The sequence below is a fragment of the Manacus candei genome, unplaced genomic scaffold (assembly GCF_025592945.1).
Source record: "Manacus candei isolate 608988 ecotype Guabito, Panama unplaced genomic scaffold, ASM2559294v1 h1tg000008l, whole genome shotgun sequence".
Taxonomy (NCBI): Eukaryota; Metazoa; Chordata; class Aves; order Passeriformes; family Pipridae; genus Manacus; species Manacus candei.
This window is the reverse complement of record NW_026138056.1, coordinates 16,227,365-16,299,453: the sequence shown is the minus strand read 5'-3', so window position 1 is coordinate 16,299,453 and position 72,089 is coordinate 16,227,365. Positions and strand designations below refer to the sequence as shown.

General features: G+C 40.1%; 2 long non-coding RNA genes across 2 annotated transcripts; one reads left to right on the top strand and one right to left on the bottom strand.

Annotated features, from left to right (window-relative positions):
* The first annotated feature begins 36,990 nt into the window (after positions 1-36,990).
* Positions 36,991-66,579, top strand: LOC127461984 (uncharacterized). Its single transcript, XR_007900262.1, has 2 exons — positions 36,991-37,087; positions 65,719-66,579. It is a non-coding gene; the product is annotated as an uncharacterized LOC127461984 (long non-coding RNA).
* Positions 60,780-71,519, bottom strand: LOC127461977 (uncharacterized). Its single transcript, XR_007900250.1, has 4 exons — positions 71,384-71,519; positions 70,197-70,324; positions 62,273-62,403; positions 60,780-61,177 (listed from the first exon to the last, which is right to left on the bottom strand). It is a non-coding gene; the product is annotated as an uncharacterized LOC127461977 (long non-coding RNA).
* Positions 71,520-72,089: the final 570 nt, after the last annotated feature.

The window sequence follows — 72,089 nt, the reverse complement described above, 5'->3', positions numbered from 1 at the left end:
GTGGTGGTTTACAGTTCAACCTTCCCCTGGTACCCATAAATATTTATTGTTCCTTGCCCTGTTTCAAGGCACAGATGAAATTCATCTTCCTCGGGGGAGGGAGGGGTGGTAGTGGTGGAGAGGGAAGGGATGTGGAGGGGCGAACATCATCTTTAAAGTATAAATGTGAAGAAAACGAAAACAGATGCGTGGAGAGGAAAAGAGAAGCTAGTGGGAACACGGCAGGGCTGGAGCACATTTTCCCTGGGAGACGGCCGTGCCGCGGGCTTCCTCGAGACACCCCACGGGCAGACGGCTCCCCTGCGGACACATTCCCAGCAGGAGCTGGGAGCCGCCGAGGCGAGGCGCAGGATGGGAACGGGCCAGCTCCTCAGCCAGGTCCCAGGCGACGCAAGTGCACCATCCGCTCTCCAGTCAAACCTCCGTCCCTTCCAACCTGAGAGGAAAATGCCTCCCGTTGGGAAAGCTGCAGGACGGCCTAGCGCGGTGCCCTCGCCCAGGCGCTGGGCAGGGCTGTGCAGCGGGGCAGCAGGCGGGGCAGCTCGGCTCCAGCGGGCACTGCCGTGCGAGGACGGTCGGCAGCGGCAGGAAGAGAGGGAGGAGGTGCCGAGAGGGAGACCGGGAAACTGTAACTCATTGTGGATGGGCTGGACTGGCCGGGGTGGCGAGCGCTCGCAGGCCAGCACATCCATCAACCTGCCGAGCGGCCGACAGGCTGGAGCCGCGGCTGCTCCCGCTCTCCCCGTGTCAGGAATGATCCAGCCCAACTGCGCCGGGGCGGCGCTGCCCGGCCGGCGCTCTCCGGCCAGCGCCCGCCATGGCCGCCCCTACCCCGGGCTGCCCGCGGGGCTCTCGCACGGCTGCAGTCAGCCCGAGCCTAAATCCCTTCCCTGTCCCTGCGGCTGCACCCGAGGTTAATTTAATCCCGTCCTGTCCAGTCGGGATTAAAGGCCCCATTTGGTCTCACGTCGCCTCTAAATAAGCCTTAACACCGCCGGCTCCAGCGGTCCCCCCGTGTGTGCGAGGGAAGAGCTAGGCCCTCGGGCTTCCTCCAGCTCTGTTTTCTTCCAATTTATTCTTAAGGAAACGTCCCAGTCTAACCATCCACGAGACTCTCTAGCAGAGAGACCCACCTCAGAGGCACCCAACCCAGGTTTTTTCTGTGTAACTGCGCTGTGAACAAATGTCTTTATGGAACAAGACATCTGAGACTCTGCCATGGGAAACCTAGGGTCGAACTGGAGAGAAAACCTGCATGGGAGTGGGGTGTGCAGGGAGTCAGGAGGGGTACCGTGGGTTCACTGGAGCCACCTGCTCTGAAGGGACTTTGGTCCCAGCAGTGAAAGTCTCTAGCGTTGAGACTACGACTGCCAGAGACTCTTGTGAATGGTCAGACTGGGAAGTTTCCTTAACATCATGAGGTAATTTAAGTTCTCCTATTTATTTTTGCAGCCCTGCTGTGATGATGCTGGTCTCTAGCACAGGCACAGCCTGCCCCAAGAGCTGCCCTGCTCCCATGGCCACTGCCAGCTCCTCCATTCCGGGCGAAGCACCCTTTCTGCCCGCTGGTAAGGCCGTGGCCTTAAGAGCTGCAGAAAGTCAAAATGCTTGGGCTCAGGACAAGTCTCTGTTTGCAGCTTGCCCCCCTACCCTGCTAATGAGTCACTGGCGCAGTACATGAAGGTGCTGGCTGTGCTGCGGTGCCTGATACACATCAGCTGCAACACCTCCCCATGTCACAGGGCCTCTGCTCACAGCTCCCACTCTAAACTTCCTGCACTTTGTCTGCCTAAAGCAGAGCCAGAGCACTGCTTTAGTGATGGGGGCGGTGAGAATGATTTGTCCGATTTCAAAGCTTTTGATTGAAGGATTTCAGTGGTTTTTACTTTTTTTTTTTTAAAGTTTGATTTAAATAGTTATTTTGAAAATATAGGTAATAGCATTTGCTAAATATATGCAATTTTCTCAACATAACAAACCATTTATATGTGATACAAACCCATCTCTTGATATGTTTTCCACATCATTTCCAAATTTTCATCAATCTCTTTCTTTTGTTGGAGCTCATATGTTCTAACATGCCCACATAAATTAATGGATTTCTGTATGATTATTTAACTACTCAGCAGCATGGTTGTTATCCTAAAGGAGAAGATACAATGAAACATGAACAGTTCTTTCAACGCTAAGAATACCAATGCAGTTTATAAGCTTATGTCCTGCATTAGGAACACATCAATACTCAGGAGAAAAGTTAACACATTTTAGCTTTAGATATGTTCTCACGCTCTTCTGAAATCAAAGGTACTTAAGTACAGAATCAGAATAGAGGAGAGGAGCTTTTATAAGAATAAACCTCAAAATATTATCATAGAATCATCAAGGTTGGAAAAGACCTGCAAGATGGAGTTCAGTCATTAACCCAGCACCACTGTATTCACCACGAAGCAATGTCCCCAAGAGCCACATCCACGTTTTAAATACTTCCATGGATGGTGATCCCACCACTTCCTTGGGCAGCCTGTTCCAATGCCTGACTACCCTTTCAGTGAAAAATATCCAAACTACTTTCCTGCAGCTGCAACTTAAAGGATATTTCTGTCTTAGAATTAATTATTCCACCATCACCAAATGTGTTTTTTTCTGGATTGGATCAAATAAATATGTGGTGTATCGGGGGAGATTCTGCTTTCAAATCAAATGACGAGGGATTTTAGATGAGCAAATACAATCATTCAAAGATTAGTTCTACCAAGAAAAAGAAGTATTAATATCCCTATACTTAAAGAAATACACATTCAAGTCCAGTACAATATTTATGTGCAGTCCTGAAGCTCTAATGGTACCATTTTAAGCTATGCAATACTAGTATTGCTCTTGCAATATTAGCTCAGGAGGGCTACTAAAGACATACTGATGATTTTGTCTGTATCTTGATATATCATGACTGTAATATATATTACTAGGGTAGGAGAAAAGGATGAAGTACACAAAATCAGATAAATCCACATCTCAAATTTGAGAGATTGTTACTGAAAGCATTTCTTACAATGTTTTAAGTGTTTTCCAGGAACCCTCAGCTTCTGATACCAAGCTAGTCCTGTTCCTGTTCTGTCCTGTGCTAGATCTGACAGGATAACATAATAGAATGATTCCCATTGCCTCCAATATGAAATACCACGTGCACAATGCAAAAGGTTGCTCTCATGTTTATGAATGACCACACCTCTGCAGAATCAGGTTCATCTCCAGCGCTCTGATCTTTCTGCACATATAATTAGCACTTATCAGCCTGGCATTTTCCGAAATAATACCTCTGCATTTTGAAGGCTGCATTTTCTATCCTCAGGATTCATGCAAGTGGAGAAGCTACAACTATTAGTGGCCGATTTTTAAAGCATCTTCATTGCAGCCAGCAAGGGCAACTGTTTCTGTAGCCAGGCAGGTGGGAAACCAGTGAAGGAATTAGATTTAGAGTGGTGTCATTCCAGTTTGTAGTGTAGCTGTTGCATTCTTAAGAAATAACATCAGGCTTTCGCTTTCACTGGTGTCTGGAAAACATCATTTGCTGTGCAGGTACTCTGTCAGCTGTTGCAGGACAAAGGGCAATAGTGAAAGATTACGTATGATGTGTCGTGCTGAAAGACTACTGTCCCATCAAACTTTTCCACTTCCAGCACTACATAATGTCAGAAAACATAGAGGGGAAGACAGGGAAAAAAAAGGAAAAAAACTACAAAAAATACCTTGAAAATATGAAAACATTAAGGTATGACTCTCACCAATGCAGATTCTCACTGATGCAGCAAGTCTGCTAAAATTTACAGAAAGACTAAAGAAATATACACCAGAGAAATTAATCCTGCATCACTTCTCAGGGGTGATCGTGCATGTGACAACTTCATTAAATCATTGATTGTTGACTAAGACGAAGTCACATACCTATTAAAAGAGAAACATTTTCCTCAGAAAACCCATTCAAAAAGTTCATTGAAATTGCTGGTTTAAAGTGAACCTATTAAAGGATGAGTATAGGCAAGTCTTAAAAAATATTTAGGAATTAAAAACACTTCACTGAAATGCCAGCAGTCACACAGGAGTATTTATGCTAGGTGGCTGCCCTGTATTAAATGATACAGATTAAAAAGGTTTCAGCTAGTCAGATAACATGCAAATTATAGCTGAATCCAAGCCAAAATTCTAGATCCAGATAGTCATGAGCTTAGATATTTATGGAAACCAAATCCAAATGTAACATGGTTTCATAGCTAACAAAAGAATAACAAGTAGCTGTTGCTAGTTATAGGACCTGTCATACATTATTTGTGGATCATCTTTGCCAACTCTCATGGTTGTTCTGTGCTCAGCTCTTAACAATAATCAGTATTTTTCTTGAAGTAGTAGTTCCTGGAGTCATATGAATATATACAAGTCTCATCTTTCTGTCTGTATTCTTTTAGCCTGTCCTAACAAATTCTCACAATAAAGTACTATGTCTTGTCTATAAAGAGGGAAATTCAGGGCCTTGTCTTACTTCCTTTAGAGCCCACCGAGAAACCCCAGGTTTATTTTCATTAAACTTCTGGCATAATACCTGGGCCTGCAATGCAGTAGTCTTATATAAGGAGACACAACCCAAACTGACCAATATACTGCATTTTAATAAGCTGTTCTCTATTGACTAAGTAACTGGCTGGGGGAGTGCTCTTACCACATCCAAACTGTGAGGTACTTTCGAATTGAAGTACCTATTCTGCAGCTGACATCAAAAGTGCCCCGACCCAGGAGCTAAAGGAGATCATAATCACAGCAGAATTAACAGCAGAATCTGAATACATTCTGAATCAACAGTTTTTAATCTTTAATTTATTAGATAAATGCTGCTATGTCTCAATGAAGTACGCAATAAAGTACACCTGGCTTCTGGCCATGTAGAAAAAGCCCACAAATACTGGTTCACTGACTCCACATCCATTTAGTAAAGCAGAAATAAGCCCATTGTAACAGGAGATTGCCATAGGATCTGTATCTCCAGCTTTGCAAATGAACATGCCTTGATGTTTAATTTTCCGTGAGTTCCTCTGCATTTAGGTACCAGCAGGAGACCATTATACTGTGACACCGCTCAGTTCTGATGACATTATCTTAAACTTTTCTTAGTTGTCCATCCTCACCCCTGTTGTGCTGCCGTCATCTATTAACATTCCAGTGACAACAATGAAAGATGTTAGAGCAGGGCACGTTAATGCAGTAGCCAAGCTGGGGTACATTCACCTGCACATACACAAACGTTTGGCAGTAGCTATACAGTTAATTAGGTGGATCACATTGTGCCAGTTCCTCACAAGGCTCTTCTGAGGTGCTTTGCATTTATAATTCATGGATTCATAGAGTTTTACAGCCAGAAGAAATCATTAGGTCATCAGGCTCTCCTAGTCTATTATAAAGGCCATACAATTGCATTCACTTACTCCTGTTGTTAACCCAATTACTTGTGTTTCACTGTCTTCCAAAAAAGACATCGAAAGACTTCAAAAGATGGCAAACCCACTTCTCCCTTGGAAGTTTATCCCTACAGCTAATCACCCTAAGTATTACACAACTAATATAGGCTTGGGACTAATAAAGCGTAGTCCCCCATGGATTCGTGTTTCATGGTTGATTTACTTTGATACCTAACAAGCTGTGAGCTCTGATTAAAGTTTCTTCCTGTATACGGATCATTTCTAAGGTTTTTTCCCCTACTCCTTGTGGATCCTTTGTGTCTTACTAATGTGACAATTCACATTATGGCCCTGACAGTACTTCAGATCACCATAGACCTCCATCAGGATTGTTCCAAGAGAGGTTTCACCTATTCTTGACCTCATGCTTTCATGAAAACTGTAGAAACATAATTGCTTTTCGGACCTCCTCCCACCCAGAGTGGCTGCAGAGAGACAAGTTCAAAAGTTACTGGAGGCACCTGTATGTATACATGCATACACACATACACATGGCATAAATAATTGTGCCTTATTTCTTTTTTTTAATCATTTGTTTCTCTCTTCCTCATTATGTTTTTATTTTCCTCCTCAGTATGACTTTCATCTCTGAATCAGAGTGCCCCTTAGCAGCCAGAATTTGCTTTGAACTTAAGAAATTAATGCACTCAGTATTCTTTTTAATACGATGAACATCTTGAGTTACTTCTCTTTCTTACCCTATTGTGTTTTTTTCACAGGTTGGAACAATTTTTATTTTTCTTTTTTTTACTATTGCAAATTCTTCCTAATGCAGATGTCATGATGTGAAGATGGGTCCATATGCCCAGCTGTTTTCCCCTATTTTTCCAAGTATGCTAGCTGGTCCAATAAGCAAAAAGGCATCCCTTCCTACAAATCTTCTTGTATCCTTAGACCACCATAGTTACAACAACACTGCTAAGAGACATGAACAGTATGCAGTATTTTCAGTGTTAATCTCCCCAGTGTCAGATAGAGGTAAAAACACCTCCTTATGCTCCTCACAACTCCCCTTCTTATATATCAAAGGATCACATCAGTCTTTTCCCAGAACATCTCACTGGGAACTCATGTTGAGTGACTTGTCTTCTTTGACCTCTAAATCCTTTCCAGAGCTTTCTAACACACAGTCTTCCTATTGTTCAGAGAGAAATAGCTAATGTTCCCAAAAATACTCTACATATTACACTAGAAGAAAGGTTTGTTGCAAGCAATTGTTTTGGACAGAAAAAAAGAGTCCATAGCCTAGTTTCCCAAAAATCAGTGTAAGAAATATCCATCTGAAAAAAGATGAAATTTGGGAGGCTGAAACAATCTATACTAATCTTAATATGTCAAAATACCTGCTTTGGTATTGTGGGATAGAGAGAGGAAGTAGAAATGAAACTTCACATGCCAAAATTGTTTATTTATTTTTTGGAGAGACGGACAGAAAAAATATGGCAAAGTTCTGTATTTTCCTCTCTTCTTTCCTCTATTTTAGGAAGACTTCATTCACTAGTACAGGTAATCAAGCCTTATGTGTCTACAACTAGTGAACTGAAATTATGTGAACCAAAAATTAGAGGCCATTTTGAAAATAGAAGGCTTGGCTTTCCTTTCAGTAATCATGATAGCAAAATTAAATTCATATCTCATAAAGATTAACAGCTTTGACAGTATTGGAGAAAAGCAGATCTATAACCCCTGAAACCATGTTTTAATTTTTTTTTCTGTATATTGCTCTTAACTAAATTATCATTTTCGGAATTCTTTTTATTATTCAGTTCCATCCCACCTAACTACTGTCAGTTTTGCTAATTAAAAAAAAAAGTTAGCTGTTTGACACTATGCTTTTTTGCATCTACAATGAAGTCTAATAAAGACTGAGGAGAAAATTAGTAATTTTCTTATGGGAAAACTATGGCTGACTTTCACTGGATCATTTGACAAGAAAATAACACTAAGTCGTGCTCATTTTGGTGATTCCATACCAGTTTCTGAGACAACCATTCTGCTTATGGATCAGCTCCTTGAAGAGTTGTCTTTACAGGAAAGGACTGAGAATGCCCAACTCCTGTCAGATAAGAAGGGACTTGCTATGTCAAATCGTAACTTTGAGAAACTGTCAGGGAAAAACATCTGAATGGGAAATACAGTTAGATGGCTTTTAGAGACAATCTGGTCTTTTGTACCATATTTATGAAAGACATAGCTATATTTTAAAAAAATAATTATAAAGTGATGGTTAAGAAAATTTCTTGTAGAAAGGGAGTGTTGATCAAGTTGCTTTTAATTGAAGCTTGCAGACAAGAATAAATTTTGAATTTAATCTTTATTACGGTAGTAGTAATAAAGCAGTAGCACAGTACACGAAAGATTTTATTTTTCCTTATACCTGGTGGAAGAATATGCAAGTGTCCTTCAAGGAAAATGAGAATCGAGTGTTTTATTAAGAGAAATTAATGGCTATTCTCTGTTCTGATGGTTCTAGCTGAGGTTAATGGTTGCAGAGATCTGAGTCTGCAAACACTAACACATAGAACTTACTTATCTGCATAGACTTATTTTCATTGTCAGGACTCAATAATGGTGCGTTTATACAGCTTTTAATAATAAACAACAAGCCTGATAAAATAAAGTTAGAAAAATCTAAACTGAACCCGAGGCATTGCATAAATCTGCTGATACTGCAAAATCAGCACTCACTGCATCCATGAAAGAAGAAAGCCAAGGGAGGCAAACTGGGCTTCTTACTATGGAAGTTAATTAGCCCTATTTTTAGCAAGAGAAAAATTCACCCAGGTTTTACTTTACAATAATTTAAGATTGCAGACCCTCTCCCCAATTTCCCCCCCACCAAAAAAAATTAGACATGGAAAATTTGGCTTAAGACCTTAAATTGAAAAAAAAAAAACTTCAGTAAAATACTAAGGCAGCCTAAAGGATTCATCCATATGCTCCTTCCAGCCATATATGAAAAAATATTTCTCATGAGATTATAGACAAAGACGGATTAATTAGTAAGAGATAATTGTGATGCATTGCACAATGCATTCATGTCCCTCAACTCAGCACATTTTACTGAATGATAATGCCAACTGCATAGGTTATTACTGGGCAAAATTACATATGCATGATGCCTCTCAATTTCAAGACTATAATCTTAAGGGGTTTGAATTTGTATCAAGGCACAGGAGATACTGATACAATTTCTAACTTGGGTTCATTCCTAACTTGGACACTTTTTAGTTCAGACTATTGATAATGAATATGGGTGGATTTGCTTCTGAATTCCTCAGCTTTGCGAACAAGCCTATTGGAAAGGTCATCAGTGAAAGCTGCAGGTGAACATCCCCTCTGCAGAAGAAAAGCTGTGATCCCTCTGAATCAATACAAAGTGAGAATTATAAGGAAGGCTTCTAAACATTAAAGGAGGAAAGTTCTGGTACAATCTTTTGATAGGAAAGAAAAAATTTTAACTTAAATTTTAGATGAAGCTAGGTTGGTTCATGAAAATGCTCTGTGGTGTGGTTACCTGTGGCAGCAGAGGACTGTTGCCCTAGAGGTCTCTTCCAGTCTTTTATTCCTGTATTCACTGGAAAAAACCTATTGACATCATTGTACCTGAGAGCTGAATTTGTCCTGAATTTGACTAGAAATCTCTCTCTTCAGATGCTGAGGTCACATCTGAAAATACGGCCTTCAACTCTTCTGCTTCTTTAGCCATGAAATAGGTATGCCAGTTATGTACTACACTAGGCAATAGCTTTTTATGTACATTTGCAAAAAAAAAGAGTGATAGGGACAGAAGAAGCCATGTCACTTTACTGTGTCTAGACACAGTGCCATTTGAACACAAAACAAAATCCATAGCAGAGGGTGTTTGTGAAAGAGGAGCCAGTCCTAGCAGCCATTGACTGAAGAGAAATCTCTGGCAATCTTTAGCTGGGATTGTCAGACAGCTCTAAGGAAATCAAGGGCAGGTATCTTTATTATTAAGCAATAAAGCTCAAAGGCAAAAAAATATGCTCGTGAATATCATCTCCCTAACCATCTCTGATAAATTAACTGTCTTAATCTGTTTTCCCACTGCTGTTTTACACCCGTCCCTTTTTTTTTAAGTGACTACACCCTTTCACCTGCTTTGCTCTCACCCCTTGCCAGCTTCAGTGCTTAGAGCAATTCAGAGAGCCCTGCCAGCAAGCCTCCAGTTCCGCTCGCTCCTGAGCTGCTCCATCTCCCATCTGCTGCTCCACAGCCTGTCTGAAGAGACTGGGAGTGGCAAGGAGGCAGGTGGAACACTCTGAGAAGGCAGACGGAGGGAAGCAGCAGGTTCCCAGCTGGTAGCAGACGGAATAGGATTTAACTTTTCTCCCACGAGACCTGAGTAACCCATAGCTAGATGGAGTTGCCCTGCAGACACTATTCATTTTCCAGAGACATCAAAGGTCTAGCATGCTACATTTTGCACTGCTTCTTCAAAAAAGTGTGATGCTATTGAAAAATCTAGTAAATTTTCATGATAAAAAATTGTAATTGCCACTGAAGTAATATTTAATAATTTGAAACAAAGCTCTGAGGCATTCTAAGAAAAGAAATATAGGACAAAAAAATTCTTTTGTAATATAATACAAGCCCCTCACTGAATAATATGTTAATGAAAATTATTTAATTAATTAATGGAACTTAATGAACATTTAAACACACTGTGCCTTTGGCTGTCACAGGGAAATATTCTGGTCAATTAATGCAATCAAATTAGTTAAGGAACAGCAAGGAATCTATTTTTTTTTCTTTACACAAGCATAAAAAGTTATCTTTTAAAAAATTATGCCTCAAAAATGAAGAATAAGGATCTTGTATGTATAGTGTTTGTGTCTGAGGCCACTCACATTTAGAAGCTCACTAGTTCATTGCAATTACAAATCAAAAGCTTTCCTTTAATACTCATATTTGTGGATGTAAATAGTTGCATTGCTGGCTCCAAACCAAACCAGGCTACAGACAAGTGGTCCCTGAGATCATGGCAGCATAGTACAATATATACACAATGTATATATTGATAGCAACAACCATACACAGCATTTCACAGAAACTCACATTTGCCTATATTTTACCTAGTGCACTAAAACACAGCAAGAATTTCCCCTGTGATCTTGAATTAGAAATTGAGAGCTATTTTACCAAATTTTATTTTCCAATCAAATTACTAGAAAGCAAAAACAAAAAGTTACAACATATAAAAGAAAACATAATGTCTATGAGTCTCATAGAAAAAGTCTATCAACAGCATCAGTTTGGGTAAAAATTTCAGAGAGGACAAACCTCCTGGCCTTTTGCTTGCAGCAACTAACCATCTCAGTGAAAATCATAAAACTTTCTGGAATGACAAGTTTACATGAAGAAAAATTAGATATGAATCATGTTTATTTAACTTTTATTTAAAGATGGCAATAACTCCTTTGCATTCTTTGGCAGCCTAGGGCTGCTTACAAGTTACACCTGTAACTTCCATTAGATTAATAAGATTATGCCTACTCATTAACGTTTAGTGTATTAATGGCTAATTATGTGTCTTATTATTTAAAAGTGGGTGCCCCATGCAGGTTGTGTGGGGGTATGGGAGGAAAGGGATGACTGAATTATAGAGAAGGTTTATGTGCGTGAAATGAAAAGGTAAGGCTGTATCTACAAGGGATTCTTAGAGGTTAAATATTTTATGTTAGGAGGATATTCATTACAGTATGTTTACATTAAATGAATGTGCAGGTGGAATAAAGACAAAGCACTGATATTGTAACTTGCAGCAGCCATTTGCCTCAAAGATTCTCATGATATCACAGTGGATTTCTTTAGTACCAGTTTCATCTTCTCTTTAGAGCATTCACATGTGCCCTATAGCATGTAAAAGCATAAGATGTACCAAAAAAAATATTCTATTCCTGGCTTGTCTTCTGAGACAGTATTAAATTCAGGTCATTCTAACTGGAGCTATACAGAAGGTGCAACTGCAGTCCTTCTTCAGAATAGAGGTGTTGAAATATGCTGTGTAATGTGCAGCTATTTTACCCTGGGGAAAATAAGAATGTATTTTAAAGTATTTCAAGTATCAATACTATTTAACCATTTAAATGTTTAACAACATTTCAATGTGTAACATTTTGGTCCCTGGATTAAAGCAAAATTTATTTTGAAATTCTCTTGAAGTTATTTCTCAAGTAGTAAAAAATCTTCCTCAAAATCTTACCCAAACTCTTGTTATTCTTTTTTTTTTTTTAAATTGATAGCAAGCCAAATAACCCATTCTTCACAAAGTCCTTTCTCTTAAACACAGAACTCAGACAGGGCTTGGCCTGCTGAACCCCATTTAATCATTACTACCAAAGCACAGTTGTGGTGTCATGCAAAAGATAATGTCACTGAGTCTCTAGGTATGAGAAAGACGATTTGTTTGACTTGATTTTTTCCTAATAGCACTGAGAAATCCCTTTAGGCAGGATCTTTTTTTTTTTTTTTTTGCTTTGTTTTAATTTTTCCTTAAGCAAAAAGGAGTGGGACTCATTTGTTAGGTGTGTGAGACTTTGCAGGTCTGGTTTTACAATACACAATTTAGTCTTTGGTGAGGCTTGTTAAACTCTGAAAGAAAAGTCATGCATTGACTGAGTGACGCCACCCTGAGGTTGATTCCCAAGGGAAAGACTTAGTCTTGCCTTAGAATCATTAGGGTGACCGAGAACACCTTCTAGCAAGTGATAGCACACCAAACCTTGGCAAGCTGCATAATAACATTAAACCCAGTGATCTAATTATTCACTTCTAATATAAAGGGCAGGGTTCCATGGGAAATCAGGAGCAGGGCTGAGAAATACATTTCACAATACAAACGGAGGCAGTTTGTCAAGACTCTAACCTGGGAAAATTACCTTATGAAGCTGTCCTATGCATCCACTGTGCCTAGTTCAGAATAATTTCACATTTATGCAGGGAGGATCTTTAAAGCACTAAATTATCAGCCTTGAACTCCTTGTTTATAATATCACTTTAATTTGTTTTGGCTCAGAGGTCTTTAATTTTTTATTAATTATGGATATATATAATTTAAATATATAGATAAATATGGCATAGGAATTTAAACAAACCCCTACTGACCTGCAATATAAGAGAAAGTTACAGGTAGAAAAGTACTATCTTTCATATAACCCAATGAGAAAGTCAGCAGCACTCAAGATGGTATATTAGGTTTTTCTTCAATATCATGATCAATTTCCAGTGTTCATGATCATTTCTTCATTATTTTTTTTTTATTCTGTGTAACCTAGTGCATTGTCAGGTAACAAATTTTTGCTGTTTAAAGGGACACATTTACAAATATATCCTTAAATACAAATTGAAAATATTTGCATAGTCAGTCATTTGTACACCTACAACCTTGGATTTGTTTGCAAAGGAATAGCTACACATGCCAAAGAAGTGACTGTTCTATACCTTCTATACACGGAAAAATGGATTTTTTTTTGCAAGTATATTTGAAACTGTGGAATATTTGAACTGCAGCCCAAGTAATTACCTGAGCAGTCTACTGGGAATGTACATATTAAAACAAGTTGTAAAATAATCTCTTCCAAATAGCTATTAAAAACAAAATTACAGATCCTGGGCCAGATCCTCAGCTGTTACAAATTGGTGGCTGTTACAAGTCTCTTTGACTTCACATGTGCAAAGTTTGTGCTCCAAGAGAAATTTTACAGTAAAACTACAAATTACTGAAAAGTGAAGTTCAGAGTTGAAGCTCAGGTGGTATTCACACCATCTCCTTCAAATTCCTTTTGGCTTTTAGCCTGTTCTCTGAATCACGCCTGCCTTCTCTACATTGGCAGTAGGAGAAATCTGGGTTCCTCCAAACTGCACCGTAACAGATGGCTAAAGTAGTATCAGTCAGACAGCATAAATGCCCTGAATACCACAAAAAGGTTATGTCTTCCATCAATGTAACTGAATTGCTAGAGAGACTCTGCTTTCAAGCAAAAAAAAAAATAAAAACAAAAGAGTATCAAGCCATTGCATTGTAAAGGTTGTGGTTATTTGCAAAAGCAAACCAATTTTTGCTCCAATTTCTGCGTCATTTTCTCATTTCTCTGGGATTCTGGTAATTAAAAAGTGTTTTGAATGTTGTCTTGCTGTCTATAATAGGAAAGATTTTTATTTTCTTCTCTAATGATGGTCTAAATCTAGTGTAGTAACCAACTGACTAACACAGGGAAATCCCAATCTTTCAGCTCCATTGTATAATTTATACAATATGTTCAACACTTTCCCACATAATAAATGTGGGAATCCCTTACAACCAGTCCAAGGTCTGAGGTTTGTTGTATGAATCATGTTCGCTGCATCCTGGCTTAACCACACCCCCAACTACTTCTGCTGGGAGCCAAAGAGTTACTGCAGTCACCCCTGGTAGGAAATACCGTGTGCGAAGGCATTATTTACAACAGGATGCAGTGAAGATGAGAGCCAGAGTCTGATAACTTTATCTCAGGGGTTACCTGGGAAAGACTGCTCTAGGTCTATTTAAAAGAGTAACTTTAAATAATGAATAAATTAAGAGATATTATCATTCAAATATTACTTCTTGCTATGACAAATCTTTCATGTAACCCTTAGCCAGGTTCTGTTTATTTAAGGTGATGCTCATTTGAATAGTTTGGGAAAGAAGTGCTTTCACTCTACCTGTTATTCAATTTGACAGTTCTTTGCAACACGGGAGAGTCATGTTTGAACTTGTACAGAGAAATGTCATTGTCTTGTCTTCAGAAAAGATATTCAAGATACCTCAGATAATGTTCACATGCATTTAGCCTCCCTGACTGGAAAATTAATGTCTGGCAGAAGTTTTTATGTAGGGCAGAGGGCAAATGACAACAGGTTGTCCCACTATTAATGCAAAACGGGCAGTTTTAATCAGCCTTCAAAAACTAATGTATACTTTCTGAATTGTGCTTAGTACTGGGAATTGAACTAGAAGGTTGCCTGTAACATAGATGTCTCCACTATACATTTATTCCTACTGCTTATAGCCCTCATAGATGCACAAACATATCATTGGTCTTTTCTCTGTCAGTTATTTTATACTATATTGTCAGATGAATCGCAGCTCCACCTATTGCAATCAGGAACAAGAGCTTGTCAAGGCTTTAGACACAGCTAAATCTGACCACCCGATTTAGACTTCTGCTCTGAATCATCCTCTGGAAGAAGATCCTAGATGCACACGTGTCTGTTGATTCCAGTGGGAACAAAATCTAAAGACTAGTCAGCTAATCTAGGCACCTAAATCAGAATCTGGATTGTGAATGTTAAATAAAGCAACTCACTGTTACGGGGGGAGGGGGGGGACTAAGAACAGAAAAATTTCTTTGCTACATTTATAAGAGTGAGTTTTTTAGAGCATTTTCCTTTCACTGAAGCTAGTGGGAGGAGGAATTCATAAAAGGAATTGCTTTTGCACTAATATGAAAAGGTGCACTAGTCACTACTTGTTCTGTTGAGTATTGTGAGTTTGCCTTGTCTGCATTCACTGTATGAAGCAAGGGGGTCAGAAATAAGCATCCTGAGTTTGGTTCTTATCTACATCACTGATTCAGTTTGTAATATTAAGCAAGTCAAGTAAGCGGTGTCAGCTAGGCACCACAGATTTTCCCACATCACAGAAATGCTGTTTGACTGAATTAATTTATGCTTATGAAGCACTTAAACTTTTTTTTGAAAAGTCAATGTAGTAGTGTGAAAAGGAGTTTCTCACAAGTTCCAGAGGAGCTGGAATCCAGAGGAACTGTGGCAATTAATCAGCAGTATTACAGAGTGAGAGCACTGTGACTCTTTGAAAGACAAGCATACACAAAAGTTAAGAAATTGTTTATTCCAGCCATAATAGGAAACTTTTGTATATAATTTCCCTGCTTACTCAGAGGCACTCTAACATCTGTCAGGCCAGGCCTAGTACTTAGCACACAGATCTGAGCACAGAAACACATACCCCATTTCCTGATAGCAGCTTGCCCGCCACTGCTGCCAGACTCAGGGACCACTCATAAGACACCAGGCTCAGTTCCACCAGTGCGCAGTTGGGCTTTATGGACCAAATCCAAACTTGTGCAGGTGTAAATGAGAGCCACACAATCTGTTCAATGCCTTTAATGAAATTTCAGTTCTGATTACATGGCACTCTCTTCCTTTTAACCATTCAAGAAGGGATAAGGACTGAAGCCAAGAGCTGTTCACCTTCCGCTCCCTGTTTCTTTGAGACACACAGTTATGTCAATCAGCATCCTTACCAACAGCTCCGAACATCATTCTCCCCTCCTTCCCATTCAGACTGTGGCAGTCAGGTCAAACAGCAGTCACCACTACATTTAAAGTTGTTCAGGGGAAAGGTGTTTAAGGGGACCCACACTTTTCTTTTAGATCCCTGATTTCAGTCAGTCTCTTCAAGCTCTGCAACAGAAAATCTGCATCTTTAACCCCAACACCACCAACCCACTCTTCTTTCTTGTATTTAATCATAATTCCTGTTCATTGAGTTGTTCTCTTCTCCTGGGTTTATACATTTGTGCTCCTCTCCGCTTTTAGTCAGAATATTTGAGCATCTGGTAATGTCCAGTGTTGCCAAGTTTTCCTATGAAAGCAAACATGCTCAGAGTCCAACAGTGACACTAATCACTGTAACAGACAATTTCAAATATTGTATGTCCCTCCTACACAACAGGGACTGCTTTCCCAGCCCCCCCACCCCCCCGCACTCTCCCCCCCCAAAAAAATATTAAAAACTGAAAAAGCCTAGAACTATCCAAAAACATGTACTTTAAGCCAATCAGGAAAGCTATGCAGTAGTTTTAATTTTTATTCTTTATATGTACAGACACACCTACATGGGTTCACACATCTATACTTCAGAACATTTTATCACCTCAGTCATAATTTAGATTTTTTAAAAGGCGTGCAATGCAAGGTATTGCAAGTGATTGCAGTCTATTTCTGTCACCCAAAGACTTTAGAAACATAAGCAATGTTGTATTCCATATCTGCTCTATTTCCTTGTCTTTCTGTATTACAATACATTTTGCACCCTGACAGAGGATTAATCACCTGATGGGAATACCACAGACTGCAGAGATCTGCTGGGAAATGTATTTCTGAATGACTTCACACTAGTCAGAAGTTCAGAATGTCTATGATTTATTGTTTCTGGTCAATTTCTCATTGCTGTTGAGAATTTAAACCAGTTCAGCTGCTCCTAGTGATGAGGCACAGAATGCGAATACAAGGCCACAGTAACTGTGTGAAGCTCAAATTTGGAAAGCAGCTTTTCCAAAATACGCAGAGAAATGATGACTTTAGACCTAAGGAGGAGAAGAGCAACTTACTTTTCAGCTGTTTCCACATTCCTTTCTGGCTGTGTTGCAAAGCCTTATACATTGGGGGGGTGGGGGGGAGGAAGAAAAAAAAAAGAACAACTGTGGCCAAAACCTGAAGTTCTCCTTCAATTTTCATCGTATTTTTACATGGCAAAATACTTCTCTGTATACTTCTATGTAATAAGATACACACATGGAAGAGCAGAAAGAAAAACAAGTCCAAGATGTCGGGATTGCTCTTTGGCATGTTCAGGATGTACCAACTGGAAGCTGAAAATGAGAGCAGTTCAGGTAACTGTTGGACAGATGGGATTTATATACCCAGGAGTGTAGAAATCCTCAGTTGGATCAGTCAAAAGCAAAGGCAGATGGCAACATTATACAAGTTCTACCCTGAATAAGAATTTCAGGTACAGAGCCCTGATCAGAAGGAGTGAATGTAGCTTGGCTGACGTGCTTCAATGTCTCAATATTTCAACTCATATTTAAAGCATTTTTATTTCCTAATATATTCCTCATTGTTCAGTTTTGATATTCAGTGCTATGCTCCTCTTCAGCCTTGTATATGTTTAGTAATTTCTTTGGGATCACAAAACTATAAAAGTCATGTTTATTCATACAAAAAAAAACACTTTACATTTTGCAATCTCTAAATTTACTTGTGAAAATATACAACATCTTCTCTGGCCCAAAAAGACTTTGTCTTCACTGAGCAATGTGATAAAAGGACTAAAAATATTCAAGGTACTTGCAGTGTTTTAAGCGTCAAAAAGTAAAACACATTTGAGTGTGCATGTGAGCAAGGGTCTGACTCCTGGCTGGTTTGCCCCTGTGCAAAGGTGCCATAAACTCCTTCTGTTCTGATGTGAACAACTGCAAGTGACAATCCTAAGCAAAAGTACTGGAAAACTGAGGTTATGAACCACTCAACCAAGCTACTAAATCAAGTACCTATTTACCTGTAGTCATATTTATACAAATATCAGAGACTTACAAATTTGAAGGCACAACCAAAAGAGAGAATTGTCCTAGTGCTTGATTTAGGAGAAAAGAGACAGTGTGAGATGAATAGGTTAGGCTTTCTTCCCTCTGTCATTCCCCTAACAGTCTGGATGTGCCTGTCCTCCATTTTGAGAATTTATGTGTTCCCTGCAACGAAGAGAGGTTTCATCTCCTTTCAGCTATCACAGTCACCTCTTTCAGAAGGTTTGTTTTTCCCAAATTCTTTGAGAAGGAGTAAGTGAAATCTCAGTCCCACTGAAGTCAGTGGGAAACTTGCCATTCACTGTAAAAGAGACAGATTTCAACACAAAGTTTATATCCATAGAAGACCAGACTGAATATAGTCCAGTGTTTCTGAAGTGCTTTGAAGTAGAGAGTGTTGCAGCACTGAAAGTATTGGTATTATTAGTATTGCAATTGAGTGCACGACGTAGAAGAAAAGTAGAAACCTCAGAGTGAACTGGAAGGAAACACTGATTCTACAGATCTTTCTCAGAGGTCAGTACATGGCATTTTCCTAAACAGTTTCCTTTAAAAGTGTCTAGTAAAATTCTCTTTCGACCTAAGTACCTTGGCATGTTAATCAGAAACAGATCTTCCTACCAAGTACAGGCATCCTAATGGAAAGCATCCTATCTTTTCCTTTGCATAGTTTTTGTAGAGTTTTATTACTGCTTTCTAAAGATTAACTGAAATATGCTACAGAGCTTAATTTTTTTTCAGAAACACTGCAAAAGCCCAGCCTGGAAGGGAGAAACAATGTTTTCCTTTCAGCCTGTCTATTCTTCCTCTGAACTACAGTGTGGCCTGTGCACTTCACTGGCCCATGGAAAAGAAAGCCTGGGATCCAGTATTGTTGGCAAAGGTAAGCTCTTCCACTACTTGTGGTTGTCGCGTATGTATTACCACCAGACAAGAGAATGGATGATCATGAAGGAAAAAAAGTTCTCTCCCATGATCTCATTAACTAGTTTATTCTGCCACAGACTCATTCAAAATTCTTTTCAAGTTACATGGACAACACGGCAGTCAGGAAATGTGTTAGCTGCTACTAAAGAAACTAACATTTGGGTTTGGCTGTTGTTTCATCCCAGTATCCTCAGATCACAGTCCCTGCAGTTCCCCCAAACATCTTGCTCATTAGAAAAGAACGCTCCCCGTAGGGTTCCGGGCACCCAGGGACTGATCTTCAACTGGTGCAAACTGTCAGGGCTCCGTTAACCTCAGGCAACCCAAGGTTTTAGGCTTCAGAGGATTTATCAGCAACTCGGCAGCTGTGAGAAGAGCACAGCGTTAGGTCAGAGAAGGAACAGGCCAGCAATTGTGAATCAGCCATTGGCACACTCAGCTCAGCTGAGAATTCCCAACCATAGCCTACAGAAGGGAGTTGTTACATCTTGATTAATTTCAAATCACACTGTCTTCTTTCAGTCTCTACCTTTTTTGGTTATCTCAGTGCACAGCAATGGTCCCAGTGGTTGAGATCTGCACAGTTGTGTTCTTGACTCTGATCTTAATCATTTGGCCTGTGATGGAAACAGTGACAAATTACTGCTATCAGTCAACTACAATGAAAGGACAAGCTCATATAGTTTTCTAAATTTAATCCACTGCACTACAATCCGAATAAAGGCAGTGATTTAAAATACACTATTAAATACTTTACTAACTATTTAGTAGGTTTAATGGCAGCTAGAAAGAAATTTGAAATACCATAACCTAAGAATTTTCTGAAAACAGTTTCTTCTGTTCTTAACCCAGCTGTCAGTCACTAGCAAACTATTGCTGCTGAGACACAGCACATTAGCACTGTATCAGTGCACCTATACAGTTTCTGAAATGGAATCTGGAATGGATACAATTTCTATATGAGCAACTGTGATCACATCTATCTGCATGCAATCCTGTCAACACCTCACTTGATGCTCATGCAATTATGTTTCAAGAAGTCTCTTAGTCTCTCTGGGTACTTTGGAAAATGAGACCACTTTGTAAATTGAAATCTGGATGTAAATGCCCAACTTTATATAGATAGATTTTAAAAAAGTGGCAACAGTGAATAAGTGTACTAATAAGAGTAAAACAAAATATAACCACCTATTTAAGTATTTGCTATAAATATATATGTATTCTCTATTTAAACTTACCAGTAAAAAATTGTATGCTCAGATGTAACATTTCAACCAATAAAAACATTCCTAAAGGAAGATATGACATGCTTTTCCACCATTTATCACAGTCAAACACAACAGCCGCATCTGTTCAGGGCAGTTCATATCTCAGTTAGTGCCACTTTTCATGGACTGTGACATAAAAAAGAAGGTACCTAGGCCCACTCTCCTTTCTTAGGAAGATCCACAACATTGCATAAATCAGCATTTCCTTCTTGCAACACTGCTCTTGAGCGTCCGTGGGTGACTTCAATAACACAAATTCGTTCTTGACTCCAACAGAACAGGCAAGGGGAGAATTTAAAAAAGGAGAAAGATGGACAGAGAAGTATTCATCCCTTTCTGTTCCCTCAAAAATCACGCAAGCAGCTTGGGCTAGAGAGACTTCAAAAAGTATATGTTAGTATTTTACCATTCTCTTAAATGAGCTGTAACATCCTTATGGGTTTTAATGGGGTCAGGAACTCACTTGCTCTGCTTTTCTTCGTGACAAAGAAAGTCTAATGTTTTGCTAAATTAACTTTTAGTGGGGCTACTTCTTCCTTTTCTGACATTTAGGGCAGCAGAAGACCTGGTGCTGCTAAGAGCCCTTTGATGTGTCTACAGCGTCCAGGTTCACTCTGCCTTTGAGGGTCACACTTGTTCACAGCCCCATTACTGAACATCACCTCACAACACATCTTCCCCGCCTTCCCTACTGGTGGAAACACACAGGAATCCTCTAGAAATGCATCTTGCCTTCTCAGCAGCTCTGGAGGCTTCTGGTGGGTCAGCTCCCCTGATCAGCTAGAGATTTTGTTTAGAAGGCTACTTTATGCTGTTTATGTTGCTGTCAACACCAAAAACCTAACACTGCCACCTCATTGTTTACATACCTCTGCTGCAGGATATTATAAGCCTCCTCTGCCAAGGCTGCCCAATATGTGGGGGTGCAGCTTCTCTTTTTTATTTTTACAAAGTTTGTTAACCACATTACTATAAGATATTCATTCAGATTTCACCCAAATAGACCTCTTGCTGTCAGCGTTTAATTATGCCTGCATTCCTACATAAAAAGAGCTTTTGCCAAAATAGAGCTTATTACAGAAGATAAGGTCAGGCACATCTTTACAAGAAAAGGAAGCTTTGGTAGCTTCTGTACTTCTGACAAGAATAAATTTCTAAATGCAAGGGGAAAATGTAGAAAATTGAGCATGTTCTACTGGTGATAAATCACACTATTGAAAGTAGTCCTTTTTATATATCTTTCCTAGGAGGTTTAAGAGTACATATTTAATGTGTGTATAAAGTATGTCCCTGTAAGACTACAAAGTCTTTTCAGACTTCCATTGAAAAATACTGTGCACTTAAGATCACTCTTTTTAAAGATTCACAGCTCAGAAAATATTTCAACCAAGGTTTTCTCCCAAGCTGGGTATCAAGCTATTTGACAATCTTCTTCTCAGTTTGGCTCATATATGTAAACATCTGGAGGAACATTATGTCCAAAGTTTAACCACAGATTTTATATCATAAGATAAGCATACATTTTAAATACTCATTTAAATCTTAAAATACTGAAATCTCATAAATTCAAATATGGCCCTAGTCTCCCAAATATAAATGTCCATTACCCTTTCAGGTAGGCTTAGAAAAATAACACGATCCTTCAAACAAAAATACCAGACTCTACTGTATTTAGATTGATGGGAACAGCAGCAAGCCTCATGATTTTTCCTCACCAACGTTAGTCTTAACTCAATTGTCAGGTTTGCTGTCACCTCCAATTTAGATTCCTGTGAAAGGTCATGCAGATCTAAGGCATTGGCTCGACTTTTATTGTACTGGGACATTGTGGTTAGCTTCAGATTCCCAGCTAGCATTCTCAGTAACCACACTGAGAGGTAGAACTGAAATCACACTGAACAGAGCTATTTCCATGATAGCAGCTTTTGAAGTTAAACTTGTGCAAGTTTATGGGTGATAAGAAACTGCATCAGCTACTTTGGCACTTGTTTTGGTCACATTCCATTCAGCTGAACAGAAATTAAATATCAGTCAACCTGCTGCTTCCCAAGAAATCTGTATAGAACACAATTTGGTGTTCTCAAAATGAGACCTGACATGTTATTTTCTTGTAACACATCTGTCTTCACAATACAATTTCAATTTATCCAAAGTTCCTATGTTTCTGGTAGTATCAGAAGTAAGAATCAGAATAATTTGGGATATGGTAGTTTAAATGGATCGCCAAAGTTCTTCTTTCTGAGACACCAGTAGGAAAGTGGAGCAGAATTTGGCTCACCATATTTTCACTTGTAGACCTCTAAGTACCCTAAAAATGCTTCATGATGAAGATAATAATGAAGCATTGGCAATTAACTTCTTTTGTTGCTGATTGCCACAACAGTACTGTGATGTAATTCACCTGTGCTGTTTGACCTAAAGGGGAATTCAGCAGTTGAAGCTGATCTGTGTTCTCACAGATCTGCCCTATTACCTGACATTACCTACTGCTGCATTAGAGAAGTGTAAAATAATTTACATATAAATATAAAACTAATTTTATACAAAGCACTCTAAACAAATGTCTTCCATTATATGCTTTAAAAAAAAAAAAAAAAAGACATTTTATTTGGCTGGAAATGCTTTGATAAACAACAGGTCTCATTGACTGCAACATTGAAATGCTCTAATGAATTTTTAATGTCTTCAGTTGTTTAACTGTGTCTTATTACAAAGAAGCTGAAGACAGAGAAGCATGATGTTTCCTCCACTGGCACATCTAAGAAATCAGTAAAGGCATGCCAAGAAAATTTTCTGCTTTCAAAACAAGACTCCAAAACTGAACTCAGGGGAAAAAATAAAAAGCATTTTGTCATGGTTTCTAGAGTTAAACTGCTGCTGTTGATTTGAAATGTATATTTTCATTTCTTCAAAATTACTACACTTTGTTCTGTCCTTTACCTCAGTATTTGCATGATACTGCATCTGTGGTTGGCTGGCAGGTGGCAGAAACTAACTACATTTGAAGAAAAAATTAAAAGTCAGGGATCTCTGACTGCACAGACAGTAGAAGGGAAATTCTGCCCTTATAATATACATGCCACTTCCCTACAAAGTTAAAATGTGATTTCAAAGATGATGATGTGCTTCACTTACAGCTACCATTGCACAGACTTACCAACTGCAGAGATCCCTCCACTCTGCTTAGTAACCCCATACTGATTAAGAAGATTGAACTGAGAAAGTTCACCTTAAAAGACTTTTTTCAGGTCCTTCATCTACTATCAACGTCCCCATGTCTGCTGCAGGTTTTAAATCTCATATGCAGTCCTGAGCCATAGGAACCCAGGCACATAAAGAAAATAAATCATTATAGACTCCTCAAGCATTCTGCTGTTTGTCTGGCGACCGACCCGCTGTGCTTTGAGAAGCCTCCCAGCTTGCCTGGAGGCTTTCTTCGCTGGAAAAACCTATGTATTATCATCACCAGCAAAACAATGGAGTTGGCTGCTCATGCAATGGTAACCCAGTGCACCAACAGAGAGGAGAGCCCCACACAGAGCTTGCAGAGCAGCCATCGTGAGGAGTGTAACACAGGGAGGCCCACGGAGTGCTAATGCACATTGGGGTTGCTGTGCCAGTGCTCCACTCAACAGGCCGCATCTCCTGGCAAAGTGACAGGGTAGTATTAGTGCTGGTCAGAAAGCCAAGCTACTTGCTCAGCTTCCTCATGTAAGAAGGAGAGGAGTAATACAGCAGGGATAGGAAGAGCTTCAAAGCCTGAAAGGACATGAGAACTTTTTCCACAATAAAAAAAAAAAGTTAAAAAAAATAGAGGTGCTTCTTCCAGCAATGACTTTTGTGAGCACAGTGAAGAAGGTCCCAAAGTTCACTCACCCATAGATTTCCCTGAATGAGAAATAACATGTAGAAAGTGGGTGTCTTCTTCCCAGAACACACTCCAGAGTGTTTGAGTATGTACCTCATCCTCCCCCACATTTGTTTGTTTTATCCATCTGTTATTGCCCCATATTTGATTATGAATTGAAAGCATTCTCCTGAAGCTGCACTCAGCTTTTTAAACTGAAGTGTTTGAATAAGGCTTGTCACTACAGGAAGGATATAGAGGGCATCACATTACCCAGCTGCCTCCCATCACCCTTTCCCCCCTCCCTGCACCTCAGGGCCAGCAAGCAGTTTGGATGCAAAAGGGGGAAGCTCTAAGCAGCTGCTACCTCTTCCCTGTTTCTCCTGCTGAGCAGCCTCCAGGCAGAAGAGTGGCTCTGTTGCTTGATTTCAAGTTGAAGGAGCCTGAGGGCAAACAGAATGGTTCATTGGGCTGTTTAAGCCTACAGTGGTACATTAGTAGAGGATGGATTTCCCCCCCATCCTACACAGCCACAAAGGACAGGCAGACAAATCTATGAAAGAGGGGTCATGGGGCTCCCCAATTCCCCCTGTCCCAGCCACAATGCCTGATTAAAGAAATTATCCTAAATTTTCCCAGATGAATATCCCAAGGAAATGCACACAGTCCTAAAAAGTATTTCTTCTGGAAGAGTTTGCAGAAGTAGGATGTTTTGGCAGTACTCTAAAGCTGGGAAGTCCCCCCTTTCAGGGGACTTTCCAAGAAGGGGCATTTGAGGGTGATCTTCACTCTCTCTGCACTGGCTGAACTGACATATGAAATAACCTGTTGAAGTCTTGGGCTATAAAGGAGCTTCCTTGCTCCAGCCAAGTGTCCTGCAGAACAAGCTAAAACTCTTCTGCTTGGCCTAGAGCAGATTTCCCTGCTGCTGCCAGAGTATGACAAAAACCATCAGGCTGCATGGCAGCCAGCAGAGCTGGGAACATCCATATTGCTTGTGCACTGTTCTCAAGGGAGAAGAATATAAATCTTCTAAATGTACAGCCTTTTTCTTAAGAAGTTGTTTGGTTTTTTTCCTGGATTAGTCCAATAAGCCATTTGCATTTGGTAATTAACTGTTACAGGGGCTGTTTCAGGTAGCAAATTTTCTGCTTTGTTCTTCACAACATGAGGAAATTTCTTTTAAAAACAAGTTTTCAACTTCAAAGCTTTATAACCTGACACGAAACACAGCACACACAAACCACCCATGCTTCACGTTTTAGCCATTTGCAGAGCCCAAAAGCGGTGTGGAGCCGGATAACAGTAAGGGGATTGAAAGAGATTTTCTGTGTGGGCTCCTGCTGCAGCCAGATTAGATGAGGGAATTAGAGACAGGGTGTGGTTCCCACCTCCAGTGCCTCTCCTGCAGTTCACAGACCTTCGCGCTGCCTTATTAACATGCACTTCCCTCTCTCCTTCCAAATATGCAAACTGCACCCTCTTCCAGGTCCCTCCTTAGCTTAAGGGTGCTGGCATGTTCTCTGCTGACTTTCTGGAACCCAGGGATTTCCAATTATTTCCACATCCTCCTCCTGTTTCTCTTCTGGCTGTGGTGCCTTTGGGCTGCCTGCTTGACTTCCCACTTCTCAGATCTGCAAGGCAAGGGCAGAAATGCCAAAAATTAAGAGAGAAGAGTAATATTTGAACAAGGCAGAAGGGAAGAGGAACAAATATAAATTGCTTGGGGCCAAATCTGTTTATTCTCTCTATCTTGCCCCTTTCTAAAAAGGCAGCCTTCTTGTCTCCTCAGGTTCTTGTTAAGCTTCCCAGCTATCTTTTATTCAACATCCAGCTCTGTCTCTTAGTTCTTAGGAGGCAATGAGGAGTGTCTTTTTTGCCTTCAGGCACAAAAGGCTGCATCAGGGTGAGGTACAAGCAGCATGCTTTATTAGAGTATGTGGCACCACACAGTGCAGCACATTTGAGAAGTTTTGAACATACTATTGCAACGTTTGAAATTCTTGCATTAGGTGACATCTTACCAGACCAAAAGTTGATCCCAATCTGATAAGCAATTGTTGCAGAGCCTGCACCAAAGGCCTCTCCATCACTCAAGTCTAGCAGTTCCCTCATTGAAATACCAGCTTGGCCCATCAACACAGCCCTAGCTCACTCCCTTGGCTTTCCAGTGCTTGTCTAACTGCTTTTCCATTTTGCTGTGTATCAGAGATATTCGTCACACTACACCTTCCAGACTAGAAAGCTGGTGGCTACAAGCAGTCTCCTCCAAGCCCTTCTCTGGCCAAGGCTACAAAGGACCTCCACCCTTGTGTTTGCTGCTACAAGCAGCTACCCCTTACTACAAGCAACCCTCTTCACCCTTTTCCCAGGCCAAGCGTTGCAGGGAGGGAAGGGGAAGGAAGAAAAAGGAGATAGCAAATGGACTTATTGTTCACAAGAAAGGTGGGGGAAACAGAGGGAAAAGCTGACCTGAGATGCATGGCTCTTTAAGTTTCCTCCTTCTCCTACAAGGATGATTTCTGCTGTTCTCACACTTTCCCACTCCAGTCTCCCACACTAATCCAACTCCTACCCCTAAAAGGAGAGGAAGAACTGTGCCTGCCTTTTGCAGAAGTTTGAATGCTTGTCTCTAGGAAGTCAGTCAATCAAAGCAGCCCTCCACACTGGCAAAACTGGGCATCTTGTGAAGGCCTCGGGTCAAGTTATCAACAGCACTGTAGGTCTTTATATGCCTATCTGTTAGATTGCCAGAGTAAGACAGAAGCCAAGCATTTATGTGGTTAATTGCTCCTTTCATTTTCTACATTATTCCCATTTCAAAATCTGTATGTATACATTTGTGGGCCCTAACAATAGCATGTTTGTGTGACTCCAGCTGACCAAACAACAGAAGTTATTTATAACTACAGATGACCGGACTCTTCTGTATTTTCATTTATGTAATTTTCCTTAGATCATCCATTGGAAAGGGGTCATACTTTCATGTTTCTCACACACAGAGGCCCTGTAGGTTAGCACACAGGAGATGAACCTTGGCAGCCTGCACTGCTGGACTGCCTGAAGAGGAATTTACACTGCAGCTGTCTGAACCAAGAACTCTCAGAGGCTGAGGGTTAGATAGATGTTCTCAGTTCCACACCAGGCAGCAGGTGGCTGGAACGGGAGGACTGATGACTCCCAGATATAAAGCTTTGTAAAATTGGTACTCATTCATGGGTTTTTTTTTCTTTTGTCAAGGCTCACTGGCACTTCAGAGGAATAGACAGTGGCTGAGAAATTTCAAAATGAGTGAGTGGAATATTGAGAAGTGGCATTAAGTAAACAGGATAAATGACCGTAAGGGGAAACCTCTTGTTCTTAGGCAGTAAACAGAGCCATGGCATGTCCATCCCTGCTAACAGAGCATAATTTCCCATCCACATAAATGTACTGAATTCAAAACCATTTTTGATATTTTTAGATGCTTCTCTCTATACAAGCTTGAATGGGAAAAGGCATGGATTTACTTGATGACAGTTGGGACATCAAAGACTACCTCTCTGAGGCTCTTCTACCTATAAACTTCTCACTTTATATGGAAGGCTTACAGTAGGTAAAGCATTTTCTGTAGTCCCTTCACCATCTAATAATATCATCCAGGGCAAATTAATTCAAATAATATCATCCAGGGCAAATTAATTCAAACAAATATACTATAACCAAAAAAGACAATTTGCAAAATCTCTTGCTTCTATCTAGTAAGAAGAGCCATTCTCCACAAGGCTTGTACAAGAGGACTGAAGTTCAGAAGAGACAAGAGACACAAAGGGAAATGCTATGTCCAGGGTCTCCTTTTAGGGTTGCACATCAAGATTCAGAGCAGCCAGATGGAGACAGCAGCATATTTTACAATATATGCTGCATGAAATAGGCCTCACAGCTAATCCTAGCAGACATATACTCAGCCAGAGCATATCTACAAAATAAAGCCACAAGATCTTTTACTTAAAATATAGAGAATTAAAGAATTTGGTGATTAAAAATACTCATAGATTAATAAAACTCATAGATGGCAGTAAACAGGGCAGAAATGAAGTAATTGAGGTTTCACTCCTTTATGTTAAAGCACCATAGGCCTTCTTATTTGGTCCAGCCCAAATACCAGAGAAAAATATATTGAAAAATTCAAAGAAAAAACAGGGATCTCTTGGGGTCCTTAAATATTAACCTGCACTGATGAGACCATGTCCGTGCAACTGAATAACAGTGTTGTTCTCTAGTACAAAAGCTTTTCCTACTTACAGGGACTTATCTTTTCCATTTGATTTTCTCTTTTATTTGGGGAAATTTAGGCATTTTCTGAAAAGGGAAGCCAGATGGTATTGGGAATTCTGATATCACAGCCATGGAATGCCACACACTTATTAGCCAAGTGTTTCCATCCCTCTGTATACATGACTCTTTCCTCAAGCCAATACTTTTCATAACCTTTTGCCCTTTCCATGACATCACAGCTATTTAGTAATATTTACTTTTTTTTTCCCATCTTGTAAAATGTATAATGCCACTGCCTTGCTAGTTCGTGACTGATCCCCACGTAGATCAACTCAAACTCAACAAGTAGTTCACAGAGTTTGTGTTCCCTGAATTACTTTCTTCCAAGTATGTTGGTCAATACCCCCTAAAAGACATCCAAATGATGAATAAGGAAGAGGAGGTACCAGAGCTTTTTAAGTTGCTGTCTGGTGCCTTTAGTCTTAGGCACCAGTCTCACAACTGAATTTACTGGAAGAGCTTTTATCTTTTGGAAACCAATGCCTTCTGGGCTAACAACTGAGAATACATACTTGGCACCATATCCAACACAAGGCTGTAATTAGCAGACACTATAGCACTTCTGTTCAGCAAATAACAATCAAAGTTTATTACTAAGGGCCTATTCCCAATATTACTGTCTACTAAAACTAGACATTATTGTAACTGCTATATGGTCCAGGCCAGATAAAGTTCTCTTCCTCATGTCCACTTGCAAGAACCATGAATGCTAGCTAAAGTGCCAATTTGTCAACATGTTAAAGACTTTCTTTAGAGAAGAGTGGCAAAGAAACAACTGCAGTATTTAAAACAGAAAGAAGACTGAAGGTGTGTTTATCCTAATCCCCAGTATAGAATGTATTGTGAATTATTTTTTCCAACATATCTATTAAAATGGATGACTATCCAGAAGAATTTAATCAATAGTCAACTTAGGAGGCTACACTTTCAATATGAGAAAACTGTGATGCCCACTGACTGTTGAGAAATTATCTTGTAGAGAATAGTGAAAATTTAAGAATATAGTTGTATTTCTTCAGATCCTGAAAAGTTTGTGCTGAAAGAAAAGTTGATTTTGAAATATGTACACCTAATTTTTACCAAGTCCAGAATATGTGTTTTACAATGTTTATTTTGCCAGGAAATTCCAGGAATATAGATCTTCCATACTGAAAATCAAAACAGAAGTGTCACAAACCTGCCTAGCTTCCATGTAGTGCCGCGTGGGTATCTCAGAAGCTTTGTGCTTTGCATCCTCTCTCCTTAACATGAGGTCATCTACAGTCTGAAAAAGGTCCTTTGTGGCTCCTACTGCCTCTAGCAAATTCATATAAAGGATCTGAAACGCAAAAGCATAGTGTGTGAATAGAGTACACCAGCGCAGAACTCCTATTGTCTCTCTAGTGCATTGGATTTTCAAAACTGAAAACTTTCTTAGAAATCTTACAGACTAGAATAATGTATAGAATGATGTGTAATACTGGCCCTTAGTTCTCCTTTTAACCTTGAGCAGAAAAAGCTGAGAAACAGCTTGGAAAAGCTTGCTTGCAGAAAGAAATGCATTTCTAAAATGTTTTAAACTGTCTGGACTTTATGGAATTTCTGGATTCCTCAGTAACTTTCTCTTAGTGACGAGAGTCTTCCTTATCAGACATCAGTCCTATCATGGCAGAGCAATCATTGGATAGTGACTGATTATGTAAGATTATGTAAGATCAATGTAAGTGCAATCATTTTCATTTAAAAAATAAAAAAAGGAAAATAGTAAATCAAGAAATGCTACGTCAAGAAGATTTGTGGATTTGTGTACATGTGGAAACACTACAGAGAACATCACCAGTAGCCAGGCACCAGGAGGGGAACAGATGAATTACACAAAATTTAACACACATACTTCCCCACTTGCACATGGGATCTCAGGTATTAAAAATGTAATTTTCAATCAGGGTACTGGTGCTGCTGTTGGGATTTGAGGTTAGCAGTTCAGCTTTTAAAATTCAGCCCGGCTTTCACAGATTTCTTTCCTGGAAAGTGGGAAGAGAAAAACAGACCTGTGGGGAGGAAGCTGTACAGAGGCAGGACCTGCATTCTCCCCCAGGATGCTCACACTTTATGACACACTTACTGCCCATGGCATTCCTGCTGGAGACATTCTTGAGAAACTTGAAAGAAAGCAGCAAGTATCTGGTAAAATATGCAGGGATCTCTGCAAGATTCAGGCCAAGCACTGTACGTTTTCTTCCTGCAACATTGCTGCCATTTTGTTAGTTTGTTTCATAAAAACTGCAGTCATTCTTCTCTGGATGGTCAAAGACACACAGAATCATAAAATGATAGAACCCTTTACGTGGAAACAACCTTTAAGATCATTGAGTCCAACTATTAACCCAGCACTGCCAAGTCTACCACTAAACCAACAAAGATGGTTTAGGCTGCCCATCGCATGTGGGAAGGCTTGGGTAGGAAATCTGTCACACAGGTTTGTGTAGCACCTCTGCCCTAGCTCCAGATGTTGGAGGCGAAGCCATACAAAACAGAAGTATAGACCTCAGAAGTATGCTTGGTCTTGTCTATCCCTCATCTGCCACCAGTACTAACACTGATCTGTCCAGCGTGGAAGTACGAGTTCAAAAGCCTTTCCACTCTCTCTGCTGACTTCTATGCAGCTGCTAAGCTTATGCATGATATGTTTATGTTAAGGGTTTGGGGTAAACGGAGCTTATTTTGCGTAGCTGTCTGAAAATGTCCCATCTCCTCCTTCTCAAAAATGGGCAAAAGACCAAATATTTTTGTAAAGCTTTTCAAATCCTATAGTCTACAGAAAACGTTAAATCTAAAGCAAAATTGAGTATTTGCAGAGAAAGTGGGCATTTTTTCTGGGAGAATGTTAAATTGTTAAAAATACTGAGTTTAAAACTTTTCAGATAATCTTTATCATCAAGCTACACTAAAAAGTAGGACAATTCTGCACAAATTCTGTACCTTCCAAATGGTTATATATTCCTTTAAACATTTGCCTCACACGGGCAGCATAGTGTAAATTCTTAGTAAAAATGAGGACTAGTAACAGCATTGCACATAGTGATGGGTTTGTAATGTACCTCATATTTATTTTGGTCTCAGAGACCAAAAGAGAAGAGAAGAGAAGAGAAAGAGCTTGTAATTTCTTGATGAAGTAATTTAGTGAATGGGGGGTAAATAAAGTAATTTAATTACTGGCTTGAATAATTTATGTAACATCCATGCAGTTTTTTTATCTTCTGTTAGACAATGTGTTCATTTTTTTATGTCTCATGCTTTAACACAGTGTGTCACAGTGCTAAACTCAAGATGTGCAGAAAGCCCAGGGTCTCTGTGACAGAGAATCAAACTGCAAATTAATTAATTCCTCTTTGCTGCTTAGAATCAGGACTGGTAGGCATAGCTTTTTCCAAATTTTTTTTCACCTTGAAATTCATAAGTGTACTTAAGATATTTTCTGGTAGGCAGTACAGTATTGCAACAACCCCTGCACTGGACAGTACTGAGGCACTCCAGAGACAAGGTGGGGAATGGTGTGAGCTGGGCTGAGCACAACGCTCATGTTGGGCCACTGAAAAGTCTGGTGAAGAGGTCCACATACACAGCTCCATGAGACCATGCAAAAGGATGCTAGATCACGTTAAGAAAATGCCACAGGATAATCTAAGGTCATAGGTGACTGGAATCTCAATTAGAATCTACCCACTGATGTCATTGGGAATGTTCATCTCCAGCATCAGTGAATCTGACTTTCTTTAGCTCCAAGGCTTGGAGACCCCTCTGCAGAAACAATTAATATCATTTAGATATTTCTGTCCTATTATTATTCTTATTCTGAAGCACAGATTGCATACAGGAGCTCTTGTTTTTCAGGTGTTGAAAATCACAGAAGTTGAAATTCAAGGATGAGAAATAACCTAGTGTTATTAGCTCTGTTCAAACACCATATTTATCTTCTAGGCAGGAAAAAATGAGGCATGAGACATTAGTGAACTAAGCCCCATTACCTCTCAGAAAAGATTACATGGGAATGCAAATGTCCTGGTATAATTCACAGATTCCTTCAGTTCACAGGAACAGCAGTAAAAAAAGCAAAATTGCTCCATATCCTGTAGAGAGGAAATTAAAGGTATCAGGAAGAGAAGAATGTGCTGTGTGGTGCGAAAATGCTGTTTTGATTCCTGATGCTAAACATCTGCCATATTTTTTTGTGGAATCACTTGACTTAGCAAGAGAATAGCATCTTCAGGATTGTGCAAAGTCTATTCCAGACTCAAGCTGTCTGAATTGGCAGCTGTGGGAACACCCACAGGAAGCATGGGACCCTGGAAGAAAAAGTGTAGGAGTACATCCTGTGGGGATAGATAAAAGTCAGAGCCGAGCTATGGGAACCTCTTCAGAACAAACATGCAAATACAGTTTCGCAAGTCAAAGTCCCAACTGTTTGTTTAGGGATTTTTTGGTTATTTGTTGCTTTTATTTGACTTTCACAGAACAGAAACAGAAAAAGGAACTAAGGAAAAAAAAAAGATGAATGAAATCAAAACCCTAGATGTTTTCTTTATTGCTTTGTGTGAGTTCATGTGCTTCATGTGCAGTGACACAGCTTGCTTCTTTTGCCTTGAGGTGAAGATTGCCATGACATACCTATTTCTGATCCACCAGGTTTGATAGTCTGTCTCCACACACAGAGTAGGGCTAGAGCAGAGCTGTTTGTAATTTCTCACTGTCACTGTTTCACGGACAAATGCCTTCTCTCATCAATGTGAAATCTTGCAGTTCTTGAGGAAGAATAACAAAGGGAAAGAATTTTATCCATTTCTTAATTAGTAAGTGCTCCCAGTCACCAGAATCAAATAGCAATCAACGTCATGCAAACAGACAGCCTCCCATGAATACCAACAGGTGACTGAGAGACTCCTTGCCATAAGAACACACACTCCCCTGTCCTTTCAGCATTGCAGTGATATGCTTATCTTTCTTCTTACCTTTACATGCCCTGATGAGTAAGGATAGAAGGATTTGGTTTTATCTTGCCTAAAAGAACATTTTCATTTACTATTTGTACACAATCTTCTCAGCCTTTCAGTCAACTTTCTGCTGTTTGTACAAATTATATCCTGCAAAATCGATGCCCACAGATTGATTGCACATTGTGTCAATTAATATTTCTTTTCTGAACTTTCCTAATTCCTATATCACTGGGAAGGTTGAGAAGGAGGTTTAAATTGTCTTTCAGCATGCTATCTATTTTCCTTGTGTGACACATGCTGTATGTTCTCTTGTTCTTTTTACTTTCTTGCATAAATAATCTTAATCTTTTCAATGTCTTCATACAAGGAATATGTTCTGTGTAGTTCTCTGTTATTCTCACTCCCTGCCTGGAGATTGTTTCTAGTTCTGTGTCTTTTTTTGACATGAGGTTACTAAACCAAATGAAATAATCAAAGTGAGGACATGGCATCTCAGATGCAATATGTAATACTCTCCCTGTGATTGTCTACCCACTTCTAATGTGCAGTCTAATAAGTAATTTTTTTTCTATCACATGCCCAGAACAGACATTCACTGTGATGTCCATGATGACTCCTAGGCCTTCTGGTTTCCCAGGAGGTTACTACTACATTCAGAACCCATTCATATAAAAAAATAATTTAAAGTGTATTTTCATGTCCTTCTGTTGTTAGTTTCTTAAAAAAAAAACAAATAAACCAGCAGCTCAGTAGAAGTTTAAAGAAGTAAACATTTTACAAGTTATCATGCAGTGTGGAGAATTGGTGACCATCTCTCAATGTCCCTTTTGATTCCCCAAATGCTGATGGGAAATATTCTGGAGGCACAAATAGACTGCAGATGTTGGAGGATACATCTTAGAATTCTGCTGAACATATTACCCTACTGGGAGGCTGTTTTGAGTCTCCAGGGACATTCCTCTGAGAGCCCAGCTGATTGTCTCATATTGAAACAACATGTCCAAGATACATTCCAAGTAAAAGAAAATAGAACAGGGGTACTCTGACCAAATATAAATCAAGGGGCTAAAGGGCAGTTTATCTTCCGTCCTTCTAGCATTTCTTTTCTCCCCCTATGAATACTCCCCCCAGGGAAACAGACCACTGGGTAAATGACTGCCAAACATGATGACTCAGACGTTAGGCACTGTCCCCAAGTGCTTCACAGATGGTGTCTGGATGGGAAACCCAGAGCTTTCGGCACCATAAGCCTTGCTACTTTTTTTTCTCCTTTTTTTTTTAAGTTCACTGCAGCATTACTTCTGATCTCATGTCAAGCCCTTATAGCACTGTTGCCCCCCACAATGAATTCTGATCCTGACCTTATAACAACCAATGTCATTCGCACATAAAAAAGATAGGAGACAAATCCTAGCAGACCTTGGGGAGTGGGAAAAACAAAGCTAAAATAAACACATTACTTAAAAGATTATCTTGTATCCAATTGAAAAAAAAAAAAACTAGCAAAGAGTCTGCTGCAAAAGACAGGCATATTGTAAAGTACAGTGCATTAGCACAATTGCATAATCATAGGTACTATGAAAGAAAATGTTCTCCGCACAGCTTTCATTGGTCTGCTTCTTTTTGTGAAATCCTGTTTGTTTCAGTAAAATCCCGTTCCTTTCAGTTTCCTTTATGTTCCCCAAAGCTAGCACATCTTGGGATGCACATCTGGATATGGGCAAGCCTGAAAGCAATGGCATATTTCTGTGCTTCTACAGTACTGTATGTTCACACTAGACACTGGAAAAGTCCCCTGTGGAAAGGAAAAAAAAAAAAAAAAAAAAAAAAACAAAAGAACAACACACCAACTATTTTTCCTCCCATGAAGACAAGCTCAAGAAATGCTCTGTAAAGGCTTGTAGGTTATGCACAATGAATCCAACTATCACAACCTCAAACAAAGCATATCACAAGATATGTGAAATAGCTCTTCCTCTCTCTCACACACACACGCACACACTCACACACACACAAACCCAGCTGCAAAGGATAAAAGAGGAGGAATTGCACATTGAGAAGAACCAGGTCCAGCAAGTATTTTTTTTCTTCCTCTTCTTCCTCTCCTTTTTTTTTAAGGTTTACCACCAGTATCATGCATAAGAAACAAAAGAAGAATTTTTCACTCCAACTGGAGAGGATAAATAACTAGGTATTTTTGTGGATTTCATTATGTTTCAAAGGCTATGTAAGAATTCACTGAACTTCCCTGATTTACACAAATTCAGCTGAGTAGTAATTCCATTTAAATCAATGGAGTTATTTGACCATGTGTATAAGAGAAATGACAATCAGACATTTTGTTTCAAAATTCAAATTAAAAGGTCCCAGAATTGAAAGCAGCAATTCTTAAGTCAGTCAATTTCTCTGTTTTTTTAGAAGGACCCTCTGATAAAAATTGATAGCACTATGCAGAGCCAATGTCCCTGAGCCTGGGGTTTTACAAACAGCATGAACAGGGCCACAGACACTGATCACCGTGGAACTCTGCTTGGAGATAGTCACTTCAGAGTCATTACACCAGGAAAGATACACTTCTTAACAGGCAGCCATTGGTGAACAGCTAAGGAACTGACAGTGTAAATCAGCATAAAACTAGCCAGGTTTCCAAAATGTGCCTGGCAGGCAGTTTTCAAAGCCTGCCTGGTTTTGGAAGCAACTTTGTCAAAATTGGACCCTCTCCACAAAGTGCTTTGATGTTGATGAATCGGTAAATTCCAACAAAAACTTGTTTAGTCAGAATTTTTCTGACCAGCTCTACTTCCTCCTTCTGCCAAACTTATTTACTAATTCTGTGTGGCTTTGAGTGAATGTTTTCTGCCAGGGCCATCACAACTGCAGAGCCCTGTGTTCAGGCACAGCTGAACACAGGTACTTGCCCACCAGGGTCCTCCCCTTCCACATCCCTGTGGGAGAGAAGCACCATGCAGCAGCACAGTTCCCAGCCTCCCTCTCCACCCATAGCACAGCTTCATCCAGACCTGTGTAGCTCAAGAGGCTTTGTCATGAGGACTAAAGTACCATCGCCCCCATTTTACCCCATCATCACACCAGAGGAAGTGAAGAACAGAGAAATAATCAGTTTGAGAGTGTCACAGCAGTTTTAGAAGTATGGCCTGGCCAATAAGATGCCTGGCTTCATACTGAGCCCAGCAGTAGGTAACATATATTTGCATGTTTACAGCCACAGCAACTGTTGTGAACTCGAGTACAGGACGGGTGTGGATGAACCTGTGCGTAAAATGGGGAGAGAGGCTGGGAGCGAATAGGCCAAGATTATATTAAAGCATTTCTGTCCCAGGCTTGCAAAAACAATGCATTGCACTGAGACGAGGTGTTATTGTCTGCTTTTAAATGTACCCTCCCTTTCAAGTTTTTCTTTTTTAATAAAGTATCTGAGGTCATGCTATTGTCATTAGAGCTTGACGAGTGCTCAGCAGCTGTCACCGTGGCAGCAGGAGCGTGCCTGGTGCCAGTCCCCTTTGTCACGACAGCCACAGCAATGTAAGGAGAAGGGCCTTGCAGGATGCAGGACAATACTGGGAAGGAAAAGGAGGGAATCCTCGACCTTGGGCCAGGGCCTGGTGGCAGACTATTGAACCCTGCGCATCTCAGCAAACCATAAGAAGTAAAAATTCTTGGAAGCTGCAAAGGTTGCAAGTGAAAACAAAAGATTCTATCATGTAGGAAATAGAACAAAACACAGAGAAATTTGTTTTGTTTTCAGAGATAAAATAAGCAAATATGTCTCTGCAACAGTCAGGAGCACTGCACCCCACATGCAGCACTCACGGAAGGGAGGAGGCCAGAGAGACTGGAAGGAATCTGGAAGCAGGTAGGAAAGTGCTCTCCCTGGAGCTTTCCAAATCTTGTGCTGTGAGCAAGGGACCCCCTCATGAAAAAAAAAGATGATGATGCTCTCCACTGGGATTTAAAACATTAAATTGTCTATCCAAACAAAACTCTGATTACGTAAAACAATCAAATAATCATCTTTTGAGCCCATAGCTGAAGCAACTGGTAGAAGCAAATAAACCACCGCTACTGAGTTTTGCCAGTTGGGTGATAGGAAAAGACCAGTGCAGGATAACTAGTACCAATTCTCTTAGGCTTCTGTTAAAGAAAGACTAAAGCCTGCACCCATAAGTGGCTGCAACAATAGATAGTGAGGATGGTGCTGTTGGTTAACTTAATAAATGTTTCACAGCTGACATGTGGGAGCATTTTGTCCGCTTTCTTATTTGTGTTTATATATCAGCAGCACCCTTGACTAGGAGCTGCTTAGCTATTTCTTTCCTGCTCATTTCTGATCTGAAGATCCACTCCAGAAATACCAGTGATTGCTAACCTTCACCTAGCAATCAGTGTAGCCTCCTTTGCACTGTGTACTCTGTGCACAACTTTCACAACTTTGTGGGTGTTCCTTTGGGACAGGAAGTGAAGAAATAAATCACATCCCAGTGGAATCACCGGTGTAGCTCTGGACTGGTGGGATGTTACCCAAGCTGCAATTTGGCTGGGAAGTCTAGGCCAGCACCCCTGTATTTTGAAAAATACCTTGGCATTTTGAATGACCACAAGTGGTCAGAACCTCAGCTTTATTCCTTATCCAAAAGAAAAATACCTTTGGAAGCAGAAAAGCCCCACAGTGGGTGAGCAGGACTGACAGTGCCACCTGCTGAAGCATCAGGGCTGCTCAGAGCCACAGCCAGTGTCCCTCCAAGAGGCCAAGGAAAACCTGGCTCCATGGCCATTGCTGTCAGCCTGGTATTAGCACCAGCTCATCCTGCCCAATTTCCTATGAATAGAAAACTCCCCTTGGAAAAAAAATGCACCTCAGCAGATGAAGAGGGGGCAGGGGGGGTGGCACACGCAGGGTGCTGTGGCACTGTGAGAAGGCAGCAAAGGATTGGGTTTTGTGATCTGAGAAAGATGTTCGCCTTTCAGCAAAGCTTTGGGTCACAGCAGTCTCTGTGCCAGCAGCCAGGCTTGTTATTACCCTGAGACAATACAAGTTGTTCTTTTTCTTTCTCAGTAATTTCACAGCTTCCAGCCCCTGCTGGAATCCTTTGCTCCCGTCCTCCCCACACTCTGGTCTGTGGATCCATTGAAAAAAGATGATGGTAGAGCGCCCTCAGACTTGAAAAGGGGTGGTTAATTGAAGCAGACTAAGGACACATCTTTTAACCAGCTCCTTTTGCCTTTTTCCTGTCCTCTCTCTTGTCATGGGACCGTAAGTAGTCAACACCTGAAAAAAAGAGCATCTAATAGATTGCTCCTCCTCTCCTGACAGTGTTGTGTAGTCAGTCACCAGCTCCTAAGAGCTCATGTCCAGTAGCAGCAATAGGACTGACACACATATTCCCTGACAGCAGGTGCATTATTCCCCTGAACTATTTACTCATAACAGACCTCATGTAGACTGTCCCTCTCTATTGTAATACCACTATCTGAAATGATACAAAGCATCTGAAGAAGGGGAGAATGTCCTTGGTGCATTCAACAATAGAGAGGAATGACGCCAGGATATGAATAAACAGGGCTGGTTTTGTCTAGACTCAGGTATTGTCAGCCTCTCAAGAGAGCATGATAAAACCTCAAAAATTAAGCAGGAAGGTAAACATACAGTATCTTCCCTTTGAGGGCAAGTAAATTGTATGCCATCTACAGAACGAACTGGTGCAGGGAAAGAGGGGCATCCAGTTGGTCAGTGACAGAGTCAGTGTGCTGTCTGAAATGACTGGGGGAAAAAGAGTGTGGCATGTATTTTTCCAGGCATGCTTACAAGCAAAGAAGTTCACATGGTACTCATAAATCAGCCATCCTTTCTCTCGTACCCTGCTTAACTTTGTTTATGCTCACCGTCTTTTCCATTTTTTTTCATATTACTAGTAAAAAAAAAGAGAAAAAATTCAGAGTTTTGTCTGCTCATAATCTGTTCTACAACCTTTCTGCAGAGAAGAAACAGAAGGGGGAAGGGACAAGCAAATGTGGCATTGGCTCTGTGACTGTGGTTTTTGTTTCCATAAACCTTAGAGCACAAGAATGCATGAGATATTTACACAAATCTTTCCACAATTCCTGTGGCCTTTGGGAGCATTGCATTTGCATGACTTCACCACTGTGGCTGGTTTGTGCTTTCTCAGCAGCATTGCCTGCAACAAGGAGAAATCCTGGCTATTCCCAGTAGTTCTTCTTCTCCCACCCTCAGATACAGTCACACCAGTGCATGTTTAATACAAGCTGTGTTAATGCAGGAGTTCCTGTCTTGCTTGCTGTCCAGTTTCCCAGGGATGGTACAGGAAGTTTCCCAATTCATCTCATAAATACGAAGAGAGAAAAATGTTATACTTGGAGAAAATGTTGGTCATTTAGATCTTGAGGGAATATCAAGGGTTATAAGATGGAGGAGGATGCTTCTGAAAGGTTACTGAAGTGAGGTAGAAGTTGGTCAAACACATAAGGAAAAATGCAAAACAAAGCTTTTGCATCAAGAACTCACACTTGCTTGCCCTGCATTACAGGATGGTGGGAAGCTGAGTGCCACAGACACAGTGTCTCAAGTGAATATGCTACTGAGTAACAACTTGGCTACTGGGGCTCCGTCCTCTGCTGCCCTCGTCGGGGACTTCCAGCAATCACTTTGGTCTGTACCTCATTTTCTCAACCTCATAAAGGGATGTTGCTCAACCTTTGCAAAATACTTTGAATCGGTGCACAAAAACTGTTGTATTAGGACCAAGGAATTTTTTCACTGAATGGGAGTATCAGGTCACTCAACGGACAGGCTGCCATTAAGGAAACAAAGCCACCATGTCTACAAGGCAAAGTGATCTTGTCCATTCTCACTCTTGCAGCTGTGGAAGCTCTGGCTTCTCCAGTGTTGTTAAAATGTCTTTTAAAGGGAGGTTGCATCCTGGGTGCTTGTTCTGGAGGCTTTGAGGAGGGAGGCTAGTGAAACAGAACACGTGCCAGAAAATGTAAGTCTCAGGTCTGTTGTGGACTTTACAGGGCAGCTAGGTTGCTTGAAACTGTGTTCAAAGATGTGCTCCATCTCTCTTCCCCACTCTGGCTGAGCCTGAGGGAGATTCAGCCAGATTCATTTGCAGGAGTTTAACATTTGATATCAGAACCAATGTGCAATGACATAAGGCAGAAGCATAACCACAGATGGCTTGTAAAAATTGAGCTTTGTCCCTCACAAGTGAATCCATAATTAAAACTGCAACTCTAGTCCATTGTACTTATCCAGCAGAAGGACTCATTCCCGCTACCCCTTGAGTCAGCAAGTTTCTCTATTTACAGTAATCCTTTACTTTGACTTTCCTTCATTATTAATAAAACAATTTTAAACTCTTTAATGTCAGCCAAATGGTATTTCAAATTATATTTTCCAGGGGGGGAAGGGGGGAAAGGTAGTTGAGTGTTCAGGCGGGAGCACTTAGTTATGTTATAGTTCAGCCTGAGACACTCTGGTGACTCTTTAGAAAGTGTTGAAATTACAGGTTCATGACGTACACAGTGTTGAAACACTATGTTACTGCAACACTTGGTCCAACGCAAACTTGCAATTTCAACACTTCCTAGGTCTTTTGTAAAACCCCATAACTGACCAGAACAAATGTAAATTCCCAAAAAGTCTAAAGCAATGTGCCATACAATAGCACAGCCTGGAAAACCCATTTAATTTTCAGTGCTGCTACCCTTACACAGGATAATCATTCTCAAAGTATGTTTAATTTGTAAAAAGCCTGTCATTCAGGATTAGCTACTCTCACAGCAAAACAGTGGTCTCAAGGCACAACTGGTCTGATCCAAAATGGTAATATCTGTATTCTTCCAACTTTTTTTCCCTTGGTGTCACAAAAAAAATCCATGAGGAAAGTACCTGCCTCAGCCTAAGCAAAGGATATTCACCAGCAACCTCCAAAATGTGCTGTCCTGGAATGTAGCAGAGCCCATAATAACAAAATATTAAACACAGGGATAAAACCTTTTCAACCAAAGGGAAGCTGCAATTTCAAAACACAGCAAAATTTGATATTTAAAAATACACTATGGCATTATTTCGAAATACCATTTGTTAAACAAGCAGGAGGCAGGAGAGCAGGCAGGATCATGGCTCGCACAGTGCTTGTTTTGAAGATGAGGAGAGTACAGGATTTGTGCTCGACCTCTTCACAGGTTACACTTAGCTCATTCCATTTCATTAACAAAGGAAAAGAATTGTCACTCAGAGGAGACACTGAGAAAAAGCTTTATGCCCCAGCTCCTGTAAACAGCTCAGATCAGGAGACTCCTACACCTGAAGCCATCAGAAATGCAGCCACCTGGAGCACTTGGCAGGATGGGGATGCTCCGGTTCCTGCCCCTGTAAGCAGACAGGGGACCGTCCATGTGTGTCAGCACTCAAGGATGGGAAAGGTGTCAAGTAAAATAAACCCTCAGGCTGAAAGTCCACACAAAAGCCAGGTCTCACACGGAGGCTAGGAGGGACTGGATGGGATGTGTGCCTGCTGCAGGAGTCCCGGAGGTGTCCCAGGACTAGCACATACCCTCTTGAGCACTTATGCAAAGCACCCTCCAATAACAAGATGAAATGGGAGTTTTAACAATACACTTCCTTTTGTTTATCCGGCTGTGTTTTGAATATTTAATGCTAATTTTAGCACTTGGACACTTAGAAAAGGGTGAAACAGAACGAACATGTTGTGTGTATTGGGCTGTAAACATATAACCCCCTACATACCAGCTTGGGTTTTTCTGCATTAGTCGAAGCTGGACTAACAGCAAAAACAACAGTTTTGGTGTTACATACAACTACAGTTCTCATTTATTTTTAGAGAACATAATTTCTTAAGATAGCAGAGAGCTTACTTGGAAAATCATGATAAATTATAATAGTCTCCCTTCTCCGCAACTTCTTACAGAAGCTGCTTTTTTTTGGACCATTGCAGCATGCTGCATACTAGGAAGAAGGTACTTACGATAGGATTTATTTGTAGCTGTGAGCCAAAATACATATTGCCTTAGACGAGAGTCAGTATTATCACAAAGATTTATGAAATTGGACCTGGGTGTCAGATTTTAGCTTGGTAAACTTAGCAGCTGTGATGAATTGGACCAGAAATGTGCTGTGTAACAAGATTTCACTGGAATTCTTGGGGGGAAAAAAAAAAAGTATGTGGAATATGTCATGCAAACAGTTGACAGTGTAGATGCAACACCAAATATTAAATAAATATATTCCATACGTAACACAGGCACAGAAAAACTTTTCAGGAAAGCGCCTCAGAGCTGCATAGCCTCGCATCTATAAATCTCCATTAAATCAGTTTGAGTGGGGCGAGTGTTAGAGACAGAGCTGCCAGAAATAGCTCTTTTCCTGCAAGATGTAGAAAAGATTACAGCTGAGATTGAGACGGCGGGGTGGAGGGAAAGCAGGGGAGGGGTGGGGGAGAAGAGAGGCAAAGGAGTTGAGCTGGAGGAGGTGGGGGAGCTGTGAAAGGCATCTCATAAAAGTCCCATTTGTTGGAAGGCTGCAGGAAGTGGAGGCAGCTTTGGCACACGTGTCCATGGTGCTAAATTAACTGTTAACACAAATAATCAAAGTGCAAGGCCCATCAAGCCGCTGGCGCCAGCGAAATGAGGGAGCGGCCAGGTCAGCGCTGCCTCTGGAGTGAGCCGGCTAGCAGGTGGAGACCAACCAGGGACCCGACAGGATGGAAGTGCTTACAGAACACACTGACCCACTGACAGAGGAAAAGACTGCTGCACTTCTGCTTTCCAGCTATTGTGTGCAGAGCGTCTTTTGTGTGTATTTTTATTTTGTATCTATTTATTATATTTTATGTAATTTTTCCCCTATTTTATTTCTTAAAAAAAAAAAAAAGCATCAACTTTTTTTAACAGGAGTTGAGAGCTTGGACACTCCAGGCTGAGTTGTAGTACAGCTCAGCCTTTCTTTGGCAGCATTGATGAAGGAACAGCTGAACAAGACAAAGGAAGAGTTATCAGGCAGAAAAGGACCAATTGCCCTCTAGCACTACCCTTCAGAAGGAAAAACACTGCTCTTCAGAAACAGATGCTGAAAAGCATTGTGGGCAGAGGTATTTCTACCTGTTTTGCTCCACAGCCCTGTTCTGTATTGCAAGTATGTTGCAGATACTTTGGGAGGTGTCATGGCAAAGCAGCCACCCCAGCAGTGAAACCTACTGCAGCCTACGCAGCTCTGTGCAGAGTGGAGAGAGACAGGGTGGTGGTATTCGCTCCCTCTCAGTAAGATTAGACTTATAAACAAGCAGGACTGCTCTAACAATCAAATTTGGACATGCTGAAGTTCACTGAAAGTCTCAAAGGATCTCATTGTATTGGGCTGTGGAAAAAGAAATTGCTCCAACTATCACTCAGCTCCATTCTCAGTGAGATGTTCACTGGAAAGGCCGCCTGTGGAGCAGCTTCCACTACACCAAAATAGCAGGAATTCTGTGCTGAATTCATTGGCTGCTTCACTCAGTTTCTTGACACAAGGCAGCTGTAAACCCACTTTAACTGCCCAGTAAAGCCAGGTTTACAATTACTTTGCATGGCCAAAGCAATCACAATGCAATGGTGAATCAGGAATGGAATTGCCAGGAGCTTTCGCCTCCTTGCCCTGGTACAATACACAGAGCTACATACGATGATAAATCACACGTATATCATACACATGTGCTGTGTACATATATATTTACATCACACACTTTGGTTTGGTTTGGCTTTTGTTGGTTATACAGGTATTCTCTACAGATACAGCACGTATATTTACCAAAAAAACCCCACTTGCAGTTATAAGGTGCTACAATAGAAAGTGTTGTTGCTTGGCATAAAATTTGCTCCAGAAAAAAAAAAAAACAGAGATGAGCACTCATGCTGAATTAAATTACTTGTAAATATAATTACCTATGACATATAAGGAATAATATGATACAAAAAGGTATCATTTGAATCATAGAATCATAGAATGGTTTGGGTTGAGAGAGATCTTGAAGATCATCTTGTTCCAACACCCCTGCCATGGAGAGGGGCACCTTCCACTAGACTCTGTTGCTCAAAGCCCCATTCAGCCTGGTCTTCAACACTCCCAGGGGAGGCATCCACAAGTTCTCTGGGCAACCTGTGTCTCACTCTCACAGTGAAGAATTTTTTCCTACTATCCCATCTAAACCCATCCTCTTTCAGTTTAAAGCCATTCTCCCTTGTCCTATCGCTTGTGAAAAGCTCCTCTCTGTGGTGGTGCATCCCCACCCTGCCCCACAGACCACACTATGGTCTGTGAAATGCTCATCAGGCCTCGGCCTTGACAACACCTGGGCTGAGCTCCTCCAAGCTTATCAGAAACATTATCTGGGGTGCCTCTCAGAGTTAGCAACCTCCACTTTTGCTGTTTCTTGGAGGATCACCAACTGATGGATCCTGGGCTGATATCTCACTCCTCCAGACTCAATCCTTCGCCCATTGAGAAGAATGCAAAAATACTCAAAGTCAGTATTTCACAGACCTTGAGGGAAATTTTTCACAGCTACCTTGTGAAGACTCTTTATGTCTGTGTGCATCTGCTATATCAAATATGCTAGGGATTCAACTTTCTTAAGTTCTTAAGTACTTTAGATTTATAAGTAAGTTACTGTTGCAGTATAGTAAATCATATATGGATCCAAGTTAAATTGTTAAGTTAATAAGTGTTAAGTCAATGCTGTTAAGTATTAAGTTAGGTGCTGTTAAGGTAAGTTAAGTCGTAAGTTAAGTGTTGCCAGGCCTTTGGGCCATATCCCTCTTTGTCCTTATACCTTCTGTCCTTTTGTCTCACCTACTCCCCCCCACAACCACAGCCTCCGCATACATGGTCTTGCATTTGTTTCAGTCCAGACTAATATTGATTTTAGGTTTTTTGTGTATTTTTTCTCAGTATATTTTAACTGTTTAGTAGGTAGTATAGTGAACCTTGCCACAAACTCTGTTGTGCTGTTGCCTTTATATTATACCTGCTTTTGCTGATACCTTTGCTGGTGATTTTTTGAGCGACCTTAAAACATCTGTTTCACAATACTCTCCAGCTCTCTTGCAAAGCCCCCTTTAGGTACTGAAAGGCTGCAAAAAGGTCTCCCAGGAGCCTTCTCTTCTCCAGGCTGATCAACACCAGTTCTTTCAGCCTTTCCTTACAGGAAAGGTGCTCCAGCCCTCTGATCATCTTCATGTCCCTCCTCTGGACTTGCTGCAACAGGTCCATGTCATTTCAGTGAGGATACACATCTTCAGAGTGTCTAAACCTTAATTATGTCTTTAATTCATATCTGAAAGCATCAAATTACCATGTATCTTTAAAAAATTCTCATTAATTTTATTTTAGCCAACAAAAAAATGCCCAATAAAAATATGGAGAAAATGGGTGTATAATAATCTTATCATAGGGCATAGTCATTGCTTTTAGTGAAGAAGTTGCTAATGACTAAAATTAAAAACAAAAATCATCATTAAGTGTGGCAGTAATATTCACACGTCTTCTAGAAACAATGTGTTAATGAGGTTTATGTCTACAGAAATTACACATAATCTTCCCTGTATTCCATAGGGTCACTTTGACATCTGTCAGATATGAAGTCTCTGGCAAATCCAAAGATGTATCGTGGTTCTAACAGTATTTTAGACCAGCACCTTTAATATAGATCAGCCTTAGCTAATGTTGTAAACTTTAAGTGAACCATGGCCAGCTGCATGATCTGTATGAAGAACATTCAGGAACATTAGCAGCAGACATCTGATGTGATCATGGAACAGGTATAAAGATAATTTGCTCTTAAGTTAGTTAGATTTGTGTAGACTTTTAAGACGTAGGAAAATGTATGATCTCTCAGGAAAAAAATTGGTTAGAGACACAGAAACAAAAACAGAGAGAGAAAGAGACAAAGCGTGAGGAAATAATACTGTCATAGGCCAAAATTACTTATTATTACCCTCTGCCCCCTTCTTGATAAGGGTTAAACCAACTTTGTTGAAACTTTCCATGTTGACACAGACAGAAATATTCTGCAGGGGGAATGATCAAAGTTACAAAAAACTGAGAGGTTAGGTGGCCTCTTTTGTAAGTGGTTTATCAGATTTACCTCTGTGGACACGCTATGGCCCCTTTTAAAGATCCCATTTGTATGTGCATGGGTGAGTTGATGAGTGGGTGGCTGAGTGCATGCGTGTGTCATGGCAGATGACAAGTGCTATCACAGCTACCAAATGAATTGAAAAGTTATAATTATTCTGAAAAATGGAAGCCAAGCACTTCCAAACCAGGCAGAAAAAAGGTAATTGAAAAATTTAAAGACTAGAGAATCTCTGTTAATTGAAAAAGCCCATTAGATAAAACATGTATGTTTAAGAGCCCCTTTTCTGACCCTAAGCCAAGTTAGAGAAAGAATGTCAGTGTTACAGCTTGATAAAAGCTATTGAAGTTACAAAGAAACCAAGTCAGAAAAAACAAAGTCCGAGACATATAAAGATGAGATCGCTCCAAACACTTCAAGACGGAGCAAGAGCTAACTTGGCTCCTGTCCTGCAACTCATAAATCCAGTCAAAATTTGTTATTGGAATTTTCAGGGTATATTATAGATAGTGCTAGCATAATGTTAGGCATAGCCAGTTGAATGTTTATCCCTTTTCCAATACACCCACTTGTAAAGACACCACAGCCTTGGGTCTGGTGTTCCTATGGTCAAACTTGGGGGTAGGGCTCTCCCACAGCATTTGTCTCTGTGTCTCCTGCTGCTTGTTCTATGTTACATTATGCTGTGTCTCCTGCTGCTTGTGAGACCTGCTTCACTTTGGCCTGTTTTCTTCCAAAAAATACTCTGCCATGAGAACACCACTCCAACAAGAATTTGGGACATAATTGAGTCCAACTCCTATGAGAAAAGATGTGCATGGGGACAAGTAGATTTCCCATTAAGTGATGCAATGTATATTACTTTGACCTTGCTGCTGATTTACACCAGTGTGATATAAGAATGACATCCCCCCACCTCCTTTAACGTTTATATTTCTGAATTGTTTGTCCTTTCAGCTGTCAGGAAGGAATTTCTCCTCCCCACTGCTCAAAGGAAAGACAACAAGAACAAGACCCTCACTTCTATATGAGAGAAGGGGAACAAAAATTCTTGCTTCTCTTTACAACAACCTTAGACAAAATAACCCAGGAGTGCTGTAGGTCCAGACTGGGAAGAAAACCAATCACTCCTTAACACATAGGAAAGAATTTCTAGTCTGAAAGAATAAAGGTTAGATAAAAGGAGAAAGTGAGCCTGGGCCCATTTGAAAAGCCTCATCCTGGAATTCAGAGGCTTTTTAAATTACTACTATCTAAACATCAGGAACTTTCCACCAACATCTGTACATGAAAATAATAGAAATTATCATTCAACCGTTTTTTCTGCTATTAATAAGACTCAAAATATCCAGAATAGGAAATATCAATGCAGTAAGACATCCAAAGCTGTAACAAACAAGGGAGAAAGAAGAGTAAAGGTTTCCCAGGCACAAAGAAATGGGTGGGAAGGCACAAAGTATTCTGTGCAGAGGTATGTTCTTCCCATTCCCCATTATTGGTTTAAATAATTTCTGTGTACCTTTTACAAGATCAGTTCTAAATTCTCAAGAACCCAGAGCTGTAACTGGAGAACACACAATGTAATGTGGCCAATTCATTTGGGAACAATCTGTGATTTGGCCCTTATCTTTACATCAGTAATGAATACCTGGTCTGTGCAAGAAGTCCAACACTGTGTAATGTCCATCCCTAATGAAAGTTCTTACCTATGGTCACTGGCAACCAGGTTCCTGAAGCACAGGGGTGCATGGAGCGCAGAATTAGCACAATTTGGGATGAAGGCTATCTAACAACACACTTGCTCAAGAACAAACAAAACATAGTAGCTTTCTGCTAATTATTTTTGTGTTTAATTTCCTTTAGTCATTCCCCAGACAGTATCAGTGAAGCTTCTTCCTCTAATGGGTAAACAAGACCTCTGGTAAACAAAACCCACATATGTTGAAATTGGAAGTTCTGAGTGAAAATCCTTTCACTCAACTCCTTCAAACAAATGTCAGTTCATACAACATAGCATCTAATGCAAGGAGATTTCCAGATCTAGTTGCAAGCAAATTTTTGACAGCCTCATTCTTACAAAGGATCCCACACCATCGCTAGCTCAGACCCTACAAGGAGTAGTCATGTTAGTACTGTATGACACCAAAGCCAACCAGCCCCAAGTCCTTTTCCTCGCCCCCCACCCCATAGAGCTATGCTAGCCAGCTCATTTGATGGTGTTTCAGGGATGTTTACACTGCTTTACATTGGAGATATGCACTTTCATGTCCCTGCTCTTTACATCCATGAATGCCCATGGATGTAAACCTATTTGCACATAATCAAATTGTCAGACAATTAATCTAAGAACATGGAGAGGTGTGACAGCAAGCCTCTCTCCATGCAACTCGCATCTGTGTGATAACAGAATAAGCATGTATTTCCCTTCAGCAAGTTAATATAAAGCTCATTTCTCCAATTTAGTTTTCACACAGCAAATATGAAGGGACACCTGCACACCTGTACTGCTCCAGAACTAGAGAAGCAGAGCAGTTAGAACCTTTAGCTGATACAGAGAGAAGCAAAATCCAAAATGAGATACTCAAAAGGCAGCTCCTGTCCCAGCACAGACAGAGATGGATACACCCCAGGGTACACTCACGTAAGTTCTTATTTCCCCCAGGTCCTGCCAGTCTAAATGTGTTTCTCACCAAAGGCTTGAAAACTGTTTGTATTTCACCCACAGGGAAACACAGCAGAATCGATTCGATAAAGAAAGCTGAATAGTGAACTTGATTGAACTTTGACTTCCTGTATCTTCAGCAGAAGTCCAAATAAAAAATGATCTGTGAGAATGGTCACTAAGACTGTTTTCTGGAGAGTTGGGTAACATGGCTGTTCTTCTGGGATTTCAGAAAGGCTGACTGAAAACCACCATTTATTTAATTTCTTTCTTCAGAACAGGCAATTCTCTAACTACTGACAAGCAAATCCAAGAACTTCCTGTTTCATAACCTAGGTGTCCACCTACACTAACCTAATGTGGTTTGCTGTCTTTGGTTTCCAGGCTATATGTGATCCTAGACTCACACAATAGGCAGTACTTAATATTGCCCAAATGGCCTTAAATAATCCTTTCATTTTTAGTTGCCATTAATCCATGAAAGAAAAGAAGAAGCTGCCTGAACTAGCACTTTCTCAGTTTGTTCTATCATGAACTGTTTTTTCTCAATGGAAATGTACACAAGGGGTAAATAGAGCTTATGCCAGGAGACAAGGAGGGGAAAGGAAACAGGCTTTTTTCTCCTGAGGGCTTTTCCTCTTTCCTCATCATTTTCTGCATGATATAGCTCCTCTTTTTATTGCCCAGCAGGGAATCCCAGAGGCCAGAGGCAAATTTTCCCTTTGGTCTCAGAGCATTCATGATGGATTCTTGTTTTAAGACGAGGTTATTAGTTGTTTGCTCTTGAGTATTATATCATCACCATTACAGCAAAGCTGGTCTCATTCTAAATTTCGTTTATGCTTTGGCACACACAAGATATCTTGGGTTACACAGCCAACATCCCTTTATGTGCCAAAGTCAATGAAATCCTTTCCACTGGCTCCAATGGTGGCAGATGAAAAGTTTCAAAGGTGCTGAAAAAATGATCTCTTTAGGGCTTAATTCTGTTTCCACTGGTAAAATTCCCTCTGATTTTGACAGGAATTGCTTTAAGTCCACTGATTTAAACAGCTTTTTAGAAATCATGAAACTATTCAGCTATCATATGAGCTTCTGCTTGATAAGGAATGCTCATATACCTTGTAATCTGTTTGTTGTACCTTGTTAGTAAAAGCTGTCACTTAAAAATGTCTTGGCTACTATTTATATTTTCAGTACTTATACCATAGCTCATGTAAGTTTCTGTAGAAATAACAAAAGATGCGATATTTAGAAAAGGTCTCCAGTTAGGAACAGTATCTAGTTCAATTTTTAAAGTATCATTGTGCTTCCACATTCTTCCTAAATAAAGGAACATTGCTGATCCAGATCAGAAATTTCACCAGTGAGGGCTTGTACCTATATATCACCTTAAACAGCCATCTTCAGCCCTATTTTTATCTGTTTCACAGTTTGAGAAAGCATAACCTAGCCTCCACTCAGTACTTAACTTCCTAAGGCTCATCCAGCAAGCAGAATATTCCTTTGATGCTTTTCCAGTTTTGTAGTAACACTGATGTGCAGAAAAAGATCCATTATTCAAACAGACATTGTAGTAGCTGTATGCATGGATTAAGCATTATTTTTATAATTTTCCTTTTTTCAGTAAGTCTTTGCTTAATAAATTAAGACATTTAATCACACACACAAAAAATCAATCTTACATATACTCAGGATAGAAGGTCTTCTCTTTGGTGTTTTGTTGTTGTCATGCCTAAAGGATTATTTTTCCCCATCCCAAAATAGTTTGTTTTCTCATGTATTAACTTCAACAAGTTCAAGAAACTACAACCAGAAAACTCTTAATGTTCAAAGAAGAAAAAAGGCACCTTCTATCTTATCTGTTCCACACTTTTAATTCTGAGTCTGACATCATTGGCAGCTAAACCTTCATAGCTGTCAGAGAACTAACAAGTTCACTACAGTAATGAGCTTCAAAAAGTAAGCTTTCTGAATCTCTGTTTACAGATGTCAGTATTGAAGAGTTTGAAAATTCAGTGTTACCTGATATTTCTCAGAATACTGACTTTAACATTTCCACTCTCCATTGCTTTTTCATCTCTGCTAGCTTTTGAGATGGAGTGTAAGAACTCCTATACAAACAATCAGGTTTAATTCGTAAAGAGTTTCAAACCCAGACACAGTTAAAACCAACCTAGCTGATTTCAAATTGTTTCAAACTTGTTCTGTATACTTGATAAAACTAACTAACGATCCCTTCAGTTCTGGTACTGCCACCCCCCTCTGGGACTGGAAATTTCCAAAGTCCAATACTTTAATTCATAGTTCACAGTAGAAGAGAAATTAAAAATGTAACTTTACACAAATATTTCAACAGCTATTTTAAGATGTTCTACACATCTCTAGGCTTGCCACTTGCACCACAGATGATCTACCTATGCTAATTAATTACTTAGATTACTAAATTTATTAATAACCTAATTTTTGCAGGGAATCAAGTATTGATGCCTGATACTTGGGAATAAGTGTTTCCACAGAGAAAGGGTTTGCAGTACCTTTGACTTTTCAAGTTTAGCAGGATGAGGTCATTAAGGGAAATCTGTGTCCTGTTATGCATAACAGAGCACTTCCATCTGCTTTCTCTGCTTTTGCACAGTATTCCTGTTCTTACACAGGTAGTGCATACTGCAGGAGCCGACAGCCAAATATACCTTGTGTGTTTACATCCCAGAGGATGTTTGGCCAAAATTTTCAAATGCAAGTGCCTGTCATTACACACACACACACACACACAAAAAAAAAAAACGTAAAACAGCTTTTGAACACCTACTGAAGTGTTGGGATCATCAGAGGTACCAGCAAGCAACCACAAGGTTACATCTTAAACTCTTCCTTGGGATGTGAGACAACCCTCATGCTCTCGTGCTGTCTTCTACCAAGGGCTAAGACAAAGCAGAAACACTGGCACAAAGGCCTGCAAAGGCAGAACTAACAGCAACCTCCAGGGCAATTGGGATAACACCACAGCAGAACAGCAGGTGTTCAGCTTCTCTTCTGCCCCACTACAAAAGCTCAGTTTCTGTCTTCATTAATTTTTTTTTTTCCTGAGTTAGTCATGCTTCGTCTTGACTTTTTGTTTGTTTGTTTTGAGGAAGAACAAGGCAACAGCCTAGTCAGGGCTTCAAATACTGCCGTTATGTGCCACAAGTGGGAAGGATCTGGTTAGCTGTTTGGAGAGGGAGCCGCCTGGGGAAGAGGGGAGATGAGAGGGAATGCAGACAGAAGGGAGAAGCAGGATGGTTGCCTCTGGGCCCCTCGAGGCTATTACACAAGGCCTTCTGCTCTCTCTAAGCACCATGACCTTCTCTGGGTATTAAATAGGGTTGTTTTGTTTTCTTCGAGCTAGGATGATTCCTGCCACGTATTAGATATTAGAATTTCTCTCTAGTGGTTTGCAAGTATTTGATCCCCTAGGGCTTGTGATGCTGGATCCACTAATGATTCACACAATGGCATTAATGTCATTCATGGATGAAACCACATTTCCTTACCCTACAGGGTGAGAGCAAGATGGGAAGACTGTGGCTAACATTAGGAAGGGACTGGGTGGGAAAGAAAAATTGAAGTATTCAGGTCAAAAGACAGTGGGTGGCTAAACAAAAATCCATGATTTCTGATCATTCTGGAGGTGGGGTGAACAATAGAGATTTCACCCTCAAATGCCTGAGGAACCAGCACTAAAAAAAAAAAAGACAATAAATGACCCCCCAAGTGAGCAATTTAAAACCATTCTCTTTGAAAACAGTTCTTGAAAATGAGTTGGCAGAACAGTTAGATCTCCCCACAGCAATGCATCATGAGATCACGTACAAGGAAACAGCAGAAGTATCAAAGCATGCTTTACTCGAGCATGCCCTTAGTTGCTCTGCTCTCTTTAAGCTGGGCAGCCAGCTAAACATTGCCAGCTAAACAGTGGCCTAAATCCTTCTTGCCATTGAGTGGGAAATGGAGCTCTTAATTTTTAATTATTTAAAATAATCACAGCAGATTGAAAGTAGGAATTTATACTTAATTGTGAATGTGCATGCATAATTTGGAAGGGATATTTCACACATTCATATCCAGGGGAGCTTCCACCAATAAGTGATGTGAGGAAGGTGAGAAATAACACAGGAATGTAAGAAAAAACAACTTCCAGGAGGACAGAGGGACTGAACCAGTCAGTTGAGGCTGGCATGCAAAAACATCTCTAACCAAAACACAAAAAGAAAGCTGAAACAAAGCAAAAGAAAAAAAAAAAGAAAAAAGTCCCTGCAGAAGAAGTGCATAAGAATTATCTGCTGGGGGGGGGGGGGGATGCTGAGAGCACCAGAGCAATCAGTTAAGAAAAACAAGGCAGAGAAATTTCCAGCAGAAAGACCCGTTCCAAGGCTGGGACAGAGCTAGGTGACTCAGAGGGCCTTCCCAGCTCCAGGGTGGAAGAAAGAGGGAAGATTTCCAGTTCCTCACAAGAGGAGAAGCAACACTTGGATCAGATATGAGCCTAAGAACCAAGGTGCACTTTTTGTAATCTTGAAACATCCAGACTAAGAAAATATACATTGTTCACTGGTTAACAAAACACAATAACTGTCAGAAGAGGGGTTTGCATCTTGATTTGTGGATATAATTTATACACAGGAGAGTCTCAGCTCCAGCTTCAGTTTTGTGGGTGCCAATCCTACCATTTAAGGATTTGATCTCAGAGACAGCTACTCCTCTGAGCCACACCACTGACATCATTTCCCAGTGAAGTCCCCACAAATCAGGTGCTGAAATCCCTTTGTGGGATAGTAAAAATGCTGGCACAACTAACTGCCAATGTAAAATTATTTCTGAAAATGAGAGGGACAGGTCAAAGCCCCTTTAAAAAAACAAGTCTTGGTGGCTATGCAGAAAAGGATTATATTATGCTTAGCTAGTGTGTGGGTGTGGAGAACATGGGACAGAGACAGTCTTCCTCATACGCCCTCCCCGCAGCCCTTTGCAAGGCAGAATATATAGGCAACATTTCAACCTCAAATCCACAAACACATCAGGATACTCTGGAGGAAAGAGAGAAAAATTTCTTGTTTTTTAATAAAAGGTAGGATTAGGAAAAGACATAAGTGGGGAAGGTGCAAAACAAGCAGGAAGGTGGTCCTTACTTTGCTTCTCTCTTACATTCATTGCTCTGAAAAGTGGACAAGCTTTAGGAAGAAATAAGACACATGGCTGTGGGTAAAGGGGGGGAGGAATTAGAAACTGTAATTCAATCTAATATTTGAGGCTTGGCAAATGCACCTATGGGATTTCATGAAAACCCCCGAATCTTTTTCATTTTGGAGCAATTAACCAGATCCCAGCATCGCTGGCTCCAGTGAGCCGCTTAGCTCTCTGTTTTATTACCCATTTCCTTTCCCCCTCGCCAGCACTAGCTCCCATCCTCACACTTGGGAAAAAAAAAAGGGGGGGGGGAGGGAAAAACCCCACACACTGTTACAACGCCACAAAGGGGCCACCACAAACAAGTGCCAGCCAGTGCATTTCAGAGCAAACACAGAACACACATAAATGAGGCTCACATTTGGATTAAAACGCTGTTGTGTTCAGGCATTTATGTGTGGCATAATTAAAAACATCCAGCTGTAATTTAATAGTTCCCACCAAGCACAGACATAAAGTCTAGCAATTTTTTCCCTCTGCATATTTAACCCTTAGAGACAGAAGGAAGAGGAGGCAGGGGGCAGGGGGAGGGAGCAGGAAGCTGGGGAGAGACAGAGGTCTTTTGAACACATTTTTTTCCCCTTCCTTTGTGTTACTCTAGTTTGCTTTTTGCCTTCTCTGATCTTTTGCTTCTACAAAGAGAAAGCAGCTATCTTCTGGATGTCATAGAAACAGGAATCATGTTCAGATAGCATTTCTGTACTTCGACAGCAGTACGTCTGGGTATGGGATCCTCAGTTTCCAGAGGATAACATCTGTAGTTGGATGCACTGATTCACAGTTTGTGAATATGCCAGATTTTTCAGCCTTAAAAATCAACTACTAAAAAGACAAATTTCACCACCATTACTCACCCTGAGTACAGTCTTTCTATTCAGAGCGGCCCTTCTAAATCAAAGGCAGCAGTGACAGGACTAAGTACAGTGTTAGGACAGGAAGTATAAGCCAGCATTTACAGCACTAGCTAAGCATCTGGGACACCAGGGCGGGTTCAAGTCCCTGCTCTGCCACGTTGCTGATTTTCAGACAGACATCTCTAGGGGCATGTTTAAAAATGTTCAGCTACCTGAGTAAGGGCCCACCTGTACCACTGGAAAACAGAATGGTTTAAAATTTTTCACTTCTCCCCATGTCAATTCCCTATAGGCAGATTTGGAGAGAGAACATTTTCCTCCATCCCAAAGTATGCTACGAAGAGAAATGTATTAAGATTGGGATGTGCTGAAATACCACAGCAAGGAAGAAAACTAATAAAGAGAAGAAAATCTGCTTGGCCCTCTCTTTCTAAATGCTGCAGTCTTCATTCAGGCAACCGTCCATTACTTTGACTCAGCTGCACAGTGGGACTTTGCTTCAGCAGGGAACGCAGAATTCCACCCTTACTCTGGAAGACTGAAAACTAAAGAAAATGCTCTGCATAGGTTCATAATCATGGTCAATTTTGTCCCAGTTTACCAACAGTTATGCATGTAACAATTAGCCTGGGACCTTAAATCTATTAGTCTCCAGAGACAGAAGACTACTATGCATATAGGATTCTATTGCTAGCTGTTCAGCTCTATTCAGCTCTACCCTTTACACACGTTCCTGCCCAAGAGAAGATATGTGCAAAAATACAGAGAGAGGAAATGAAAAGTACTTCCAGAGCAGTAATGTAAAACAGAGGAAACTGATAAAGAAGCCTCTTCTGTCCATATAATTTTGAATTTTAAGATCATTCATACCTCTCTTCAGCCTTTTTCTGTCACATGCAGGTCAGTCTCTACTGGCATGAAAACCTGCAGAAAGTATATGTCATTCTTGCCATCCTTATGAATAAGAGAAAGCATCCAATATATCCACACAGGATTATGAAAACCAGCCACACTGTGAAGTTGTTGCAGTTAAATCAGAAACATGGTCTTGAAAGTCCTCGTACCTAATTGCAAATAAGGAACCAAGAAGACTGATGATGTTTACAGAATGGTTCATAATCAACATATAAAGATCTCTGAAAGACAGCTTTTTAAAATATGTAAAATAATGAATGTGAACAAATTATAATTAGCTTATACATATCTTGTTTTTATTGTATGCCTGCCAATAAAAGATAATACATCAACTTTGTTCTGAACTATTTGTTCAGACGTACTATGAGGTGAGCAGCTCTGCTGCCAAATACCAAATTCTTCTTAGCAGGGTCAGTTAACTGGGTACAATATGGCACTGATGGAAATGCATTGCTCCTGGATCCAGAGTCATTACTGCTGTCTCTTTACTCCATACCTGCAGTGCCCATATACCCTTACCTCTCTGCATTTCCTCTTCCCAACAAAAAAGTCTTCCAGATTGATCTTAGAAATAAATTTAATCTTCTGACAGCCTCCAGCCCTCCAAAGAGACGACTCCTGTAGGTGTCTTAGACAGACAGATGTGTGGGAGGGGGTTAGGTAAATAAGTTCCAAATGAGATCCCACAAACTGTGGCTCAGGACTACTGAAGCGTTGGTTTTGATTGCCACTTTATTACCTCCTTTATTGCCTCTCAGATAGATTGCAGAGAGCATGGCATGCCAAGAGAGAAGAATGAGCCTCCGTGTCCTAGTAAAATCATGGGCTTCTTCCAACTAGAAATCCTAACCCTGATCTCTTTTTATATAAATAAAAGTCAGATCAGGTCTTCCACTGTAGCGATTTCTTACAATGTCATTTTAAAAGTGCTCTGCTGCAAACCTCTCTGCAAATGAAAACAATCCGTCTTCCCAAGGCATCCAGTAGACTGTATAACTTTTCAGACAAGGTGGGAGCGGGTGATGCTGAAACGAAGACGGAACAGGGTGGCACAGTACACCAGGACTTCATGAGATCTGTTTTCTGCATACTGACCCTCACTAATGAGAAAAAAGCTCTGTTGTGTCTGAAACATCCTGAAATCACAGACAAAAAAAATTAGCTGATGATGGCTGCCAGCAGTGCTTCTTTTCTGTCTCTGTGCCTCCATGCTAAGCAGTGAGTGCCGGGCTTCAGTAGCACATGTAACATGGACTAATGACACAGAGGCACCCAACCAGCTCAACAGCAAATCTGCTAACCTGCTGCTTTTGGTGTTCTGCTATAATGATAAAATCCCAAGCACACAGAGTAGGGCAATAATATTTTATGTTGCAAGATACTGCTGTCATAAGGTTTCCCAGGTAAAAAAATAGTTGAAAGGCACTAAAAGTGGGGAGAGTCACAGGATGAACAGTTTTCATGCTTGACTGAGCCAGACCTGATGCTGAGGTTCTAGACAGTCCTAGTGAAAAAAAATTATTTTGTCTCGGTTTTAGTAATACGGGCAAACTGAAAAGCTGCTACCTTTTCCCCACAGCTATTCTGTTTTACTTTTCACCCACCTTCACCATACACCATCGCTTTAATATAATATATTTAACCAATGTGTACTATAAAAGTGCCAAGAATGTTACAAATAAATAAATATAAATAAATAAATAAAAATAAATAAATAAGCCAAAACAAACAAAACAAAAAAACCAGTAATCATATCTCTATACACCTTATGTCACCTGGGCATCACTGTGATGAGAAGCATTTCTATCACACGAGCTAAACCAGTGAGCCCAGCTGCCCTAATGACATCAGTATCGGGGCTTCACTGTATAACTCACTCACTGCCCCAGAAATCTCCATCACCACCAAAACACAACCACTGCTGGACTGAAAGTCAATGACTGACTCATGTCTTGCTGCACAATGGTTACTGTGGGACATAATTATAGTCAAGAACTCTGCAACAAACCACTACACTTAGGAAAAAAGCATAGTGGTGTCTTTAATGTCCACACAGAGCAGATGGGCACTGGGAGTTGGGCCCTGCAAGGTTGACTAAGCACATTGATAAGGCTGTGAGCCACGCCATGAAGCTTCCTGGCACAGTGTGGGCAGAAAGTACGATAGTGAGTTGTGAGGAGCTGAATTGACACTTTGAGCATGGCCCCCTGGTACTGCAAGCCTGTATGTACAACCGTAATTCACACTCACTTGGAAGCCCCTTTCCCTTTGCCAAACTGGTAACAGTATAAATAGGACTCAGGATAAAGGGCTTGAAAGAATGAACCATTGTTTTTCTTAAGGCCACGCTTTAAAAAAAGAAATAATAATCCCCCTATGCTTTTCTCCTGCGCTTTGCATGCTAGTCACAATGCACTTTCCTGGGAAATGCATTATAATAACAGGCAATGTTTAGCATCACATTTGAAGTGAGCACATCCCAGTGATTAAAATCCAGGCAACAGAAATAAACACATCAGCAGGACATGCTGCACAGTACTGAATTGGGACTTCTTTGTTTTATGACTTTCTTGAACCTTAAATACTGTGTGAGAAAAACATTGTTCAAACTTAACCATCTGTATTTGGTTTCTTTTGAGTGCATTACAATCACCAGTAAACATTTTAAGCCTAAAATCAGGAAACCTGCTTGTACTTGTGGGAGACTAACTGTGACAGTAAAAGGTGGCTTTGTAGCAACAGAATTGTTATATTTCTTTTTTTAAGTGAATTTATTAGAAATTTGTTGGTTTTAAATGGAGCTACTCCATGTTGAAGTGGCACAGTTCATTATGTTAAGCAGAGAGAGAAACAATTCCCTGTAAACAGTTTTCTAGATATCGATATCCCACTTCAAAGTGGGAGGAAAGTTTTAAATTATTGCAATTTTCAAAGCTGAAGACATGAGGCAAAGAAAAAAGCCCTGGAGTTCAAGGTCAGCATTTTGCTTTGACAATTTCAAAACATATCTTTTCAATGCAACTTCTTAAATATGCTATTAAGTTTAATTTTCAAAACAAAAAGTAATTTCGAATGAGAAAGCCATTCAGTTAGAAATTACCAAAACATTCTGACAGTTCCAAAATTTTATTTCCACCATAGTTTTCAAGTCAAGATATTTGTGAAAGCCAACCCTTTCCCACAAACAGTCTCAATTTCTGTGAATCAGCATGTTCTGTCTCTGAAGGCTTTATTACCATCATGACACAAAGGCTCCCACCTCACAAGACCTCTTCTCCAAGAGCCTGTTACTCTCCACCCTCCTGGGAGCTGTCACTGCAGCAAGAGCACTGGGTTTGGCTTCTTTCTCTCACTGAGAGACGACATCCTGTTGCCAGCTGCAGTTCTCAGCAGAAGCCTTATGTCTGCTCACTTCTGCTATCTCTCCAGGCAAATGACAGAAAATAACAGGAAGAACACAAGGTATGAAAAACTCTGCACCTGCAAGCATTGCCTCATACCTACCTCTTGGATAAAGCTTCAGATCCTTAGAAAGATCACTTGGAGAAGATGACCATGAAGAGGAAGAAACTAGTCATTCCACCCACAGCTCCCTGAAGTCTCACAGCCCCTGTACAGATGTACAGCAGTAGCCATCAGGACACGTGGTGGTATCAGAGTTTATGTTAATCATCCACACTGAAAAGCACTGAAATGGTCTTGCTCATCATTTGTCCCTCCTCACTGAAAAATGCAACTCTGGCTTCCAACTCACCCTCTGGGCCTCTCTGGCCAAGCCCATGGTCACAAATGTCTGTTACCCCAGACACATCACCTCACGTCTCCCCAGCCTTAGCCTCAGCACAGACCCCTCGGCAGTCCAGCTTACAGCACTCCAGGGATCCTCTCATTCTCCCTGTTCCCCATACCAGAGTTAGCAGCTGCTCTCACTGCTCTTGAGGTTTACTCATGGAAATCCCAGTCCAGGCACAGGGGCTGGAAAAAACTGACTTGATCCAGGACAAGACTTCCTGCTCCACTCATTAGATGTACTTGGGTGCTGAACTATCTGGTTTGATGCGTCAGCATCATTCTGCGGTCTTAGTAGGTTAACCAATTGAGGCCATACACAGCAAAAAGCAAGCAGGAGATACAGACAACTCCATGCCCAAATAGTATAAAATCAAACTTGGTTTCTAAACTATATGCAGAAAGACTGCCCACACCATCCCACTCTTCCTTTCTCCAGCACTGTCATCATCAGGGGCTTTCTGTGCCTCCTGGATGATTAAAGACATCCAACTTTTGGCCTCATGCCTTATAGCTCCACCCAAGGCATGCTGTAATTCCCTAGAAATGCACTGTTTGTCATGTTTTATTATTTAATTACATTCTGGCTTTATTTTTTATGATACGTGTCTGTTTCTTGACTATCTACATGTGAATTTTTATGCCCTTGAAGGCAAGACTGTGAGCACAGATGCCCTGCAAACCCCACCGATACCAGAACTGCTGTGCTCACCACCTGTCCTCTTCTATTTGCCTGTGAAGCACGGCCCTACCAATTAGCACAGTGCCAGCAGCAAAGTCTACATTGTTCAGATCTCAGAGTGGACAACTTCATCATTACACATTATATTTCCCCAGACTCCCAATTATCCTTTACAACACCCTGGTAATTCCTTAAATAAACAGAAGTGACCAACAGAAGCAAATGAGCATTTATTGGAAAAATTATCAAGTAGGGAGGTATTTTCTTTGTAGATTTTTATTCAAAGAAGTGACAACAGCAGAGACACCAAAAAGAACGAATGAACAACACACCTAGAATATTGATCGGAACAAGAAGAGGGAGATAAAAGAAGAAAGGTGAGTTATTTTGTCAGTCCTTGCCAGGTCTAGACATGAATGTTGTGCTTTTTAGAAGTGTACAGTCCTTAGGATGGAAGACAAGCAAATCAGCTTAATGTAGCTTCATTTCTCAGGGGTTGGCCCAGCTCAGTACATGCAGAAATCTGTGGTAGTACTGATAGCTGACAAGCTATCCAGCTTGTTGAGAGAGAATAATTATTTCCATATCTTGATTCTCAAAGTCGTTATTCACATGAATTCCCATGGAAGTTAGTTGAGCAAAAGTTTGAAGAATTTCCCCTAAACTAGGAAAATATCAGAAGGTTATTTACAGTAAATTGCAAACTATAATTAAAGTTGGATGGTATGCTCTAGCCTCACTCTCACTCTTACTAGCCACACTGATCTTATTCCTCTCTTTTTTTTTATTTCTAGTTTGAACATTTGCAAGACATGTAAGTCTTACCTAGCTGATAAATCCTTCCAAATAGGAAACTGCATATTTAGAAGTGCATAAGGAAGGAGGAATCTTACCTCCTTTCATTTTGCCCTTTCAGAGAAGGGAATTTGCCATTTGGAGCCAGCAAAGTCTTTTTGTTGCCTGTTTCTGGGTCCCAGTTGATCAGTGTTTCCCAAAACACAGCACTGCTGTTCGAGAGTTACATGTAGAGTTTAACAATAACAGAATTCTTTCAGTTTTGGCAGAGGTTGTCTCAGTTTGGAAACTTTCTCCCTCAGTTTGATGTCACTTACAACAGCCAAGATGGCCATCCAAAAAAGTAATGCTAAGTAAATAAAGTTACTGCAACTTCTGCTAAGGCAACAGACATCATTATGTGTTTGCAAAATTTTTTGTAGTTCAGGGTTAATAAACAAGAGATGCTTCATTATATCTACATGCATACATAGATATATTGTATATATTTATTTAGTTTAACTGATGGATACTGTTAAGGATTACATTTGTGTAACAGTCAGATCTGAAGCACAGGGCAGGCCTGTTGTCTTCATCACTTCTGCCAGAGCCTATAGAATCTATGCTGACATTAAGAATGTAGTAATAATAATCTAGTCCTTTTGGCTAGCTCAGATCCTTCTGACTCTGAAATTGCCAAACATCAACCAGAATACTTTTGTGAGCCTGCAGAAAGAGATGCTGAAGCAATAACTGAGAGGGTGTCTCTCCTATGTTAATTGTTAGCTCAAAGGACTGCCCCAGGACACTGAAAATGCCCATGTTGTTAAATATTTATTGCACAGGAAGGAGGGGGAAACATGACCCTCCCTCTTCAAATACCCAAAAGCATAGGAGTGAGAAAAGAAACCTAAGATAACCATTAATAAAATTCTGGCTAATGCATGACATTTGCTCAAATGTTCCCCTTACAAGAAAACATTACCTCTGTTTTTCACCTTGCATCTTCTTTATCTTTCATCCCTAATAAAAATTAACATTGAAATTCTCTGTCTTTAACAATTTGCACACAAAGTGTCATTTGTCGCAACTTCATTTTTAGAGTTAGCTTGTAACCTGTAACATAAAACATTATTAAGCATCACTCCATACCGTTACATGTAATAAAACCTAGGAATGTTTGCCTGTTCAGTGGGTCATGGACAACTTTACATGCTAAGAGATACTGAAATGACTCCATAAGGACTGTGGGCTGCTTACTAGACTATTTTTGCAGCAGCCTGAAGTTTCTTGGTAGTTATGATATATCAGTCATGATTCTTTTTAAGTAGGAGTCTGTGAATCCCTTAGCTACAAGGGCTTGGAGAAGCAACTTGCATTGTGATCTTGAAAAACTTAATTTTTGAGGGGAAAAGTTTCATTTAGACATTTTGATATTTTTATCACTGTTCGAACCTTCTGTTTTTAAATGGGATTGGCTTCCTATGAAATCAGTTAATACTTAACTATATAGTAATACTTATTTCATCTATTTATTTGGCCTATTACAAAGAATAAGAAGTCTATCCTGCATTTAAACAAAGTCAGGGATATTTTTTGTTTAGTTGTCTGTCCCCTTTCTATCCATTCCTACAATTTACTCATGTTTTTGACTAGCTGTGAGTTAAGCTTGCATAGACCTGCCTGCAACTATTTCAAGGTGCCTTCCCTGAACAGCAACAGCTAATGTGGAGTCTTAGCATTGAATAACATACAGTCGTGGCTGGTTTTTCTCCCCAGATGGATTATTTTGCATTTATTAACATAGAATTTAATCTGCCACTTTATCGTTCAGTCTTTAGGTGTTATGACCTTTTTTCTACTGCCCTGTAAAGGCCCATCCTTCTTGATTATGCCTACCTTGTCCTTCATCCTCTCATAAATACACTGATAGGCCCATACATGCAGACTAACCTAGTAAGACCTTAGTGGAAAAATTCCTTTACTCTGCAAGTAAATTTTCACTTCTCACATTCTTCTCAGAAGGGAACTTTCCCACTTACTGAACATCACCATAATTTTATAAGATGATGACCTTGGATTATGTTTCTCAGAGCACCACACAACATCCAACTGCCCTATATTGACTCCTTCAGAAAAATTGGTAGAATAGTGAGGCACGGCTACAAAACCACAGTGGCAATATTTCATGTGCCCCCTCACATATCTTTATCACGTAGTTTCTAAAAGTCTGCCTACCACAAAGTCAGACACTCTAGACTGGCAACAAAACAGCCACTTTCCACCTTCAAACATCTAGGACACATATTCCAGTTAAGATTTTGGCAATTTAATATTTGTGTCATTTAAACTACTCAGTAAGCAGCACTTGTCCTTAGAATTTCATAAAAATTATGCTATACTTAGCCTAAAACTATTCTGCCTCAATTTGAATGTATTTCCTTCCCTCACCTCCTGAAAAAAAAAATGTTGCAGCAACTGTAAGCTCCTCCATACTATCAGTACACTGTTATCATATTTCTTTGATATTCTACAGATATATCAGTCATGTTTCAACTTCTAATGATAGAAAAGTGAATTTATTTACTTTTCCTTCACAATTTTCTTCAAAATCTTTTTGGTGTACCTTACTGTGTTTTGACATGTATCTTGTGAAAGTTAATTCTCCTCTGTATGCTCCTTATTTGAAATTACTTCCACATATTCAATTATGCCTTTTTATTTCTTTTATTCTTTTTTTGTCTTTTTAGAAGCTAATTTTTGGAGAGAAAAAGCACACTATCTATCAAAAAGACCCTAAATCTACCCCTTATATTTCATGGTACTTTAAGAAATTTAACATCTTGGTTGTTTTAATTTTTCTTCTGAGAGGCTTCCTCAGTTTTGTCTAACACCTCTGAGGGTCTTTAACTCTCACAAGAATGCTAAGCTTCAGTACATGGCAATTGCTACTGCACTAACTCTTTGACAGTTACCTTCTGAGTCATGTCTGGCACAGGAACTCAGGCATAAATTGTAAGCTGTTTCTCCTCCTATTTGTTCTGTGGCCATTTACTGTAAAATTTCATTTGTTGTTTAACAAAAAAAAAGTTCTGTCTTACACACCCATATGATGTTTACAGTTAAATTTTTCATTATCAATGTGATTTTTTTACTCTCTCTTATCATTCACATACATTTTTAGTTATCCAACCAAGTGATCAATATTGTAACTACACCACTATAATATTCCTTCTAATTGGAATTCAAACCACAGGCACATTGAGGTACAGTTAATTTATTTAGTTTGTTTGAAAATGAATTTCAATGTATCAAGCCACTTACCCACCAGCAAAGCTATTCTGTTACTCCTGTATGTTTTCTATTCCAGTATTACAGCTACTTTTGTTCCTTCTATTGATACACATATATGAATATAATTTCTGAGCTTCTAAGTGTGCCCAACACCAACAGGGTGCTTCTAGAGGGCTAAATAAATTTAGGGCACTTCATTGTAGCTGGTGAAGGTCAGTGTGCCAGCTCTGACTACACTCCATAGAAGTAAGAGATGTCAGGTCTAGTCCTGCAGCCACCACAGTAGTACCAGCTAGGATGATGCCAGGTCCTTCCCATACGGAAGAGAAGGCAATTTCACAAGCAAAATCCCACATTAAAGCCACAACCATCATTCAGGAGATCCATTATTCCTGCTTCCTGAACAGACAGTGCAAGAGAAGAAAGGGTAAAGTCTTTGATTTCTGCACAGCAAGGCCTGAGGTCAGGATTTGGACTATTTGAAGAGAAGAGAGGGAAGGAGCTTCCCTCTCCTACCCTACAACCTAAGCAAAGTCTTGCAACACTAACTAGCACATTTTAACAATTATAAGTCATTAATATGGCTGTTTTTCCTGAAGAGAGCCTACCTCTTCAGTTAAGAATGAAATATGGCAAAAGTACCATACAGTTTAAACATTTATCACTCTTGTCAAGAGACAACCCATTTTTGACCTATTTTGACAGAAAAGTCAGGAGGTATTGGTCACTTAAAAGAAGCAACTTTCCTTCTTCCTTACTGGTTTCTTGTGGTAGGACCTAGAAATTCAACAGAAATCACCATGTCCATTTGGACCAGTCTCCTGATCACACAGATTGTAATGTCTGGTTGATTTACAGCTCATATCTTTTAGATATATTGTTTTAAAGACTTCCTTATGGATAGTCTACTATATACCTTAACAATTTTCCAATAATTACTTACCCTTGTATAACTTATTTTTCAGTTTATTCCCAGGTTAAACCTGATTAGCTTTAAATGTCCAGTACCTAGATTTTGTAAAACCTCTTTCCCAAAGATCTGTGAAGTATAACCTACTTTTGCTCAGACCCATACTTTGAAAATTGAGATCAAGCCATTTTTAGTCTTCCTTTTTTTTTTTCCCCGCACAAACCAAGTCATGATGTTCTCCTGCTGCTGCATTGACAACAAGTGAGAAGCTAAAAGAAACCAGAGCAGAATCAGAGTGGGAGTGAAGATGAATACTGATGATGCCAATGTTGATTTTCTCTTGCTTCCCTGGAGCAACTACTGTCCCAGTGTCCCATGACGCTGTGAGATGTGGAACACGACCAAACCCTCCAGCCACTTCACTAAGTCCTCTAGGTATCAAAGCCAAAAACAACATCATGGGTGTGTCAACTTCATTAGTGATGATTAAAAACGATCACACAATTGAAGCGTTTTGCATGGATCAGCAAAAGACTACTCGACGACTTAAATCCAAATCAAAAACATCTTGTTTTATTGTTTGGCTATTAATAATTGCTTATGTGATTCCACAAGTGAAGGTAGCATTTAAAAAATACAAACAGGATAAGATCTGTTCTTTGCAATGGAATGTAATTTTAGCAAAACACCTGCAAAACAGACATGCTTCTGGATTCAAGGAAACTAGTAAGGAACCTGGCAACTTCATAGAGAATTCTGGATATAAAACCAAAGACAGGATCTCATTTCCCCCAGTCCTACAGCACATGCATTATGTGTACATGTGAACAGGATATCTCCACATTCTATCATTTGAATAAAGATGGCACCTCTCATCTGAAGCACTACAAAAGAAAACAAAATATAGTAGACTTTTTTGACTCTGTCCCAAATACCCTCCTATGCCTCCTTCTTTGGGCTCTGAAGAGTGGTCATGGACTTTGCAGTCTCCCTTTACCACTCTTATCACCATGTGAGTAGTCCAATGAGACTTCAACAACACAGCAGATTCAAAGAGCGGTTCTGGAGGACCTGGCTGGTGATTTTGGCAAACAATTTCAGATTGTAACTGTCCCACAGACATCATGCACTCAATACAGCAAAACCAAGAGCTGATTCCAGGAGACCACCTGTTGAAGTCACTAAGGGTTTTCTCCAAAGTAAGGACTAAATAGGAACTGCAAGATCAACCCAAGGTGCAAAAAAAAAAAAAAAAAAAAAGATTAAACTCAGAAGAAACTGATGACTATACAATCTGTAGATTTGGGGGGGGAAAAGTAAAATAAAAGTGGCAGAAAGTGTTTCAAAGAATAAGCAAAATGACAGAAAAGTACTACAATAAACAAAATAAGCTTAAGCATGTTCCCAGTAGCAAAAATGTGTTTCCTTTTCTATCAGTCATGCTACAGCCACCAACAAAACAAAGCATATAAAATGTAATATAAGATCTGTACTGATTTATTTCTTTGATTTGTTATTTTTTAGAAAATAGCCATCCACAAATAAACCCCAATCAAGTCTGCTATTGCTCTTCAGCAGCAGGAGGGCGGACTGTAGGACTGGGAGCTCTTCAGATGTTATTTCCCTGCAATGCCGGTGGTCTTAGGTTCCTGGCCTTTTTAAACTCTTTGTGCAAGCCAGACCAGCACAACAGAGACTGGGAAGAATTAACATCATTGCAATAGTAACAGTCCAGAGCATTATTAGCTACGCTTCAAGAAATGGATCTTAGTTCCAAGTTACATTGAAATATAAAAATATTTCAAGGCAATGTGTAGAATCAGGTTAAACAAAAATCATCAGTCACCGTAAGGCATACTGGTGTTTGCAAAAACTACAAACTCTATTAAAAAAATAACATATAAGATCATGAAATTTAGCTAAGAAAAAAACATAACCAGGGCTTGTGAAAACCCTCTTTAAGAACAACATCTAATTTACAGAGCACAGAGATAAAACATTTATCTGTTAACTAGCTACTCATGAAAGCTTAATTCTGCTTGACTCCTGCATATATAACTCCCACCAACAATAATGGAGAGCTGTGAGTATATATTGAGAGGACAGTATTGCAAATAAAATATTGATACAAATGTTCTGTTTTCTAATAATTTCTGCCCTCAAGAAACAAAGTTTTATGAAATTCTTTAATTGACTATATTCATTCTTGGATGTATGGTGGATTTTAAGGACAGCAAAACTATAAAACTAAGGAAATCAAATTCTTGAACATAAACCATGTGTGCCAAGGTTGTAAGAATGATATAAAAGATAACCACTTTATACCAGTGCCTTACAATATCACCATAACTTCAGGGCCATCATTTACTTTTAAGTGCATGCTGCTTTCTAACAATACATGCAAGTTGTGCTGAAGCAGCACTGCTTATCTTGTTATATGCACTCTGTGACTCTAAAACTGTCATTTTATCTTGATTAAAACATAACATAAGAAAAATTTATTTTCACACTCTGCACTCCTAGACCTAAAATGATGTGCACTGAAATAGGGACGTGCCTTATTGCTTCTACATGCACCAATGTCTTCGAAAAAAAGATTAATGAATATTGAAATTATATCTCAAATTTCTGGTATCCTAAACTGTAACTTCCTTCTCTGCATTAAACAGGTTTATGTTTTAGGCAGATGGGATTCTGGTTTTTCTATTTCAATTCATGAAAACTGCATATTTCACCAGGTCTTCAGGTCTTAGACAAAGATTTGTTAAAATGTCAGTGATTTAATGTCATTAATTATTCACAAGTATTTTAATGAAATTTCATTTAAGTGATTACTGTTAGAAACTAATAATCTGACATTTATCTCATTTAAGCTGTAGTTCAAAATTAAACATCAGCTCACTAATAATAACCATAATTTACCTAATGCTCATGTTTTCAAAGGCTATTTAGAGGACATTTCACATGGCCCAAACAGATAAGGTTTGATTTTGTCACCTGGTTCAGACAGTATCAGTAACTGATCCACATTTGGGTTTAGACCACTCAGAAATGCACCAGCAAGCCTTCTCAGAATTTTTCTGCTATCCTCATCCTACATAAACATCCTAATCATGATATACTATGACTAAAAGCTAGACATTACTGAATTATTTTCTGCCCAAAAATAGATGATAGACTAATAGTTAAGGCACACTTAAGTCCCCTCTAAATCAATGCCTGTTTTAAACACAGATTTCTATAGTCAAACTGAGGATCATTTTTTATGTCTGTGGAAACGTTTTGTTCATCCACTGTAGGGAGACTACAGACAACTAAGATAAAACAGAAAATAGTGAACTCCCCTGTGTGTGGAAGCTGGGAGAACAAAAATTGCATAAGGCCATATCGAATTGCTATCAGCCAGAAAACATTGCTGAATCTGGATCTGTGTGCACTACTTTCTCCAAATAAGGAAGTTTCCTCAAAAGGGAGGTTAAGCAGCAAAGGCAGAAAGTTGATACAGGAATCCTCTGGTCTTCTGTTACATCATCAGTGCCAGAAAAAGGGCTTCGCAACTGTCCTGTCAGGAATATGAATGAACAATATCTATACAGTCACTAGAAGTGAGACGAGCCACAGAAGTGTCAGCATAGTAAGACAGATACAGTTGAAAGCTTTATTTTCATCATTTTCCTCAAAAGATTCAGGCTTTTGGAAAGTTTCTCGGGTTTTACTTCTTTTAAACACAAAGAGAAACATGCATCTCTTAGAACTGCCTGTTTCTCTGATAATAAGAAACCAGTGAGTTCAGACAACTTCAAATGCACTATTTTAGTGATCATCTGCATCAAAGCAGGTAAAATCATAGAATGATAGAATATCCTGAGTTGGAAAAGATCCACAGGGATCATGGAAGTCCAATGCCTGTGCTTGCATGGGACAACCCCAAGAATCACACCATGTGCCTGAGAGCATTGTCCAAACACTTCTTGAACTCTGGCAGGTTTGGTGCTGTGACCACTTCCCTGGGGAGCCTGTTCCAGGGCCCAACCACCCTCTGAGAGAAAAACCTTTTCCTAATATCCAACCTAAACCTCCTGACACAGTTTCATGCCATTCCCTTAGGTCCTGTCACTGGTCACCAGAGAGAAGAGATCAGTGCCTGCCCCTCCACTTCCCCTTGTGAGGAGGCTGTAGAGTGCTGTGAAGTCTCCCCTCAGTCTCCCTGTCTCCAGGCTGAACAGACCAAGTGATCTCAGCTACTTCTCATGTGGCTTCCCCTCTAGACCCTTCACCATCCTCGTTGCCCTCCTTTGGACAGTCTCCAATAGTTTTATATCTTTTCTTATATTTTGGTGCCCAAAACTGCACACAATATTTCAGGTGAGGCTGCACCAATGCAGAGCAAAGCGGGACAATCACCTCCCTCGACCGGCTGACGATGCTTTGCCTGATGCCCCCCAGGACACAGTTGGCCTTCCTGGCTGCCAGGACTTATATTGGCCAACTTGCTATTGGCCAGGACGTCCAGGTCCCTTTCCATGGCTCTGCTTTCTAGAATCTCATTCACCAGACTGTATGTGCATTCAGGGTTGCCTCGACCCAAGTAAAAAATTCAGCACTTGTTTTTGTTAAACTTCATACTGTTGATGATTGTGGAGCCCTCTGGCCTAAACTTATTAGATATTATTTTTAAAATACATATAAATAATGTTACTCTTACCTTGTCCTCCCCAGTGACTGTTCTAATCATTTCTTGGTCAGATGGCTAATACCAGGTTCCAGTCCCCCAAGGGATGGGACCACCTTTCAGTTTTTTGTTCAGTCAGTGTTTACACCACAGAAAATGCACTAGAAACAACAATAAAAATTTCATTAAAATCATCTTCCATATTCCTAAACCACCTCAAGGGGGAAAATACTAAAAATATTGAAATTCAGCATCAGATAAATGACATGCTTTCTTGTTCATATGCAAAAATTCACTAGTTCTCTAAAAAAAATGCATCTGACAGAGGTCCAAAGCACCAGCAGAACCACCACAAAACACACCAGTCTGTCAAAGTCCTTGCAGAAGACATGAAAGCAAGAAGCTTCCTGTTCTGCTTTTCGTAGTCAGACTTTCTCCTCCTCACTCTTCTAGATACCCAGAGCTTGTTTTTTTTCTGGATTACAACTGGTGAGACACGGCAGATCTCCCTGAGCTGCCCTGCTCGCTGCAGCTGGGGAGCAGCCCTGTGACTTGGTGGGCTGTTTGAGAGCTCACCCAGGGACCAAGGTCTCCTGGGCAGCTCGCCCCTGCCAGTTCTCCAGACGGGTGCTAAGGCCAGCAGGGCAGACCACACAGGCTGCTGCAAGCACTGCCACAGCAAACGTCTGGTGTGTTGCCACTCTTGCAACACACCAGATTCCCATGCTTGGGGAGTTGCTGGTGTAAATAGGCAGATGCTTTTCATCCTTAGACCCTACCTCAGCAAAACATTTGTTACACATAAAGGAGTGCACACTTAAATACACTGCTATGCTGCAAAGCAACACATTAAAGATTTGCTCAGTCAAAGATTTACTTAGAAGTAGGTTAAAGTTTCGAGCTTTTTGATACTTATTTTTTTTTTCTGGAAAGATTAAAACTCAGAAAAGAGTGAAAACACCACAGGGGAAAAAAGATCCATAAAAATGCTCATAACCAGAATCTTGCAGTAATTATTTCAATATTGATTGAAATACTTCACTGCATATTGGGAATTGATGTGAATAAGCAGTTGGTCCAGTAAGCTTGCCCACCTACACTAAGCTTTAATTTGTGAAAAATTTAGCCTTTAGGATGAACACTCTGAAAAGCCCTGGTTATTTTGCAGCCTCACAATAACTTAGCTCTTCATCTTTCCCAAGTACTCCTTGAACTCCTACCTGGTTATTTTGCAGACTCAAAATAACACAGCTCTTGATCTGCCCCAAGTGCTCCTTGAACAGCTTGGGTGAGCTGAAGGCAAGCTTCTTCATTGTTCTTTACTCCTGTCAATTATAAAAGGAGACAAAAATCAAAATACTGATGTTACTTAACAATTTATGGTTTTATGTATCATAGACTTGAAAGTATCTCGTATTTGCTACATGAGCTCTTTCATTCTTATGTATTTGTCTTATCATACACCACACACCATTTTATGCCTACAACTGCACATGGAATCCACAAACATCATAAACCATTACTCTTTGTCTGCAAACTGATGTGTGCCAACTACAGTGTATAAGATAATGAAACACTTCACATATTATTGGTAAAGTATATGAGCTGTTAAATATGGGACCTCACAGTCTTACAGTCAAACACCTGGCAATGTTGAAATGAATTCCACAGGTTTGGTAAAAGCTCATTTTTTGTCACTTATTCCATGTCTACTCAGAGGAATTTGGTTGTATAAAAGTCAAATATTTATGGTTCAGTGCCGGGGGAGGAGCATCTTTCCCATCTACCTCTCCAAATAAAAAGCAATCCAGAGAGCATTTTTAACATTCTGCCAAAATAAGCCTTCCTTGGAGGCTGAAAAGGTTTGGCAAGAATGGCATTCCACAACCAGCATTTTCTCTCCTGTTTTTGCCCAGTCACTGAACT